Source organism: Cryptomeria japonica, chromosome 8 (genome assembly GCF_030272615.1).
Source record: "Cryptomeria japonica chromosome 8, Sugi_1.0, whole genome shotgun sequence".
Taxonomy (NCBI): domain Eukaryota; kingdom Viridiplantae; phylum Streptophyta; class Pinopsida; order Cupressales; family Cupressaceae; genus Cryptomeria; species Cryptomeria japonica.
In genome coordinates, this window is record NC_081412.1 from 445200176 (window position 1) to 445263919 (window position 63744).

A 63744-nucleotide genomic window follows, 5' to 3' on the forward strand; every position below is an offset into this window, starting at 1 on the left:
TATGAGTGAAGTAATCCTTCATGTATTGATTCTCATTTGTTATTTGTTAAACTCTCTTAATTTATTATTGATATCGCATCCTGTAGTCACATAAATATGTCCACTTAATTAAATGAATATTTACTATTTATTTGATTATTTAACCATCAATAATCAGCTAATTAAATTAATATTTAATTAATTTATCCTCAACTTCTTCTCCTATTAACTAAATAAATTATTTAATTTATTTAAATTAATTCATTAACCCGCATCTAAATCAATTAAATAAATAAAATATATTTATTTAATTTAACCCCTTTTCTTCTTTTAATTAAATAATCAAATATTTATTTAACCCCTAAACTAACCCCCCCCCCCCCCACCCGCCCACACTTGCATTCTCCTACAAATGCAAGTTGCACCTATTTTGTTGAAATAAAGTAATTTTATTTTAATTAAAATCTTATTTTCCCTCACCCACCAAACCCACTAGACTCTTCTAACCTATTCTACATTCTTCTAATCCATTCCTAATTAGTCTAATCACCCTCCCTAAATATTGTCACGTTCCTAAGCAACTTGAAGTCACTTCTCAAAGCCCCAAAGTCTTTGAAAAGCATTAAATGTTTTATGTATTCAACAAGTTAACCCCTAAAGTCTTCCAAACCATTAATGGCTCTTGCATAACCATTTATGGCTCTTACATGACCATTAATGATTAAACTCAACTCACCCACATGGTTAGAGACTTTCCCTCTAACTCAACCCTCGTTTGACTCATGGGTCTCTTCAAGCATTTATTGTTTTGACCACTCTTGCATAAGAGTTTATCCATTGGATAAAGGCATTATTCATTGGATAATGGCTTTATTCATTCAACTCAAGCCTAACCTTACCTCCCAAGATAAACTTCATGTCATTTCAAGCATTTAATGCTTCTTCCCTCTCCTCTCAAGCCATCTCATATTGACATTTGTCATCCTGGGATTGGGTTGAAAACCCTCACATGGATCATAAACCTATCAATCCTAACCCTTGTTGAGATTACTCAATCTCAACTATCCATTGCCCTATTTTTTCTATAAATAGAGCCCATTTCCTTCATATCCAGATCCATAAATCTTGTATGCATCTAATCTATACTAAAATTGAGAGAGCATTTTAGGAGCAAATCATATGTAAACTATTATTTTAGTTAAAATCAATATAGCTTAATTAGGCTTTCTCATATTTAGCTTGTTTTTGCATATTTTAATCATTTTTCATAATCTTAAATCTCCATAAGACTTCCATAGTAGTGTAAAAATCTGAGGGCTACAATCATGTGGAACATGGAGAGGAGAGGAACAAGGGAGGAGCAGCTATGAGAATGTTGGAAATCATTTGGGAGTGTTTTGTGTCTTATCTCCATTTTTGTATGCTTTCCATAATATGTTTGATATCTCTCTTGATATGCATGCTTAGGATTGTAGTTTCTTTTGTATTTTGTTTATAATTGATACTACTAACACTAATGAATGATTTGTCTTGTGTATTCCTAACATCCTTTTTGCAGTGCATCATTTGGTGAACCCGATGTGACCTTACTGAAAACATCTAACTATGAACTTCAGGTCAAACCTCCATGGTGGAGAGATAATGAACATTGTGAATTTCACCACGGAAAAGGGCATAAAATGAGCAATTGTCATTGACTGAAAGATCTTGTTCAAGATCTCATTGACAGAGGAGAAATTGAAATAGAAGGACATGACCCTAAAGCATCCAATGATGATCATCTAATGTTCAAGAATCCATTTCCATCACATGATCAAAAGGGTCCTTCCACCTCAGGGCGAAACACAGATACTACAACTAATTATACACAAGTTTTATATAATTACATTGTGAATCGCCTCTATGACTTTGATGAACAAGTTGCAACTCTCACCATCAAAGATCCAAATCTTGCATGCAATGTTCTTACGTGTCATAGAAAAATTACCATTCGAGTAGCCCCACAAGGAACGACACCCCTACCCAAGCAATATAATCTTGTGGAACAATTGGATAAAAAATCCCCCCTCATATCCATATTACAGATTTTGCACTTATCCCCTTCTCATAAAATAATCTTGGATCAATCTCTCCAAGAAGCATCAGTCCCCGCCAACCTCAACACAAATCAATTTCAAGCCATGGTTGGCAGCCTTAGGTCATCACCATACCTCACTTTTCCTAAAAGTGATAATGCTTCATTCCAACAACCACATAACGCATCCCTTCACATTGAAGGATTTGTAAACCAACATAGAATCAAGCGAGTCTTGATTGATAATAGAGCCAACCTGAACATATGCACCTTGCAGTTGGTCACAGCATTGGGATATGCGATAGAATCAATGGATCCCAACAAAAAGATAACCATTAAGGCCTATGATGATGCAAAGCATTATTCCAAAGGAGCTATTGTATTACCTATTAGAGTGGGACCAGTGGTGAAGTATATCATCTGCCAAGCTCTAGACCTTCCTTTTCCATATAATCTTTTGTTAGGAAGACCTTGGATACATGCCATGCAAGCCATTCCACTACCTATCATCAATGTATCAAGTTTCCTCATAATGGTGTAGAAATCACAATCCTTGGTGATGCAAATCCATTTGCATATTGTAACAATATTAACCATCAGCCAAAGATTACCGTACCTAACAATAGAGAAGCTATCCCTTCCACGTCATATGTTAATCTAGCCTCTCTTTCCAGTTCAATCACCCCTATACCAAAGCAAGAGAAGTTGAAAATGAAAATGGTTGAGGAAGGTCCCAGGGAATATAATCTAAGCCAACTCTTTTTGGTTGGGCAATTACTCACCTCCCTTAGGACTCATGGAAAAACTCAAAAGTTGCTTCAACCACCACTGGCCAAGCAAGCATGCACTTTGCGCAGTTTGTCCCTGGTAAGTCAGGAAGAGGAAACTAGAGATGAGGACCTAGTAGAATGGATCTATAAAGACCCTATCAATAACGACAACCCGAAGGCTAAGCTTCCTATTGATAAATATGGCAAATTCCTCACTGTCATGCAAAGAATGGGCTATGATGGCCAGAGTGCTTTGGGACATTGCAAACAAGGACGACACGAGCCCTTGCAACCTGAGTTGAAACCCAAAGATAAAAATGGAGTGGGTTTTCAAAAGGAATCTCTTCCTAATCTTAGATTCAAAGATAAACCCAGCAAACCCATGTATCATCCAGTTAGGCAGTTACCCCAAGGAAGCATCCTTAATTATATCTGAAGCACCAATACTCCCAACAATTATACCAACTGCACCTACCAAACTGAGAATCCCATCAGTGGCACCAATCACACCGGCAGCATCAACAACACTAATAATCTAATAATTAATAGCAGCATCATCAACAACATCGATAATCATAGCCACAATAGCAACAACACCAATAATCCTAGCGACAGCATCAACATCACTGATAATCCCATCAGTAACAACAACATCATCCACAACATCGATAATCCTATTAGCAGCACCAAAAATACCACCTACAAAAGAGCACAAATTCATAACCAATACATTCTTCAATAGAAAAGACATCCTAGTATGGTACAGTAATCGGATGTTAGAAAGTGATTCAGAGATAGACTCGCATGAGTGGGAATTTGCTTCAGTGAACCTAAATACTTTAGACAAGGAATCCAGTTCCCATCCACCACCTTGTAAAGATATCCCAATTTATGGAGAGGATTGGATTAAAACCTTTTGGGTTTGTGAGCAAGAAGCAACTTCCACAGGCCCTATGACACATCCTACACTAGAATCTGAAAAGGAGAGTACTATCGATGAACTTAACTCATCTATATTAACCCTCATTGACGCCTCCTCTGAACTTAATTTAATCTATGAGGTCATACCTATCATCCACCCCAAACTCATCAACTGGAACCAGCCAAATCCCCCATGTCTTGATCACTTCCAAAATGATGAGGCACTCATAGAATTTTTAAAATTACGAGATCACATACCAAGCAGGGATCATAAAGCTGGATTTTTCATCGAACTTAATCGCGCAGCGTACTTTGGGGCAAATGCCAAACCTTTTAGCTACAAAAACATCACAATAAAATATGGATCTTCTAGTGAAAACAACACTGTGGCACTATTTGATCCCAAAAAAGTAAAAATAAAGAGTGTATCCAACGGTGAAAACCTCTCTGAGGCGCTTGTAGATGTAAGGTTTGACATCCTCCCCTCTAGTACAAATCAGGAGAGATTGATGATCCTAATCGAAGAAACAAAAGAATTCAATGTGGGGACCCCTAAGACTCCTCACCAAATACATTTGGTATCTCTACTAACTCTAAAGGAACAGCCAAAATTTGTAGAATTCTTCTAGAAGCATCAAATCAACTTTGCATGGTCTTATGAAGACATGCCTGGCTTAGATCTTGATTTGGTCATGCATCACCTAACCGTGGAAGAAGGAGCTAAACCAGTAAAAAAAAAGCTCTAAAAGATGCACCCATAGATTGTTGTGCTTGTCAAAGCAGAACTCAAAAAGCTCTTCATCCAACCAATCGATTATGAAGATTGGATCTCCAATATTGTACCTGTTGAAAAACCTAATGGGGGCATCTGTATCTGTACTGACTTCAAATATTTGAACAAGGCATTCCCTAAGGATGACTTCCCCTTACCAAACATCGACATGATTATCAATCTAATAGCGGGTCATGCAATGCTTTATCTTATGGATGTCTTTTCAGGGTACAACCAAATCAAGATTGCTCTAGAGGATCAACATAAAACTCCTTTCACATGCCCATGGGGAGCCTATTGTTGGAATGTGATGCCATTTGGTCTAAAAAATGGGGGGCAACCTATCAAAGAGCTATGACTACCATCTTTCATGACATGATACACACCATAATGGAAGATTATGTCGATGATTTACTCGCTAAATCCCTAACAAGAGAAGGACATCTGGAAATCCTGGGTCAAATCTTTGACAGATTAGAGCAATATCATGTTCTTCTTAATCCAAAGAAATGTGTCTTTGGAGTAACCTTTGGGAAGCTCCTAGGATACATTATCTCAAGCAAAGGCATTGAAGTAAATCTGGTGAAAGTCAAAGTAATCATGGACATTCCACCTCCAAAGAACATCAATCAGTTAAGGACACTACAAGGGTGGCTACAATCAATTCGGAGATTCATTGCGTAATTGGCTGATAAGTGTCATCCCTTCATGCACCTATTACATAATAATATCTACTTTCAATAGGATACAAAGTGCCAGCAAGTATTCCAAATGCTTAAAGATTACCTGATGAATACACTGTTGTTGATCCCACCAGATCCAAGTAGATCTCTATTGCTATATATTTCAGCTACAAATACGACATTAGGAGTATTGTTGGCACAACACAATGCAGAAGGCAAAGAATGTGTTGTATACTATATCTCTCGCACATTGGTAGGCTATGAGCTCAATTACACACCTATTGAGTGAGCTTGCCTAGCAGTTATCTTGGCAGCCACCAAATTGAGGCACTACATGTTAACGCACAAGGTACAACTCATCGCCAAAATCGATCCACTCAAGTACCTACTCAGCAAGACAACATTAACAGGTCACTTAACCAAATGGGTTATGATCTTGAGTGAATTTGATATATAGTATGTGAACCGCAAGGCTATCAAAGGGCAAGTTATTGCAGATCAGTTGGCTGAAGCACCACTCGCATGACCATCCTCTTGTTTCCAATTTTCCAGATAAAGAGATCTTCATGATCACAGGTACACAACCTTGGAAGCTATATTATGATGGCTCATACACTAGACATGGCTCGGGGGTAGGTATTATTTTCATCACACCTCAAGGTGACAGCATCTTGAAGTCATACAGGCTCACTTTTCCATGCACCAATAACATAGCAGAATATGAGGCCTTGATCACAGGGCTCAGATTGGATATACAATGGCATCTCAAAGAGCTACAAGTATATGGAGATTCTCAGTTAGTCATCCAACAAGTCACCGATGAGTACCAAACTAAGGATGATAAGCTCATGCCATATAAAAGGATGGTGGATAGTTACAAAGAATCATTTACAACTATCACCTTTGAGCAAGTACCTAGAGATCAGAATCGAGTTGCCGATGCAATGGCTACAATTGCATCTCTCCTAGATCTTCTACAAAATTCAACATGCTATGAGTTCTTGGTAGAACAGCTTTGGATCCCCGCTTATGATATCCCCAAAATTGAAATCATATGTCATCTAGTCGGTTCTGAATTCCCATGGTATGGTGAATTCTTCAGTTACCTCTACAATCACACACTTCCTCCCAACCAATATAATAACCAATGCAAAACCTTCATCTACCAAACTGCTTGATACACCATCATTGTTGAAACCCTATACAGGCAAAGTCTTGATGGTACTCTCCTTTGATGTCTGGAACAAGATGAAATAACAAAGGCCTCAGAAGAGGTACATGAAGGAATTTGTGGGGCTCACTCAAGCGGTCCTTCACTAGCAAAGAAAATCATGCACGTTGGATACTATTGGCCCTCCATGGAAAAGACTCCTACTATTTTATCAGAGAATGCAAGAAGTGCCAAGTTCACAAAGACCTGATACATACACCAACACAGGAATTGCAACCAATAACAACACTATGGCCCTTTTGTCAATGGGGACTTGAGCTTGTGGGTAAAATCCACCCATCTTCAACCAATGGCCACAAATTTATCATTATCACCACCGAATACTTCACAAAGTAGATCAAAGTTGTTCCACTTGCCCAAGTCACTAGAAAGTAGATCACCTCATTCATCCTTAATTACATCATCTGTCGGTATGGTGTACCCATGTCCATCATCACAGATAATGGACTTCCTTTCAAAAATCAAGATGTCTGTGATCTTTGTGAGAAGTTTCACATCCAACACCGTTTTTCCACCCCCTATTACCCATAAGGAAATGGTTAGGCCGAAGAATCAAACAAGAACATATTGAGGATCCTCAAGAAGATATTCAATGATGTTGGTCATGATTGGCACATTCGATTAAATCCAGCACTATGAGCGTATTGAACTAGCATTTGAACCCCTATAGGTGCAACTCCCTACTCACTGGTCTATGAAGCATAATCCATCCTTCCTATTGAGGTTGAGATACCATCTCTACAGGTTTCCTTGCATGATCTGATAGATGATGAAGCATACTGAGTCTCTCATCTTTAGGACTTGGAACTTCTTGATGAAAGGCGACAAGCTGCATACAACCACATCAAAGCCTATCAACAACGCATGAGTAGAATCTACAATCATCGGGTTAAACCTTGTACATTTGAGGTAGGTGATCTTGTTCTCGGGGAGAATCCTTGCAACCAACTAAACAGAGAACATTAGGGCAAGTTTGAATCCAACTGGTTGGGTCCATATGTTATCACTGCTATATTTGGGTCAGGGGCATATCAGTTGGCAACTTTAGAAGGAGAGCTGCTAGCAGATCCGATCAACAGCATGCACCTCAAACAGTTTCATACATAAGTTGTGTAGAGCATCAGGCTCCTTCAATATGCAAGAAAATACCAAAAACATTCAGAAAGTTGTCCTGCAAAGAATACCAAAAAAAAAATCAAGAAAATAGTAAAGAAAAATCATGCATCCAAACAGTGAAAACCACCACGGTGGCACCTTGGGTAAGTGCGATGGTGAAAACCTAACAAAAAGGCACCACTCGTAAAGGCTATGGCTCCTTTATCTTTCAGACTTATTGCAATCACATCCATTGCATCCATTCATTCGTTATTTAAACCATGGCTTGTCATTGATCTGCAATCAGGATTAGTACTTCATGTGCCCTCCATCCCACTTTCATAGTGATGTCTAAATTGGGGGCAATGCTCTTAACCTATTGATGGAACTAGATTCCACATTACTTATGATTCATTGAGTTCTTCATTCAAATTGGCTGAAAATAATATCAAAAACACTCACAAAATACCAAAAAAAAAACATTCAAAAACACTCACAAAATCCACAAACATGTCAAAAACATCAAAAATCAATCAAAAACATTGAAAATGCATATATTATTCTTTGTGCATATGCATCACAACGGACACCAAACAAACATTTTGAGCTGCTCAATGATGATCACTTATCAAGTCAATCAACCAAGTCAAAACATCTACACACAATCGTCTTCACAAGGATGCATCCTTCCTCATGAAACAAAGACATGATAATATTTTCTTTGAAAAGAAATTTTTGTTTAAGATAAATAAGCACTTGGTTGTTTGGTTAGTTATTTATTCATATCAAGTTCCTACGCTACTCTAGGATATCCACAAGTGATTAGAGTAGTTGGGATGGTTCTTGATATCTTTTTCTTTGATTGTTGTTTGTGGATTGTTCCAATGAAGTTCTGGGGCATGTACTAATGGTGTCTACGTGGGAAGTTCACTAAGCTACGTGATCATATGCAAAATATAGTCATAGATCACTATGGCTTACTGACTACAATGTATACCTCAACCATTTGCACATGAATTGGAATGGAGGGTAACTTTTCCTTATTTGTAATGCTTTCTTACAGGTGAAATGCTCAAACTTGGTCCCTGCTACCTCGGCCAAGAATGATACTACCATGCTCAATGATGAAAATAAAGCATTGTGAATAATCTATGGATCGTCATTTCATCTCATATGTTTATATTGCATTCTATCCATCCATACATCCATATTGTTGCATATCATTCATACATAGTAATGACAATGGATACTCTCTTTTTTGATCTTCTTCCACAGGAATGAGTCCTAGGTCCTCCATACCTTCTATCTAACATTGAATCCCCCCTCACCCTCCCCATCTAGGTCATCATCATAATCCCTTCATCATTTCCCATCAACCCAATCAAGCCAGTTAATCTATTTACACAGGCACATCGACTCACACACACCTAGACTATCAACAGGTACTTTTTGATCAAGTATCTTCGGGTCTAACAGGTAATCAATTATGGAAATCCTAGACTACAATAGGAATTTACATCAATTGCCCAGTCTCAACGGGGCTGCTATGATTCATCCCAACCAACCTACAATGCAAACACCATCAACTGATCAACCAATCACACACAATCAACATAGACAATTACATCAATTGTCTAAGTCTCAATGAGTATTTTGCTTCAGATACCTTGACTTCATCGGCAAATTACATCAATTGTCTAAGTCACAACAGGTCCCTTTGATTCACTTACTCAGACTTTATCGTGTCCAAGCGAACAACTGACATCAACTGTCACGCTTTGACTCAACCGTGGCAATTCAACCGATTGCACCAAATTGTCCAACCAACTTTGATCAATTGTACAGTATCAACCAAAAGCACCAACACCACATTTGCACTGTATCTCCTGCATAACCTAAGGGTACTCACTGGCTTGTCGCCTCTCATTTCTCCATTTTCCCCCATTTTCTCCCATTCTTTCACAGTTATTGCTAATTTCTTCTATTCTACCTCCCCTCCACTTCTTGTTCTTTTTCGAGAGATTGCCCGATTTTTCAAAAAAAATCGGCCCATCTCTCGAGGGGGCATACCACCCACTAAATTAACATTTATGGGGCATATTTCTTCACACCTATTTTTCTTTCTTTCAAACGACGTGATAATACTGCACTGTCTCAAACAGATGTAGTCACATAAATTTGTCCACTTAATTAAATGAATATTTACTATTTATTTGATTATTTAACCATCAATAATTAGTTAATTAAATTAATATTTAATTAATTTATCCTCAACATCTTCTCCTATTAACTAGATAAATTATTCAATTTGTTTAAATTAATTCATTAACCCGCACTCTAAATCAATTAAATAAATAAAACATATTTATTTAATTTAACCCCTTTTCCTCTTTTAAATAAATAATCAAATATTTGTTTAATCCCTAAACTACCCCCCACTTGCATTCTCCTATGAATGCAAGCTGCACCTATTTTGTTGAAATAAAGTAAATTCATTTTAATTAAAATCCTATTTTCCCTCACCCACCAAACCCACTAGACTCTTCTAGCCCATTCTACATTCTTCTAATCCATTCCTAATTAGTCTAATCACCCTCCCTAAATATTGTCACATTCCTAAGCAACTTGAAGTCACTTCTCAAAGCCTCAAAGTCTTTGGAAAGCAATAAATACTTTATGTATTCCACAAGTTAACCCCTAAAGTCTTCCAAACCATTAATGGCTCTTACATAACCATTAATGGTTAAACTCAACTCACCCACATGGTTAGAGACTTTCCCTCTAACTCAACCCTCATTTAACTCATGGGTCTCTTCAAGCATTTATTGCTTTGACCATGGTTATCCCCAATAACTCTTGCACAAGAGTTTATCCATTGGATAAAGGCATTATTCAGTGGATAATGGCTTTATTCATTCAACTCAAGCCTAACCTTACCTCCCAAGATAGCATTCATGTCATTTCAAGCATTTAATGCTTGTTCCCTCTCCTCTCAAGCCATCTCATGTTGACATTTGTCATCCTGGGATTGGGTTGAAAACCCTCACATGGATCATAAACCCATCAATCACGACCCTTGTTGAGATTACTCAATCTCAACCATCCATTGCCCTATTTTTCCTATAAATAGAGCCCATTTCCTTCATATCTAGATCCAGAAATCTTGTATGCATCTAATCTATACTAAAATTGAGAGAGCATTTTAGGAGCAAATCATATCTGAATTGTTATTTTGGTTAAAATCAATATAGCTTAATTAGGCTTTCTCATATTTATCTTGTATTTGCATATTTTAATCATTTTTCATAATCTTAAATCTCCATAAGACTTCCATAGTAGTGCAAAAAGCTGAGGGCTACACTCATGTGGAACTTGGAGAGGAGAGGAACAAGGGAGGAGCAGCTATGAGCATCTTGGCAAGAATTTGGGAGTGTTTTATCTCTTTTCTCCATTTTTGTATGCTTTCCATAATATGTTTGATATCTCTCTTGATATGCATGCTTAGGATTGTAATTTCTTTTGTATTTTGTTTATGATTGACAGTACTAACACTAATGAATGATCTATCTTGTGTGTTCCTAACATCCTTTTTGGAGTGCATCACATCCTTATTGGGTCGATTTGAGGCTGAGATTGAGCCTTGGTTAAATTCCATGTGTTTAAATCCCGTTTTCGGAGTCTTTCTGAGCGGATGCATTAATTAGGTCTATGCGCTAAAAGAGTTATTCTACGCACTAGTAATATTTGTCTATGAGCTACAAGAATTAGTCTATTCACTAAAATAACTGGTCTATGCACTATTATTTCTTATTGATGTGCTAAACTGCCTTGTCAGTAGTAATTTTCATGATTTCAGCTTTCTATGTCGATTCTCTTAGGTTTGTTCTTGTACCAGAGGCTATTCATGTTTGTTCCTCTGATTTCTATCATTGCATTTTGTCCAGATTTTGTTGTTGATTATATTCTTTGACTCCGAAAATTGATGTGCCTTGTAGTGGAGGATTGATCTATTTTTGGTTGAGTTATGCTTGCTCATGTTACTGATTATTTTATGAGGTCCTTGGCAACTTCATGTTATTCGTAATATGGTTTATGTCCATTGTTTGGATTGTATATTTGCATGTAAGTGGATGTTATTTATAGATTGAAATTGTATGAGTCTCCTTGTGATGTGTATACCCTAAGGTCTTGGAACATGGTTAAGGGGGGTTGGCTTTCATGTGATGGTCGGGGTCATGAGAGAGAGTCTGTTAAGAAGTTCCTGGTAAGGATGCTTAGAGTCTATACCACCAGGGTACATTGAAATTTTTCCTTGTTTAAATAAGTGGTAACCTTAATAATTAATTAGATGACATAGGTAAATAGGATTCATCTAAGCAAGATAATAATTGGATTTGGGCCCCAATGCTTAGTCCTAGGGAGGATGTTTTAAGATAAGCTTGGGAAGGCCGTAGTGATGGAAAACCAAAATCCCTTGAATCTCTCATAGGTTGAGACGGTTTCACGTGTCTATCAGGGCTGGTATTATCCCTTCTTTATGAGGATAGCATGCAATGACATGTCTATCAGGGTGTAGTATTTTCCTTTCTATGTGAGGATAGCATGTGATGATACTCTTCCCTACATGTGTCCTTGTTCCTGATATCATGATTGTTGACATGCCTTTGGGAGCTTCTATGTTTTATGTTTGGCCTTGTGATGTGGTTGGCTTAATGATTATGTGTTACTTCTTGTTATGGTTTTGGTGTTGTTGAGTTCTCTTGGGTTGTTAGGTGTTAGTCTAGGTCTAGAGTGTGTGTGGGACCTTGTGTCATCTCCTATAAAGGAGGTGGTTCCTTTGGTTCTGCATGGTCAGGTGGTTTGATGCCTTCTTCCATTGGGATGTTCTTCGTTGGATGCTCCTATGCGTGGATGTGGATTCTTATCCCTTCAACTTATTGATGGATTTGTAGCAGATGGATGTACATGATTCATATGGAATATGTATTTGTAGATTTCATGATATTGTTGTATTTGTAATTGAGATTTATGATCCTTGATGCAAATGGAAAATGTATATGTAATGATACTGATGTATTACATTAAGGTTACAACTCTTGTAAGAGAACACATTGATATATCATGTTGTATCTTGGATATTGACTCATTCATGGACATAATGTAATTGGACTTATCGATGTCTATTTAGTGTTATATGTATGTCTATTGCAATTGAGTAAATGGATTAGTATAGTGATAGATAATAATAATGTTTAGATAATGAACAAGTAAATAGGGTTAGGAACATTTGATTGAGTGTTCTTTAAGGAATCTGAGGGTTTAAAATGGCATTTACATTCTTAATGAATGCATTCATGATAAATGGATTAGTGAATGATTTCATATATGAATGTTAAAAGTAATTGATGGATGTGTTTTATTGCATTAGATTATAGTAGTAATCATGATGTTATGTCTATGTTGGTTTTCTGAGTAATGACGTTGAGATGCCCTAGGGAAAGATAGTGATGAGTTGTATTTAATTCCACTTGTGTAATGAGTTCTTATGGTTATTCTTTTATGATTATGTTCATGGTAATTATGTGCATATTGTATGCACCTAAAATTGGCTATGAGCAATTAAATAAATATTTTATATTTATTTAATAATTATTCTTCTATTAAATAGTTAATTTGAAAAGATTAATTTATTTAATTTATTTTCATGTCTTTCTATTAATTAATTCATCTATTTTATTCCTCTAATTAATTAAATATCTAATATTTAATTATCCTATTCATCTAATTAATTAAATATCTAATATTTAATTATCCTATTCTTCTAATTAATTAAATATCTAATATTTAATTATTCCTCTAACCAAGTTAATTAAATATCTAATATTTAATTATCTCCTCCAAACAATTAAATATCTAATATTTAATAGTTATTCTCCTATCCTATAGTCTCAAATATTAAATAATTCCTAAATTATTTAATCCCTTATCCAACTCATCCCTCCATCTCCACTTCAACTTCCCTTTGCCAACTCATCAAACATGTGGCTAAGGAAATTAATATTTCTTAAATATTAATTTATCATTTATCTCCAACTTCCAAACTTAATGAAAATTGTGTACGTACACATATTTCATAACCATTTCCTATATTCTCTCCAACACCCCCTACATCTTAGGAAGGACTTGAGTCCACTTGTCCTCTCATGCCTAAATTTCCTCCAACCATCCCTAGATTCTCTCAGTCAGCAACCCAGTCAAGGTGAGATGAGTGACACTTGTCTTCTCCTTCCCCCTTTCTCTCAACATTCACCTTTGCTCATAGCCATTCAAATCTATAGATCTAATCATGACCGTTGATTTGAGCCACATCATCTTATCCTCTCAAAGTCTATAAAATCAAGAGCTTCAGTTGAGAGAGTTAGTCTTCAAAATAGTTTTCAATCAATCATATGCATCCGTGAGTTTTTGAAGCAATTAGCAAATAGCAAATATCATTTTAGCATAATCATGTAGCTTTGCATATCATACTATCAGTTAACTACAAGTTATCAATTCATTCTTCATATGCCATCTTGGAAGCCAACAGTGCATTGTCTGAGAGCACACCATCTGCGACCAGGAACAGTGGAGTTAGGACAATGAGACATAAGACAAAGGTAAAATAATGTTTTATTTTAGTATGTATTTCATGTAGTTTCATTGGTGGATTTTGGATTTCCTGTATGCATTTTCATTGTATTTTGTGAAACTAACTTATCATGGGTAACATTCTGAGGATGAAATTCAGCTCACGCATTTTTGCACCCACCGTGGGGTAGGACCTCGCATATACCTTTAAAAATCTCACAAAAAGTTAAATCAACGCATTTGTAATGTAGATTCATGCATGTGTGAATTCTGACAGTGCTTTTGTTCGACAAGTTAGCGCATTTGCATCATAGGTTAGCACATATGTCATGCAGGTTAGCACTTTTGTCTGAAAAACTGTACATTTGCATCATAGGTTAGCGCATATGTCATATAGGTTAGCGCTTTTATCTTAAATTTTGTGCATTTGTATCACAGGTTCGTGCATTTACATCATAGGTTAGCACATATGTCAAAGAAATCACGTTTTTATATCCACAGAGCAACACTTTTGTAGTCTAAGTTAGTGCTTTTGATCTACAGGTTAGCGCTTTTGAACATAGAGATAGCGCATATGCTAGGTTAGTGCTTCTGTTTATAAAACTGACAAATTTTTCTTGCAGGTCCGAATGTCCAAGAAATCAGATTTTTCAAATTACTAGCATGTGTGTGCAGGATGGCATTTAAGGCAAATTTTATGCATTTTATCATCTAGCTAATTAAAAGTCTTCATTTGGGAAGTAATATATCATATCTTGTTCACCTAGTTTAACTAAAAGGATGAATTGACAGCATGCAACTTGCATTTTTGGTATTTTCTCTAAAATAGTTGCACATAAACTTTTAAAAGTGCTAAAATGAACACCATGCTTGTTGGAGAAACATCTCCAAATAGGACTTAGCCAATAATTGCTTTGAAAAGGATAAAAATAATACTTGTATTCTGTGTCTCGAAAGTGGTAGGTATATGCTCTCCCCTTAATTGGGTGACCAAAAAGCCAAACCCACTCTTTTACGCTTTCTTTACTTTCAAGCAATTAAATCCTTTTAGAGGGCCTGCCTTCCCGAGCTGTCTTGAGGAGGCCAGTGAGAGGGGAATGACCTAAAGTGGAAATGGGCTAATACCGAGTCCTTCCAATCCACTATAAATAAATTGTGTTTGTGAGGAAAGTCTCAAACAACATGTGCTGATAAGTTCATACCGACACTATGTTTCCCCATAAACCCTATGGAATGTAACCTCTATAGGTTGGGAACCTTTTGTATTTACAGAACTAAAAGTGCCGCATGTATGGCCACATGACCGGAAGCCTTTACTAAAAACCACTTGTACTAGTTGCCAAAATCCTTCTAGTTGTTAGCGCAGGAGGTCGGACCTCTGAAGCGGCTCACATACATACGGTTCCTAGTAGAGATATAAAGTTTGCCATGGGGAGATTTCATGGAAACTGGTCCTTGGATGCCCCGAAGAAGTGAGTGTCGAGGGTGGAGCCAGTGGGGTCAAGCATCTAAATATCCACTTTGAATAGCGTAGCCTCGAGGGAAACTCCATGTGAGATTCAACAACTATTGTCTCAGCCTGCCATAGGGATTGTACTTTCTTGTGCATTTTGTTTATTAAACAATGTGTCTTCTATGTCTATAACATGTTCCAAATGGTCAAAAATTGAAGAAAATTATCATCTACAAGGGAGCAAAAATTCAACAAATTTCTGAAAAATTTGATCAAAAGAGTAATACAAAACCTTTTCAACACTTGAAACACCAGACCAAAATTAAAGTGTCAAAACATCAATATCAAAATAATTCTTCAAGTAGGTTTGTCTCTAAACCATCACATACTTTTCAAACTAGCTCAAACAATTACGTTACTAATCCAACAGGTTATACTAAAAAGGTTCTATAAACATCAACATTTAACAAGCTATCGATTCAACTATCTTAAGTGCAAAAATCAACATCTTTATCAAGTTTCTCATCAGGATAATCAAATCCTCTATCACGAAGCTTGATCAAATCTATACTAGGTTCTTAATCTTGGATACATCTTTCCTATTTTGAACCTAGGTTATATCAAAACCAAAATTACACCAACTTTGGAATCAAACAAACTTGTGAATTGTCAAATGCTTATATGACTTTTAAGTATCACCTTAAGAAAAGAAAACTCAGTTATAAAGCTACTCAGAAAAGGATAAGATTCTTTTATATCAATCGCAAGATCTTATTGAAACATAGGACATTCTTACATTGTTTTCATCACTACTTACGTGGCTGCAGTACAGAATTTGAAGGTGAAACTCTACAAAGACGTGCCTTTCAACAAAGAGATGATTTATCCCAACGAACAAACAATAGTGGTAAGATCAATGAAGCATATCTTCCTAAACCAATAATCACCTATTGACTTTGTCCTTTGGGAATTTCAACAACATTGAAATAATCACATGCCAGTTTGGACTAGAGCCCAACATGAGCAACTTAGAAAACAACAACAAATGGAGGAAGAAGATACTCCTGTATTCCACACTTTTGGATTTACCGTTGTTGATGAAGAAGCAGTCAATAGCACCATTAGAGACCTTCAGCAAGATTTCAAATTTGATAGGCTAATGGAAAAATTGTTGGCAAAACAAAAAGAAAAATATCTCTTGATGTTGGCAAAATCTGAAGCTAAACTACCACAAGACTTTAACATGGAAAGCTTGAAACAAGATGCAGAGACAAGTAACACCCAAAACACAAATGACCCAAATAACGAGGACATAAACAAAGAAAGTAACAGAGAAACAAGGAAAGAAAGGGATGATAAAAGAAAAGAGTGTAGTGACAAAAAGACTCACGAAGAAACAAGAAGAAACTATGTAGATAATCCCTTATCAAACCTTACTCAACAAATACAAACTCCTCAACAAAAAATACAAGACATGCAAAATGGGACAAGCTCCAAGAAATATTCATTAGAAGATATATGCCCATATCCTTTTGATAAAAATATGAATATGATACCATTTCCGCAACATTGCAAGATTCCTAAATATGACAAATATGATGGAAGATCTGATCCTCAAGATCACATTAGGGAGTTTTGTACTATGAGCATGGAATTTTCTCATGATGAAACTTATCTTATGCAACATTTTCCTAGGAGTTTAAATGGACAATCAATGGAGTGTTTTTCAAGATTACCATCCGGAATCAAATCCTTTGAAGAACTTGTGAATAGGTTTATTTCACAATATTCCTACAATATAAGGAATGAAATAATGATGCTAGATCTTTGCAATGTTAAACAAAAGAATGGTGAATCCCTTATGATTTTCTTACAACGATGGAAACGCATGTTTAATAGGTATCCCTGAGATGTACCTGATCAAGAAAAAATGGACATATTCATTGATAATTTTATCAGTGAAATGAGTTATCGACTAAGGATGCAATGTCCTCCCTCTTTTGCCAAAATGATCGAGAATGGACTAAAAATAGAGAACACAATGGTAAAGAAAGGAGAACTAAAACTTTACAATAATTCATAAAACAACAACAACAACAATGACAAAACCAAGTTCTGGTCAAAGAATAGGAATGTCAGCAATGAAGGGAATGACGATAATAGTAATACAAAACAACAACAACCAATTTTCAATCTATCAAGTCAAAACCCAAGCAATAACAATCCAGAAAACAACAAAGCTAAGTCCTTTTTCCAATCCTCGAAGAAAATTCACAAACATTGGATAATCTTTAGAATTAGCTCTAAAAACTTTACTTGCTAATAAATTGATTGTTTTGCTAGAAACAAGAAATTATGAACCACCAGTCAAGCCCAATTGGTGGAATGACAATCATTTTTGCAACTATCATCGGAATAAAGGACACCTAACAAATGATTGTCAGAGATTGAAACACCTTATCCAAGATCTAATCGATAATGGAACCATTACAGTAGATAGCCATAAAACGAACGAATCACACTTGTCTTTCAAAACTCCACTCCCAAATTATGACAAAGGCGAATCGTCCCAATTAAAAAATGACAAAGGAAAAACCAAGGTGAATTACACTTATACATACGATGATGTAGTGAATGTGATTATTGTTAACAAAAATTCATCTGCAGAACCAATCAATGTTATCATGAGAAGCAAAGCAAAGGTTACCTTTCTAGGTGTAACAAAAGATCCAACACCTAATCCACAACAATACAATTTAGTAGAGTAATTACAATGAATACCTGCTCAAATATCAATTCTGGAACTTCTCAAGATTTCACCTATGCATAAGGACATTTTGGATAAAGCTTTAGTGGAAACAATAGTTTCAAAAGATTTGGATATAGATCAGTTCCAAAATATGGTAGGACACCTCATAGCTCGTCATTGCTTATCATTTTCTGAAAATGACAACGCATCCTTGCAACATCCTCACAATGCTCCCTTACATGTTGAAGTCTCCATAAATAAAACTTGTGTCAAATGTGTGCTCATAGATGGAGGAACTAGATTAAACATTTGTGCTTTAAGTTTGATCAAAGCTTTGGGATATTCAGAGAATGCAGTAGACCCGAAAAAAAAAATAACCATCAAGGCTTGTGATGAAGCAGAATGTTCTTCTAAAGGGATTGTTGTGCTACTAATAAAAATTAGACCTATGGAAATGGATACATTGTGTCAAGTTTTAGATTTGAACCTCTCCTACAATATTCTTCTAGGAAGACCATAGATTCACAAGATGCAATAAGTTCCTTCTACATATCATCAATGTGTAAAATTTCCTCATGAAGGAAAATAAATTGCTATAATTGCAGATTCCAGTCAATATTGCAATAATTTGAAGCCAACACAAGATACAAGAGTTCCACATAACAGAGAATCAGTATATCCTACTAAGGAAATTCAAGCAAAGGTATGGGAAACTTTTGAAGAAAATCTCAAGTTAAATGATGAAGGAATGGGAAAGTATTCTTTGCAAAATTTTCCACTTTCCCCTAAGTCATATGGGATACCTACAGATATTCAATCAAAGGCATTAGGAAAAACAAAACATATGTTTAAAGGAACCTTTGTTAGTGCTGGAACTCTTGAAAAGGAAAAAAAGACAAAGACATTCTTGGTTGGTTATACAAAGATGAAGATAAAACTATAACAACAACAATAGAAGTCAATATTCCCATAAAACAATATGGCAAAGGATATGAAATCATGCAAAAGATGGGATATGAAGGAAAAGGACCAATTGGTAAGCAACATCAAGGTATTTCAGAACCCATTTGTCCACACTCACAATCCATAGAAGATAAATCCGGGCTAGGATATATGAAGTCTAATCAATAGCAACATAATCATCAATAGCAAAAATGGAGAAAGAAATCAGTTTCTAAAGAAGAAAATTGGCAAGAAAAGCTACATCAAGCGGTCGAAACAGTAACCAATAAACAAAAGAAGCAAGAAGAACATGAAAAGAAAGAGAAGGAGATCATCATCCAAGGTGAAGAAAAATCTTATCAACAAGTTCTGAAAATACAAAAAAAGGCAAAATCTTCACAAGATATTCCAGAAGCAATAAAAATAGAGATGGTAGAAATCAGGGAACTCTTTGCACCATACGACATTCCAGTATGGTATAGTGGAGTAATCTTGGATCAAGATTCTGAAACAAACTCCAATGAATATGAATGGAGTCCAGATGTCTTATCCACTACATCAAGTAAATAACATAATGAAGATCAAGTAGCTATCATGAAAGAAGACTTGTCTATAACAAAACAAAAGATGAACTTAGAAAGAAGGCAAGAAAAACTCAGAATCCAGAGAAAAGAGGCGTATGAAAAAAGGAAAGGAAATGGAAAAGATAGAGAAGCAATACCACAAGAAGTGTAAACATGGATCAGATATGGAAGAACCATGGAAGAGCTAAGGGATAGTCAAGTTGGACTAACTATTAGTCCAGAAGAAGTTGAGTTTGAAAAGAGACAAAATCTATTAAAAGAATCTACTTCATCATGTGCACAAATATGTCAACTCCAAAATGCAAATGAGGTCAATCAAGAAGGAATTTTCAGTATCAAACATGTGTGCATGGATATAATCCATTCATTTAAGGGACAAACGTCAGTTGAAGGACCTCTTGAGTGTGAACAACCAAATGCTAATATTAATCTTGTTAAGACTAATTCAAAAATGCTTGAGAAAGACAATTCTCACAAACATTTAATCTATGAAAATACCTATTCTACGCCAAGTTATGATCATTATCTCATGAACATTGAAACACCTAATGACGACAGTGATTATAATTTACCCCTTCTGCATCCTGAACTAATTGATTGGGATAATTTAGACAACCTCAAACTAAATGTCTTTTCCAATGATCATGACTTATTCGTGTACCATAACATTGTTGAACCTATCCATCCTAAGATATCTTCCATTGCAGAATCAAGTAATGTTTCTCGTAATCAGGAGAATGCCAAACTTTCCAGTCACAAAAGCGAAATAAAACAAGGAAAGAGACCTATTGTTGAAAACCATTCCATGGCAACATTAGATCAATCAAAAGAGAAAACAAAGGGCATATCTGATGGTGAAAACCTCCTAGAGGCACCAGAAGATGGAAACTTTGACATTTTTTCTGCATATTTTTAAGAGAGATCTTCTATCCTGATAGAACCAATAGAAGCAGTAAACATTGATACATCAAAAGATCCTAAAATACTTCATTTCGCTGCCTCATTATCAGAAAGGGAGAGGAAAGAGTACATGGAATTCTTTAAGCAAAGACAAATAAATTGTGCTTGGTCTTATGCAGATATGCCAGGACTTAACCTAGACCTTATCATGCATCATCTTAATGTGGATTTAAAGGTAAAACCTGTTAAGCAGAAGCTAAGAAAGATGCATCCGCATATTTCTCTCATTGTCAAAACTTAGCTCAAGAAGCTATTAGAAGTGGGTTTCATAAGACCAGTTGCTTATCCAAAATGGGTCTCAAGTATCGTACCAGTATCAAAACTAGATAAGAGCATAAGAGTCTACATAGATTTCAGAGATCTAAATAAAGCATGTCCAAAAGATGATTTCCCCTTACCAAACATTGATATCATAGTGGACTTATCAGCAGGCCATGAGATGTTTTCATTAATGGATGGCTTCTCAAGATATAATCAAATAAGAATTGCACCTGAAGATCAAGAGAAGACAGCTTTCACCTATGCATGGGGAACGTACTGCTGGAATGTTATGTCATTTGGGCTTAAGAATGTAGGAGCGACTTATCAAAGGGCTATGACGACAATTTTTCATGACATGATGCATACATTCATGGAAGATTATGTCGATGACATACTTGCAAAATCTCACACAAGAAAAGAACATTTGAACATTTTAAGCAAGATTTTTGATAGGCTGGAAAGATATCAATTGAGATTAAATCCAAAGAAATGTGCATTTGGAGTAACCTCTGGAAAGCTCCTTGGATACATTATATCAACTCGTGGCATCGAAGTAGATCCTGGAAAAGTTAAAGCTGTCATGGAGATGGAGTCACCCAAGAACATAAGCCAATTGCGATCTTTACAAGGAAGGTTGCAATCAATCAGGAGATTTGTTTCTTAATTGGCCGATAGATGTCTTCCATTTACCCATCTTCTACATAAAAATGTTCCATTCAAATGGGATACAAAATGTGAAGAAGCTTTCTTTCAAATAAAAGAATATCTTATGAGTCCTCCAGTACTGATATCACCAACCAAGGGGAAACCATTGTTACTCTATGTCTCAACAGCAAATGTATCATTAGGCACTCTCCTAGCTCAACATGATGATGAAGGAAAAGAAAGAGCAGTTTATTATATCAGCAGAACGCTTGTTGGCTATGAGTTAAATTATTCCTCAATTGAAAAGATATGTCTAGCAGTTGTATTTGCAACCCAGAAGCTACAACATTATATGTTTATTCATTCTGTAAAACTAATAGCAAAGATAGATCCTCTCAAATATCTATTGAGCAAGTCAGCATTGATAGGGAGACTAGCCAAATGGGTTATGATACTAAGTGAATTTGACATAGAATATGTTGACTGAAAAGCTATCAAGGGACAAGTCATCGCTGATCAATTGGTTGATGCACCTCTACATAATAACATGCCTTTGCACATCAAATTTCCTAATGCGGATATCTTGACAGTAAGTACAAACTTTTGGGAATTGTACTTTGATGATTCTTATACTCAATATGGATCAAGTGCAGGAATCTTTTTCATCACACCTCAAGGACACACAATTTTGAAATCATATAGACTATGATTTTCATGCACCAATAATACTGCAGAATATGAAGCATTGGCTATAGGGCTTAAAATGGCCATTGAATGGAATGTCAAAGAAATACATGTCTATGGTGCTTCACAACCTATCATAATTCAAATAAATGATGAATATCAAACAAAGGATGATAAGCTTATGCCATACAAACAGTTGATAGAGGAATTTAAAAGACACTTTAAAGAAATCAAATTCACCCAGATTCCTAGAAATGAGAATAAAGCAGTAGATGCAATGGCTACAATAGCATATCTCTTGCAAAATAAAGAGAATCAATAGCATTATGAATTTCTCGTGGAAGATATCTTAACCCCTACCATCCAATCCCAGAATACCTATCAAATTTTCCATATATCAGGAACCAGTGAATCCTTATACAGTCAAACCTACCAATATTTGAAAGATCATATCCTTCCTCTGGAATTATCTCATAATCAACAAAGAAACTTTATCCGTCAGTCCTCTCGCTATACCATTATTGTTGATATCCTATATAGGCATGGTCTAGATGGTTCATTGTTGAGATGTCTTTAAAAAGATGAATCTGAGAGAGTTCTTAATGGCATTCATGCAGGTATTTGCGGTACACACTCAAGTGGTTTAACATTGGCTAAGAAACTTATCCGTATGGGTTACTTTTGGACTACTATGGAAAGAGATTCATTCACCTATGCTAGAAAATGTAAACAATGTCAGATCCATGGAAATCTAATCCACGCACCAGCACAAGAGTTATATCCTATGACATGATCATGGCCATTTTCACAATGGGGCCTTGATTTCATAGGAAAGATCAATCCCTCATCTTCTAATGGACATAAGTTCATTCTGATAGCTACTGAATATTTTACTAAGTGGATTGAAGTAGTGCCATTAACAACAGTCACAGGAAAACAAATATCATCATTCATCTTGAATTATATAATCTGTCGCTATGGCGTTCCTATGACCATTATCACTGATAACGGAAGACCATTCAAAAATCAAGATGTGAAAGAAATATGTGAACAGTTTCATATCCAACATAGGTTCTCTACTCCATATTATCCACAGGGAAATGGTCAAGCCAAGGCATCAAACAAAACTATCTTAAAAATCTTGAAGAAAATAGTAAATGAAGCTGGAAAAGACTGGCACATTCAGCTAAATCCTGCTCTTTGGGCATACCGAACTAGCATCCGCACTCCAACAGGGGCAACTCCATATTGTTTGGTCTATGGATCAGAAGCTATATTACCTATAGAAGTAGAGATACCTTCTCTGCGTGTATCCTTGCACAGTCTTATACCAAAAGAAGAAGAACGATTTTCTCGACTCCAAGAACTAGAACTAATTGAAGAACGTCGCCAAAATACAACAGAACATTTGAAAGTATACCAACAAAGAATGGCAAGAATCTATCCACAAAGTCAAGCCACGTATTTTCTAGATTGGAGATATAGTTCTAAGGGAGAATCCAAGAAATCATCAAGATTGAGAAAAGAAAGGAAAATTTGAACCAAATTGGCTAGGACCTTTTGTCATAGTAGCAACATATGGATTCATAGCATACAAGTTATCTACCCCTAAAGGTGATTGGTTTGATGAACCTATCAATTTTGTCCATCTCAAGAAATTCTATGCTTGAGATATAAAGTCCTGAAAAAATCAATAAAAAGCATATAAAGTCCTAAAAAAATCAATAAAAAGCATAAAAAGTCCTGAAAAAAATCAATAAAAAGCATATAAAATCCAAAAAAATACAATAAATTTAGATGGTGAAAACCTGGTAAACAGGCGCTATCTAAAATGTGAGTTCCTCCATCTATGAGATCGCTTTGCGCACCTATCCACTCCATCCTATCACATCTATCATTGCTATCTATCGCTAGCTTATCCATTTACTCTCTCGCATCCATTGCTCTGAACCATTTAGCAAGAAATATGCAGCTTACCAATAGTTAACCAATCTTTGATATACTTGTCGTAGTCACTATCTTAGATTTTATCAGCATTGATCAATCTACATTTGTATCCCACCATGGTTTGGATCTTGATCAATTCATACATCCATAATAAATTTTTGTTTCCACTGGGGGTAAAATCCTATTTCCTTTTGCTAAGGTGATCTTTTGAATCTTTGAAAATCCAAAAACATTCGAAAAACTTAGAAAAACCAAACACACCTAGGGTTTTGAACCAAATAAAAAGCAACAAAGCAACAAAAATCAAGGCATTTCATAACAATTGAATCATCAAACTTAGAACATGAAGAATCAACTAGCAAGCTATAAAGGATTATCAAAGATCATTCATTAAGATGATTATATCAGTTAATGACCATTAGAACATGTGAATGACATACAAGGTTCAGTGTTTATATCTTGATTTTATTGCTAATAGTGTAATCTATGCAACTCAAGGATGTCCATGACTAGAGAAGCTATGATGGGGCATGATTATTTTCTTTGATTGTTGTCTATGGTTTATCTCTTACTATGGTATGAACTTGTCTCAGGATATGATCGGCAAAAGATCAAGGAGGACATTCCAAGTCATGCATGAAAGGAGATACTCCTTGTCTGTTTTGCAAGCAATACTCAGGTCAACTTGATCCATTATATCAAGCTGCTTGTATTAACTTGCTATATCAAAATCCATGTAAGGAATACTCAGGTCATCTTGAATCATTATGTCAATTTGCTTGTATTTTCTTACAACATTTTAAAGCTCAATGATGAAATCAAGCACTGTTACAAGATCACATATGAAGAATGGCAGTACAATTTTTAGTTAAATCATTTCATTAGCTCATTATCCATCTGCATTATAAGCATTCATTGTCAAGTTGCATTATAAGCATATCATTTCATTAACAAATCAATGGTCATAAATAAAGATTGAGTATTCTTGGACAAACAGAAATAATTTGCATTTAATCATTATAGGTGCATTTTAATCATCATTCATTTCATTTAGTTGCATTTTATCATTGCATTAGTTTGAATTTAATAGTGTGCATTTCATTTATCAGGTAGTGTATCATCATTATTATTTGCATTATCATTTTTATAACGATCATTTAGTTGCATCTTTGCACTTAGATTCATAATCATCATAAACATTACATAAAAACACAAAAATATTTCATATAGATCATTTGCATTTGCATAATCAAAAGCAAATCAATCATTCACTTGCATTCCATATAGATCAATACATTTGCATCATTTAAGATAGAAATAATTTTCATTTGCATCCAAGATCATCGAAAATAAAAACAAAAACATATAATCACTACATCCATATAATCAAAGCATATAGATCATCAAAGCATAAATCATCATCATCACATAGAGTAACATGCATATAAATCATCATCATCATATAGAGTCTGTGTTTGCATATAGATCATCATAAAACAATAAAAGTCCAAGTATACAATGATATCAAATAAACAATACAAATGCCTCATCAAATACAAATCAAGTCAAGGCTATCCTGTACCACTACCACCTGACTCTGTCCGTCTCTGTGGCTGTGGATGAGAAGATCCTCCAGATGCATGTCTCCCATGCTCTCACCACTGCTAGTATCCATCAACACAATGGTATGATAACTACTTGTTCTCTGGCTCTCTGCAACTGCCTCCTCATATCGTCGTCGTCAGTAGCAAGTCTCCTTCCTGGCCCAAAATAGTGCTCTAACAGTATCCACCAAGAGAGTACCTGATCCAATCTACTAAATATGATCTAGAAGACCCTGTGTATCATGTTGTCTCCTAACAGCTCTATCCCACTCAGTAATAAGAGTTTGTACCTGTGCTCGAAGCTGATCAATCTGTGCTCTCAGACTATCAATAGTATCCTGCCCTAGCACATCATGCTCTGGTATAACCACATCTGGCACATCATGCACTGGTACAACCTACTCTGGTACATCCTATTGTGGTGCATGAATCCCATTCCCCTCACCACCAACCTATCCAGCTATTGGAATCTCAGTATGAGTAACTCTCTGAATCCGTGGTCTAATCAGGGGAACATGATCCGCAGGATCCTTATCATCTCCACCATGCGCTGCAATAACTTGAGGATCTGGCTGAATCTGTCTGAAATCAATGCCTCTCCCACAACCCCCATGTAGTCTAGTCACCCTACCTCCTGTCAATGGCAACCTTCTCGGTGATCTCATACCAGTCCTGTCATGCTCTCTCCCAATCTATCCAACATCCCTCCCACCCATAGGACGTGGTCTCTCAATCCTGCTAACCGGTCCAAATGGTCCTCCACAGACTCTCAATCGACCTCCCCTCTGTCCAGGTCTCTTACCACCACCTCCATCCCCACCATCATATCCACCTCCCCCAGCCTCAGGAGCAGCTCTAAGCTCTCATCTTCATCTGCATCTCCTAGAAACTGGATCATCTGAGTCATCATCATCATCTCCTGAACTAGAAGGAGGATCTGTTGGATCAGTAATGCGAGGAAATGGATGAGCTAGTATATACTGAGCATACTCTACGGTAACCCCAAGATCAAGAATGTGTAATCTCATATCATAAGCCACTCTCGGAGTAGCAACAGACTCTACACGAGCAATCTCAAATGACAACAAAGGTCCCCAATCTTGTCTATCTCTATACCGTCGAGCATATATCGTCACACCAGTAGGCATAGGCTGGATGATACCAAAATGTCTCAAAATCTGACCAATCAACTGTCGCTCAACAATAAATGGTGTCCGACCAATGAGATATCTACTCTGCATAACACATGGTAATGTATGTGCGTCATCCATCCATGGCTCACAATAAAGATATGGTCTCCAAGTCATGTTGTCTAATGAATCAAGCACCCAACGCCAATACTCCATCTTACCCAACTTATGTTGAGTAAGGATACCTGCATAGAAATATACATATGGCTGCCTCTCTCCACAAACTCTGTGATGGATAGGCCGAGTAACAGCAATGTGCTCCCAGCACCAAATTTGCAATAAAGTGCATCTAGTAGATAAACTCGCACTCTCATCATATACTACCTAATGAAGATCATGATATAAGTGTGCCAGCATGCAAACACCCCAAGCATATTGAGTATGATGTTGAACCATACTAAGGAGAATCTCACCCCATCCAGCCGAAAAACCTCGCGATCTCCTATCAGGACATATAAATCCTCCAATCAAACCAGCAAGAATAACAGGAAGAGCCTCATAATACATCACCATATCAACCCATCGGATCTCTCCTCTACCAATGCTCTCATCAACAAACACAACTATGCAAGCCTCTATCCCAACCCGATCCTGATAATCATATTGCACAAGCTCGCCAGTCACTGGGATATGCAGAATCCTGTAGACATCCTCCAGAGTCACACTAATCTCACCCGTCGGCAGGTGGAAAGTGTTATGCTTGCTATGCCATCTCTCGGCCAATGTTGTCAACAAACCTCTGTTATGCGTAATCTCAAGAATATATAACAAATGGCGTAAACCACAGGCATCTGTGTATCTAATCTCAGTCTGGGTCAACTTCGAAACTAAATGACGCACTGTGGGAAATTTCTCCCAACACTGGAGAACATCAAGTTTCTCCTATTTTGTCAAGAGAAATCAATCAAATCAAAACTGAATCATCAAATCTATCTATCAAATAAAATTGAATCATCAAATCTATCTATCAAATCAAATTGAAGCAACTTATGTTGTCAAAACATTTTAAAACCTATCAATCATGGTTTTTTATCAAACACTGAGTTTACTCAAAAACTCTGCTAAGCGCTTACATTAGAAACTAAATCGGTTTCTTAAGAGCTACTCAATCAATCAATCAAGCTAATCAAAGCTATCTATCAATCAAGCTAATCAATCATATCAATCAATCCAGCAATCAAATCTATCTATCAATCATGCAATCACGCAATCGCTAAATCAAGACCCTATTTCATCATCAATCCATATTAAACATGTTAAATCTACTTATCACAATGATTTTTAGCTTTTGCACTTATCAAAAATATCAATTTAAGCAAAAGCGCTATCCTATTAAGCATTTGCGCCAAACTACAACAAATGCGCTAAAACTAAATGCAAATGTGCTAAATTAGTGCATATGTGCTATCCTTTTTAACAAAAGTGCTAAAACTATAGGCATAAACGCTAATCCATGCAAAAGCGCTACCTTTATGGGCATATGCGCTAATAAACAACACATTTGCGCTACCCTATGCATATGCACTAACATCTTGAACATAAGTGCTAACATACCGAGCATATGCACTAATCTAAGCATTTGCGCTAAACCTAGTTGCATATGCGCTAAAACAAATTGCAAAAGCACTAAAATAATACCGAAAAAATTGAAAAAATTAAAATATCCAAAAAAGCGCTTTAAAACATGAAATTTTGAATTCAAACTTGAAAACAAGGCTTAGGATAAGATACATACCGAATATCCATACTCGACAAGTCACTAGTAACACCGAACTCGCTCAAATCGATGACACTCCACCAGAATCACCATTTCACCACCTCAGCAAAAATGTTTTCAAATAAAAAGCTGACAAGGATAACAATGAAGTTAAAATTAGCCTTGGTTAATTTTATATTTACTATTTTGAAGATTAATTAATTTCAATGGGGCAATTTAAATTGGTTTTTCCAAATGAATTTAATTAACTAAATTTTTATTATCATGAGATTAATCGTTCAAACCAGAATTTTCAACAATTTCACGATCAATCTCCTAAGGGGGCACACAATCAGGATTTTCAATCTCCATCAGGCGCATTATCAAGACTTGATTTAATCTTTGAAACAATGTTGTTTTCACATCATTTCAAAGAGGGGCAAAATGTATACACCTAAAATTGGTTATGAGCAATTAAATAAATATTTTATATTTATGTAATAATTATTCTTCTATTAAATAGTTAATTTGAAAAGATTAATTTATTTAATTCATTTTCATGTCTTTCTATTAATTAATATTTTATTAATTAATTTGTCTATTTTATTCCTCTAATTAATTAAATATCTAATATTTAATTATCCTATTCTTCTAATTAATTAAATATCCAATTTTTAATTATTCCTCTAACCAAGTTAATTAAATATCTAATATTTAATTATCTCCTCCAAACAATTAAATATCTAATATTTAATAGTTATTCTCATATCCTATAGTCTCAAATATTAAATAATTCCTAAATTATTTAATCCCTTATCCAACTCATCCTTCCATCTCCACTTTATCTTCCCTTTGCCAACTCATCAAACATGTGGCTAAGGAAATTAATATTTTTTAAATATTAATTTATCATTTATCTCCAACTTCCAAACTTAATGAAAATTGTGTATGTACACATATTTCATAACCATTTCCTATATTCTCTCCAACACCCCCTACATCTTAGGAAGGACTTGAGTCCACTTGTCCTCTCATGCCTAAATTTCCTCCAACCATCCCTAGATTCTCTCAGTTAGCAACCCAGCCAAGGTGAGATGAGTGACACTTGTCTTCTCCTTTCCCCTTTCTCTCAACCTTCATCTTTGTTCATAGCCATTCAAATCTATAGATCTGATCATGACCGTTGATTTGAGCCACATCATCTTATCCTCTCAAAGTCTATAAAATCAAGAGCTTCAGTTGAGAGAGTTAGTCTTCAAAATAATTTTCAATCAATCATATTCATCCGTGAGTTTTTGAAGCAATTAGCAAATAGCAAATATCATTTTAGCAATATAATCATATAGCATTATCATTTTAGCATAATCATGTAGCTTTGCATATCATACTATCAATTAACTACATGTTATCAGTCCATTCTTTATATGTCATCTTGGAAGCCAACAGTGCATTGTCTGAGAGCACACCATCTGCGACCAGGAACAATGGAGTTAGGACACAATGAGACATAAGCCATGAAGGTAAAATAATGTTTTATTTAAGTATGTATTTCATGTAGTTTCATTGGTGGATTTTGGATTTCCTATATGCATTTCCATTGTATTTTGTGAAACTAACTTATCATGGGTAACATTCTGAGGATGAAAATCAAGCTCACACACATCTTATTAATGGATGTGTAATGCATATAAGTATTTAATTATATTAGTTGCACTAGATGATGTTTTTAAAAAAATTATCTCTATTTGCATATAAGTTGGTTAGTTTCTCTAGGGTATTTTGGTGCGCATTACACCAAGACAAAAGCAACTCAAACTATCTACAACCTTTCTGCAATCATCCCCTAAACAAATCAATCATTAAATGATAGCGCAAAAGAATACTCACTGAATAAGTAGAAACAACACAACTTGGATAGTTTGTGACACTTCAGCATATAAGATATAGCACTACAGAGTACCAATTCACCTAAAATCACACCATTGAATCCTTATACCTTCCTAAACTAATAAAATTATAAGGCATTGACAAGGGGTGTGAATCAGTGCAAGCAAAAACAATATGAGTCTGATCACCAAATTAAACAACTTAAAACTTATCAAGCATAAGAGGAATATCACCACATAAGCTAATGCCCAATAAAATAGATTCCACATAACATAAGATATTTATACATGGAAACCCAAAAGGGAAAAATCATGGTGGGAGTTAATACCCACAAGATTCACTATCTGCAAAATAGAGATCTTGACCGGTTAAGGTCTTACAAATATGCAATGTTAGGAGTAGACCCGATTAGGAGTCACGTAGTTAACGGATTTAAATGATAAGCCATGTTAGAAGCTATGGTCTATTAAGATCAACCTCACAAGAGGATTTAACACTCTCATATAGAGATACCCTTTTAGGGGATTTACAAGTTAAGGCATGTTAGGACCTACCCAGTTAGGGGATTTTACTATTGCAAACTGTTAGGGAAACAACAGTCAAATGATCTTCATGTAACACCTTAGTGTCTGATAAGATCCACTTCGGATCCTCAAAACTTCAACAACACATCCATACAGAGCTTTGCAAAACACCGCACAATCAACTTCACCTAATTCACCTTCGATCTCACACACATGCACATTCATACACACACCGACTTGATACCTCATCACACTTTTAATAAACATAAATCTTAGTCAGCTACAACCTTGGAAAAATTTCCTAGGTTCAATGAATCTATAAAGTCATGTAATATATGTTTTTCTTATGTCGTCCACTGACATAAGAAATAAAACACTATGTTGTTTTATTGATTTAAATGACTATATCACTACCAATTGAATGTTCATCAAAATGTCTTCTCTGTCCATCAAATCATGCTTGTCTTGTTGAATCTGCCAATGCAGTTAGGATCATAGCTCCAAATACCTCTCTCCATCATTGTTGTAAAACTGTATCATCCAACTCTTCATGAATCACCTGTACCGGTTGTCGGAATGCAACTCTGTTCATAGTTTACCGGTTGAGAACCTAATTACCGATTCTCTGCTAAACTGACTTATGTACCGATTAAACCTTACCGATTGGCTTTCAAGACTTAGATGACCACAAAAACATTGGTGCCATCAATGACAACAAAAGACTTAGTCATCAAACATGAATCTCAATCTTTTCATCACATTCACCAATCAATCATTTACCGGTTGCATATCACCAACAGTCTTTACCAGTTCATTTAAATGCCAACATTCTCCCCCTTTGGCATTGATGGCAACACTTAGGAAAAAAAATTGTTAACTAAGTGTGCAATACAAAAATTGACTCCATGACATATACTCCCCCTTAGCAATTGCATGCTATTACAAAAATTTAAAAGACTTATACTACTACTCCCAAATATAATTACATCAAAATTTAGACTCTACAACTACTCCCCCTTTGACAACAATGGAAAAGGAAAGTAAATGCATACAGTTACATCAAAAATATATCAGAATTGCATAGCATATATATAAATGTAAGTACCTCTCTCCATCATTGTTGTAAAACCGCATCATCCAACTCTTCATGAATCACCTATACCAGTTGTCGGAATGCAACTCTGTTCATAGTTTACCGGTTGAGATCCTAATTACCGGTTCTCTGCTAAACTGACTTATATATCGATTAAACCTTACCGATTGTCTTTCAAGACTTAGATGACCACAAAAACATTGGTACCATCAATGACAACACAAGACTTAGTCATCATACATGAATCTCAATCTCTTCATCACATTCACCAATCAATCATTTATTGGTTGTATATCACCAACAGTCTTTACCGGTTCATTTAAATGCCAACATTCTCCCCCTTTGGCATTGATGGCAACACTTAGGAAAAAAATTTGTTAACTAAGTGTGCAATACAAAAATTGACTCCATGACATATACTCCCCCTTAGCAATTGCATGTTATTACAAAAATTTAAAAGACTTATACTACTACTCCCTAATATAATTACATCAAAATTTAGACTCTACAACTACTCCCCCTTTGACAGCAATGGCAAAGGAAAGTAAATGCATACAATTACATCAAAAATATATCAGAATTGCATAACATATATATAGATGTAAGAGTTCAAAAAAAATTACAATAGAATCTTAGAAAAAGCATCAATAAATGTGATTTCAACTGCTTTAGATCATTATGCTAGGTTTCCAAAATAGTGTCGGTAATCTCCTCAAGTGCATTGATTTGTCTAGCAAACTCCTTCATGGCATCTATGGTACTCATCTTCGGGGTTGCAATAATAGCTTCAGATTATTTATAGGCTATGTGCAAGATTTCCACCTTAGGTATCAGTTGTGTCTATAATTCCTATAGTGATTTGATCCTCTTAACCTGTTCATTCTCATAAGCTTTCAGCTTATGTTGAAGTTCAATAACTGATTTTCCAAAATTAATAGCAGATTCATTAAGGGGCTTGAATGACTCGCTAATAACTTCAAGTTATTGCTCAACTTCATCCTTTTTCTTCTTCAAATCAGCATGAAATAATGAAAATTTGGCAACAGTGGAGAGTATTTTACCTCTAGTCTCAAGCGCTTCTTTCAAACAATCCTTATTGACAGTAAGAGAAAATTTTCCTTTATCAATATTAGTCATTAAGTGTTATGTTTTCTTCTTCTTGTAATCCTTCTCAACACTAACATAAGTTGCATCCTCAAAAGATTTCATCAGTTCTCCGACATCATTAACAAGTTGTCCAAGCTTGTTAATAGGAGTAACAAATTTATCAGTATTAGTCTCTAGTAGGAGACTTGACAAAATCTCAACACCACTTCTTATTGTTTCTACCTCCTTTTGTTGTTCTTTCATACTCTTCTTATTGGTGCGGGATTGCATGGTAGTTGCAATCTCCATTAACTCGATTGAGCTCAACATATCCATATTAATGGGTCCTTGAATACTTATTGCATCAACATCATCTTAATCCACAATTTTCTTTTTAAAATCAAGGGTCAAATGTGTCACTTAAGGTTTTGTCTTCACTGTCTTCTTCTCCTCTTTATTTTCACTTTCCTTATCCTTATTAGTTTCCTATACCAGTGGGGGATGTGTATCAATAGTTTGAGTAGCTATCGGTGGCTCCTCATCCTTGTTTTCTTCTTCATTTTTCTTTTCTCTCTGTCCATGTTCCTGTTCATGTTGCTCAAACATTTGAGTATCAACATCCTGTACATTTACATTGTCAGTAGCATCAGCATCATCATTATTACCGGTATCATCATCATCATGTATAATCTCAAGTTCAGTTTGTGTGTTTCCTGGCTGATCATCAAGCTTAAAATCAGTTATCTTAAAGCCATCAAAAAGATCTTCAGCCTCAAACTTCCCTAGTTCAACTTCCTTAACTTCTTCCTCTTCATCTAGAATCAGACCCAGTACCTTCTTCAAAATTTGTTTAGTCTCCTCATGGACTGATTGGGTCTCTCCGATTAAAATTCTTGTCAACCTTTTCTTCAACCCGAAAGATGCCTTTGCCTTAGAAAGAATTTCATCTAGCTCTACCTTAGTAGCTTCAGGTTGCAAGTTTTTCAAAACATTCAATGAATTCCCTATCTTGTTTTATGGTTTTCTTCCATCTAGCATCAATTATATTATACAGTGAATTTGGAATTTGTCATTGCAATTCAATTAGGGCCTTGCTGTATTTTTCTATCATATAAATAATTGCATCTTCTATCTGTCTTTGTTCATCTTCATTAAACTTATCATACAATTTCTTCACACCAGTCAATAAACCATACTCTTTAATATTCATCATTAAATTTTCAAGAGGTGTGAGCTTTGTTACCAGTTTCCTCAAATATTTCACAGTAGAAGTACCAACACCCTTTGACCTTTTGCCACTAGCCCTTAGGGCTTTCTTCTCTCCTTCAGACTCAGTCACTTCTTCATCAGTATCTACCGGTTTATGTGCTTGTTGCTTTTTCCTTTTACCAATCTTAACCGGTGCAGCATGAGGTTCAACAATCTTACCTTTCCTCTGAAACTAAATCATAGAAGGTTTTTCCTTCTTTGTTTCTACTAGTTTCTCCTTCTTAACAGCTGTTGATTTTTCTTTCTCTGCAGCTTTCTACTTTCCAGCTCGTCTTTACACTAGTGGGGGTACCAGTTGGAGCACTTGATGTTCCAGCATGTTGAGCAGCATGCTTTGCTCTTGCTTTAGCAATGGCTTCCTTTGTGAATCTTGCTTGCTCTACAAATGCTTCAACTTCCTTTCTAACCTTCTTTGCAATTATCAGTCGATTAAGTTCTGAGTGCACTTGAAGGGATTTCTCCTTATAAGTGCCAAAACGTTCTTGTAATGTGGAAAAAAAAATGAATGATGAGATCAAGAGGAAAACTACCCTTTCCTCAAGGGGATATGAGATTTTCACTATTGACTACCCTTCAAACACTATTCACCATGTTATAGTTGGAAGAGGAGAGTAAATTCACTAGATTCAACCTTCAAGGATGAAGATTGAGTTCTGAATGAAATGGGAATGATAAGTTGATCCCCTCTTCCTTATTTTAAATGGAAAGGAATTGATTGAATTATGTAGAGTAAAAGTGACAAAGAACTAATTATAACTTAAGATCAGAATATGGGATGAAGTTGTGCACTTGGATCTGGTAGTAATATGTCGAGATGAAGTCGTCGTGCGAATTTGAGGAAAAGTAGCTCGGACCGTGGCGGGAATGTACACGGTTCTCCGAAAAATCTGCAAAATGAAAAGGGTTTTTCTGCCTCTGCAAATGGAGCCCAAATCCAAAAGTATAGTTGTGCACCTACAACCTACACACTAAAAAGAGAGGAAAATGGGTTGGGATTGGGGGTTTGCCTTTAGGTCAAACCCCAGTTTTGGAATTAATCAAGTAATGAAAGAAAGTACTTGAAAGTAGATGTAAATGAAAGACTGAATTGTAAATCACCTCAAGGGAGGTTGTGATAGCAATGTTGATAGAAATGCTTGTGTGGAATTGAATGTTGGAATCAATCTCCTCTTCAATGGTTGAATCATTGACTTGAATGCAACACCTAGCCTTGAAGGGAGACTTGAGAATGCTCAATGTTGGAAAATAATGCTTGAATGCTCTTGAATGCTTGATCGCTCATGCAACTTGAACTCATCCAACTTCAACCTCTCCAACTTATGCAAATGCGAGGATGAATTCACCTTAAATACATCTTAGTGGATTTGAATTTTGTCATGGCCCGACATCCGAGGAGTTTCCCACCCAATGCACAACCAACAATGCAACCCTAGGAAGGGTCCTGCCCCAAAATAGGGTAGGGATAGGGGCGCCATTCCCCTATCCTAGAAGGAAAAGGGTGTTGCCACACCCCTATCCAAGGAGGGACAGAGGTGCAACTCCCCTATCCTACCCCTTTCTCCAGGGTAGAGTGTGGACGAGGTGATGCAGAGGCCAAGAAAGAAGTTGTTTCTAAGGGTTGAGAAATATCTGGTCTTCGATCAAGATAGAGGATTTTAATCTCGCGTGTGTGAGGACACTAATGCAGTTAAAAATTGCTAGGGTCACAATTCTATGACACTACAGTTCTTTTTTGTATCTACTGGTTGGGCAACAAATGATTAGCATATGCAACCAAAATATCTTTGTCTACTTCATATCCCATGGGCATCACCCATAGTTTGGGGCTCAACTGCCTCCATCATGCATGTATCTGTATCAACCATAAAGAAAATTTTGTTTTCATACCGGTTGACAACCTCTATCGGTATCCTATCCCTTGTATGCATTTTCTTCTAAAAATCTTTAAAGTACCCCCATACAATCTTGTCAAAATTATTACCAAGCATTCTAATGTTGTACCTCATCTACATCAATGCAGGAGTTTCATCTATCCATTGGATATCACCAATATTGGGCAAACATTTCTGAAAATAAAAGAGTAGACCAAGAATTAGTTGACCAAACTTAAACCTTAGCCTCTTATCCTTCTTGATGGATTCCAAGTTCATCACTAGTTGAATCCTCAATGCCTCTAACAAGTCATAGTCAACATCTTCCTTTATCATTCGATAAGTTGTATGAGTAGCTGCAACAAGGATATTGTTCATCCTGTTGGAGTAATAGATCTGGTAATTGATTGCCATCAAAGCATATTTTATTATCGAATCATTCATATTATTCACCGTCATTTCTCTCCCATCCCATTTAGAACCTGTTAAAATTTCTACATCATTCTTAGGAATGGATCCCAAAACTGGAACCTTGCCAGTGGCACAAAATCCGGTGACTGTGTGAATAGCTTATTTGGAAACTTTATGTGGTCGGTCAAGCCACATAAACTAGTCATGAAGCCTACTAAGCACATATTACACAAGTTCATCATCAAAATCATTAATGAAATTTAGGGCATGGTGAAACCCTTTCTCGGTAACCCTTTTGAATTGTTCCTTTATTACACCATTCTTATCACACAATGCTTTATACTGATCAAAAATAGCAGCAACATCAAGATCCTCTAGTTTGCAATGATAGAAAGATCTAATATCTTCAACATGTAAGACACCATAAGGAACTCCAGATAGGGCTCCGACGGGATCAGTTTCCTCATATTTAAACAGGTGCCTCTTAAATTCAGGACAGGGTCTATTGGTAACATCAACTAAATATGTGGTATCCATATTCAATGATTCAGAAAGATAAGTAGATAACAGATATCTAAATAAATACCTTTTTTCACTTCTGCACTAGGGTTCCAAAGACCAACAAAACTTCTTCACCGATTCTCGACCGCAGATCACACCAAAACACTTCAAATCTCTATCAAACAAGTTAGATGTTGCAAACACAATATTTGTTCTATTCTCTCTTTGTGTGATCTCAAGTATACAATATGACAAATAACATTCAAAAAGATCCTTTTATTTGCCCATTATATACCGCATTAAATGCCATTACCGATAAAACCCTAAAATGTCGTATAACACATTAATGGTTCACATAACACATCAAACCTACCGGTTTGATCAAGAATCACTTCTTAACATTATAATGCATCAAAGTATGTTGATTTAACATATCTTATGTTCCTCCAGGGGGTCCTAAAAAAAGATCTAACATTAAGCTCCCCCTAAGCTTCTAATAATCTTAGTTTTTTGGTGAAAGGTTCTCCACACTAGGTGAAGAAATAGGATCTTCAGATGGTTTGAATTCAGTTATTTCATCATCCTTCTTTTTCCAGATTCTGTTCATTTCAGCTCTGATCTCTGCTAGTCCTTCTTCTGCAGTTTATAGCTACATGACTATAGTTATGATAGATTGTGCACACCACATTCATTCTTTTGTCCATCTCATAAGGATTAGACCGGTTGGCTTATGACAATTGAAACAAACAAGCTTATAGAATTTCTTACCAGCGGGTTTCTAAATCTTAGGAGCAATTTTACCTTCATGCATGATGTCCTTAGTACTAGAAGACTCACCTTTCTTAAATATATTGTAACCCAGTCCAGTTGTATCACCTTTCAACCTTTGAGATTGGATCTACTCATCTAACATGGTAGAACTCTTGTTAAACTTTGCAAGCTTCTCATTAGCTTTAGCAAGCTCTAGAGTAAGGTCTTGATTCCTTTTCATAAGAGTCTCTCTAAGAGACATTTCCATATCCAATTATACCTTTATCTCATCTTTTTCTTCTTTTTCCTCATGCCAATGTGCATATAGAGTGTCATTTTCTTGATTTATCTTAAAGATCTCATGATCTTTCTCTTTGATCTTGTCTCTAGCTACCCTCCTTGTTTCAAGTTCTTGACTCATCCAGATTGTAAGGGCTTCAAGCTTTCTCCTCAGGTTAGACTTTTCACCATTTAGTTTTTCCACCTCATCAACCAGTGCACCTATGTTTTCTTCATTAGAAGAACCACTTTTAGAGACCCCCAACAGTTGTTTGGTCATCTCTCTTCTCTTATTAAGTGAAGCTTTGTACTTGCCTCTCAATGTTTGTAGGGCTCCCTTAGTTTCTGCAAGTTTATATGGTATATCTCTATAACTCATGTCCCCCATATCTACCTTAGGAATACTTCCCAAGTGATTAAGCCTCAAAGAAGGTTGGCTTTGATACCAATTGATAAAATTATAAGGCACTAAGAGGGGGGGATGAATCAGTGCAAGCAAAAAGAATATGAGTCTGATCACCAACTTAAAAAACTTAAAACTTATCAAGCATAAGAGGAATATCACCACATAAGATAATGCCCAATAAAATAGATTCCACATAACACAAGAGATTTATATGTGGAAATCCAAAAGGGAAAAACCATGATGGGATTTAATACCCACAAGATTCACTATCTGTAGAATAGAAATCTTGGTCGGTTAAGGTCTTACAAATATGCCCTGTTAGGAGAATACCCAGTTAGGAGTCACCCAACTAAGGGATTTAAATGATAAACCCTATTAGGAGCCATGACCTATTAGGATTAACCTCACAAGAGGATTTAAGACTATGATATAGAGCTACCCTGTTGGGGGATTTATAAGTTAAGGCTTGTTAGGACCTATCCGGTTAGGGGATTTTACTGTTGCAAACTGTTAGGGAAACAAAAGTAAAATGATCTTCTTGTAACACCTTAGTGTCTGATAAGATCCACTTCAGATCCTAAAAACTTAAATAGCAAATCCATACAGAGCTTTACAAAACACCGCACAATCAACTTCGCCTAATTCACCTTCGATCTCACACACATACGCATTCATACACACACTGACTTGATACCTCATCACACATTTTATAAATATAAATTTTAGTCATCTACAACCTTGGAACAATTTATTAGGTTCGATGAATCTATATATTCATGCAATATACACTTCACTTATGTCGACCACCGACATAAGAAATCAAAAACCTATGTCGTTTTACCGATATAAGTGACTATATCACTACTGGTTGAATGTTCATCAGAATGCCTTCTTTGTACATCAAATCTCGCTTGTCTAGTTGAATCTGCCAATGCAGTTAGGATAATAGCTCCAAATACCTCTCTCCATCATCAATGTAAAACTGCATCATCCAACTCTTCATGAATCCCCTATATCGGTTGTCGGAATGCAACTTTGTTCATAGTTTACCAGTTGAGATCCTAATTACCGGTTCTCTGCTAAACTGACTTTTGTATCGGTTAAACCTTACCGGTTGGCTTCCAAGACTTAGATGACCACATAAACATTGTTGCCATCGATGACAACATAGTACTTAGTCATCAAACATGAATCTCAATCACTTCAGCACATTCACCAATCAATCATTTACTGGTCGTATATCACCAACAGTCTTTACCAGTTCAGTCGAATGCCAACATTCTCACCCTTTGGCATTGATGGCCACACTTAGGAAAAATTTTGTTAACTAAGTGTGCAATACAAAAATTGACTCTATGACATATACTCCCCCTGAGCAATTAAATGCTATTACAAATATTTAAAAAACTTATTCTACTACTCCCAAATATAATTACATCAAAATTTTGACTCTACAACTACTCCCCCTTTGACAGCAATGGCAAAGGAAAGTAAATGCTATAGTTAAATCAAAATATATCAGAATTGTATAGCATATATATATATGTAAGAATTCAAAAAGTTTTTAGAATACAAGCTTATAAAAAGCCTCACTAAAATGTGATTTCAACTGCTTCGGATCATTATGCCAAGTTTCCAAAATAGTGTTGGTAATCTCCACAAGTGTATCGATTTGTCCAGCAAACTCCTCCATGGTATCTATGGTACTCATCTCCGGGGTTACAAGAATAGCTTTAGATTTTTTATAGGCTCTGTGCAATTTCAACAAACGATTTTCCAAAATTGATAGCAGAGTCATTAAGGGACTTGAATGACTCACTAAGAACTTCAAGTTCTTTCTCAGCTTCTTCCTTTTTCTTCTTCAAATCATCAAAAAAGAAAATTTTGAAATAGTGGAAAGTATTTTACCTCTAGTCTCAAGTGCTTCTTTCAAACAGTCCTTATTGACAATAAGAGTTACTTTCCCTTTATCAATATTAGTCATTAAGTGCTTTGTTCTCTTCTTCGTGTAATCCTTCTCAACACTAACATACACTGCATCCTCAAAAGATTTCATCAGTTCTCTGACATCATTAACAAGTTGTCCAATCTTGTCAATAGGAGTAACAAATTTATCAGTATCAGTCTTGATTAGGAGACTTGACAAAATCTCAACAAAACTTCTTATTGTTTATGCCTCCTTTTTTTATTATTTCATCCTCTTCTTCTTGGCCCAAGATTGCATGGCAGTTGCAATCTCCATCAACTCGATTGAGCTCAACGTATCCTTATTACTGGGTCCTTGAATACTTATTACATCATCATTATCTTCATCCACAATTTTCTTTTTAGTATCAAGGGAGAAAGGTGTCACTTTAGGTTTTGTCTTCACTATCATCTTATCCTCTTTCTTTTCACTTTCCTTATCCTCATCAATTTCTTGTACCGGTGGGGGCTATGTATCAATATTTTGAGTAACTACCAATGGCTCCTCGTCCTTCTTTTCTTCTTCATTTTTCTTTTCTCCCTGTCCCTATTCCTGTTCATGTTGCTTAAACATTTGAGCATCAACATCCTGTACATTTACATTGTCAGTAGCATTAGCATCATCATTATTACCAGTATCATCATCATCAAGGATAATCTCAGGTTCAGTTTGTGTGTTCACCGGTTGATCATCGAGCAAAATTTTATCAGGCTTAAAAGCAATTATCTTAAAGCCATTAGGAATATCTTTAGCCTCAAACTTCTCTGGTTCAACTTCCTTAACTTCTTCCTCTTCATCCAGAATCAGACCTAGTACCTTATTCAAAATTTGTTCAGTCTCCTCATGGACTGATTGGGTCTTTCCGATTAACATTCTTGTCAACCTTTTCTTCAACCTGAAATATACCTTTGCCTTAGCAAGAATTTCATCTAGCTCTTCCTTAGTAGATTCACGTTGCAAGTTTTTCAGAACATATTCAATGAATTCTCTATCTTGTTTTATGGTTGTCTGCCATCTAGCATCAATTATATTATACAGTGAATTTGGAATTTTCCCCTGCAATTCAATTAGGGCCTTATTGTATTTATTCATCATATAAACAATTGCATCTTCTATTTGTATTTATTCATCTTCATTAAACTTATCATATAGTTTCTTCACACTAGTCAATAAACCATACTCTATAATGTTTATCATTAAATTTTCAAGAGGTGTGAGCTTTGTTACCGATTTCCTTGAAGATTTCATAGTAGAAGTACCAACACCCTTTGACCTTTTTCCACTGGCTCTTAGGGATTTCTTCTCTCCTTCAGACTCAATCACTTCTTCATCAATATCTACAGGTTTCTATGCTTGTTTCTTTTTCCTTTTACCAGTCTTAACCGGTGTAGCGAGAGGTTCAACAATCTTACCTTTCCTCTGAAACTGAATCTTAGAAGGTTTTTCCTTCTTTGTTTCTATTGGTTTCTCCTTCTTAACAGCTACTGGTTTTTCTTTCTTTGTAACTTTCTCTTTTCTAGCTCTTGTCTTTACACCGGTGGGGGTACTGGTTAGAGCACTTGATGTTGTGACCTGTTAAGCAATGTGCTTTGCTCTTGCTTCAGCAATGGATTCTTTTGTGAATCATGCTTTCTCTACAAATGCTTCAACTTCCTTTCTAACCTTCTTTACAATTACCAGTCGGTTAAGTTTTGAGTGCACTTGAAGGGATTTCTCCTTGTAAGTGTCAAAATGTTCTACTGTTATATCTACCGATTGGGCAAGCAAATGATCAGCATATGCAACCAAAAGATCTTTGTCTACTTCATATCCCATGGACATCACCCATGTAGTCTGGGGCTCAATTGCCTCCATCATGGAATTATCTATATCAACCATAAACAAAATTGTGTTTTAATACCGGTTGACAACCTATGTCGGTATCCTTTCCCTTGCATGCATTTTATTCTGAAAATATTTAAACTATCCCCATGCAATCTTGTCAAAAACATTACCAAGCATTCTAATGTTGTACTTCATCTGCATCAATGCATGATTTCCGTCTATCCATTAGATATCACCAATACCAGGGAAACATTTCTGAAAATAAAAGAATAGACCAAGAATTAGTTGACCAAACTTAAACCATAGCCTCTTATCCTTCTTGATGGATTCCAAGTTCAACACAAGTTGACTCCTCAATGCCTCTGACAAGTCATAGTCAACATCTTCCTTTATCATCTGATAAGTTGTATGAATTGCTGCAGCAGGGATGTTGTTCATCTTGTTGGAGTAATAGATTCGATTACTGATTGCCATAGAAGAGTATTTTATTGTCAGATCATTGACATTATTCACCATCATTTCTCTGCCATCCCATTTAGAACCTATTAATATTTCTACATCATTCTTAGGAATGGATCTCAAAATTGCAACCTCACCGGTGGCACAAAATCTGGTGACTGCATGAATAGCTTCCTTGGAAATTTTATGTGGTCAATTGAGCCACATAAACTAGTCATGAATCCTGCCAAGCACATATCATACAAGTTCATCATCAGAATCATTGATGAAAGTTAGGGCATGGTGAAACCCTTTCTTGGGAACCCTTTTAAATTGTTCCTTTATTACACCATTCTTATCACACAATGCTTTATACTAATCAAAAATAGCTGCAACATCAAGATCCTCTAGTTTGCAATGATAGAAAGATCTAATATCTTCAACATGTAAGACACCATAAGAAACTTCAGATAGGGCTCCGACGGGACCAATATCTTCATATTTAAATGGGTGTCTCTTAAATTCAGGATGGGGTATATCGGTAACATCAACTAAATGTGGGGTGTCCATCTCCAATGATTCAGAAAGATAATCAGATAACAATATATCTGGATAAATTATACCGTTTACTGCTTTTGCACTAGGGTTCCAAACACCAACAAAACTTCACCAATTATCGATCACAAATCACACCAAAACACTTCAAATCTATGTCAAACAAGTTAGATGTTGTAAACACAATCTCTACTCTGCTCGCTCTCTGTGTGCTCTCAAGTATACAATGCAAAAAATAACATTCAAAAAATTCCTTTTATTTTCCCATTACCTACCGCATTAAATTCCATTACCGGTAAAACCCTAAAATATCTTATAACACATTACCAGTTCACATAACACATCAAACCTACCGGTTTGATCAGAGAATCACTTCTTAACATTATAATACATCAAAGTATGTCTATTTAACATATCTTATGTTCCTCCAGGGGGTTCTGAAAAAGATCTAACATTAAGCTCTCCCTAAGCTTTTAAACAACTTAGTTTGTCGGTGAAGGGTTCTCCACACTACATGAAGAAATAGGATCTTCAAATGGTTTGACTTCAATTATCTCATCATCCTTATTTTTCTATATTTTGTTCATTTCAGCTCTGGTCTCCTCCAAATCAACTTTTATCTTCCCTTTCCAGTCAACAAATTGATTCACCGGTTGTTCCAATTATCTCTGCAGAACTTTGACATATGTCTTGGTTTATGACAATGATAACAAGTCATACCAGAAGCTCTCCAAGGTCCAACATTGCCTCTTCTAATCCTTCTTTTGTAGTTCATAGCTACATGATCGTAGTTATGACAGATTGTACACACCACATTCATTCTTTTCTCCATCTCATAGGGACTAGAACAGTTAGCATAGGGTCTCTGCTAGTTAGGACTTCTCTGGTCATTGAAGGTTCTTTGCCAACCACCATCAGACCTCTAATTCATGTGATATGTAGGATTATTTACTCCATACCTGAACTTAGCAGCTCTATATCCATGCATATTGCAAGTGTAACAATAACCATTAAAGGTTCTAGGCTTATATCCTTGAAATGTATTAGGTCTATAACCATTAGTAACATCAAATCTGCTTCTACAAACATTAGTAGTATGTCCTGGCTCATGATAATTGAAACAAACAAGCTTATAAAATTTCTTACCAATGGGTTTCTGAATCTTAGGATCAAGTTTACCTTTGTGCATGTTGTCCTTAGTACCATAAGATCACCTTTCTCAAATGTATTGTAACCTAGTCCAGTTGTATCACCTTTCATCCTTTGAGATTGGATCTATTCATCCAGCATGGTAGAACTCTTGTTAAATTTTGCAAGCTTCTCATTAGCTTTAGCGAGATCTATAGTAAAGTTTCATTCCTTTTCATAAGTCTCTCTCTAAGAGACATTTCCATATCCAATTATGCCTTTATCTCTTATTTTTCTTCTTTTTCCTCATTTCAGTGTGCATATAGAGTACCATTTTCCTGATTTATCTTAAAGAACTCATGATCTTTCTCTTTGATCTTGTCTTCATATTCCCTCGTTTCTTCAAGTTCTTGACTCATCCAGATTGTAAGGGCTTCAAGCTCTCTCCTTAGGTTAGACTTTGCACCTTTTAGTTTTTCAACCTCATCAACTAGTGTACCTATGTTTGCTTCATCAGAAGATTTGCTTTCAGAGACCTCCAACAATTGTTCGATCAGCTCTCTTCTCTTAGTAAGTGAAGCTTTGTACTTGCCTCTCAATGTTTCTAGAGCTCCCTCAGTTTCTGCAAGTTTATTTGGCATCTCTTTATAACTCATGTCCCCCATGTCTGCCTTACGAATCCTTCTCAATCAGTTAAGCCTCAAAGAAGGTTGTCTCGTATACCAATTAATAAAATTATAAGGCACTGAGAGGGGGGGTGAATCAGTGCAAGCAAAAACAATATGAGTTTGATCACCAACTTAAACAAATTAAAACTTATCGAGCATAAGAGGAATATCACCACATAAGCTAATGCCCAATAAAATAGAATCCACATAAGACAATAGATTTATACATGGAAATCCAAAAGGGAAAAACCACGGTGGGAGTTAATACCCACAAGATTCACTATCTGTAGAATAGAAATCTTGACCGGTTAAGGTCTTACAAAAATGCCCTGTTAGGAGTAGACCCGGTCAGGAATCACTCAGTTAAGGGATTTCAATGATAAGCCTTGTTAGGAGATATGACTTGTTAGGATCAGAAGAGGATTTAACACTCTGATATAGAGCTACCTTGTTAGGGGATTTACAAGTTAAGGCATGTTAGGACCTATCTGGTTAGGGGATTTTACTACTGCAAACTGTTAGGGAAACAACAGTCAAATGATCTTCATGTAACACCTTAGCATCTAATAAGATCCACGTTAGATCCTCAAAACTTCAACAAAACATCCATACAAAGCTTTGCAAAACACCGCACAATCAACTTTGCCTAATTCGCCTTCAATCTCACACACATACACATTCATACACACACCGACTTGATACCTCATCACACTTTTTGTAAACATCAATTTTAGTCGGCTACAACCTCGGAACAATTTCCTAGGTTCAATGAATCTAGACATTCATGCAATAAACTCTTTACTTATGTCGGCCACCGACATAAGAAATCAAAAACCTATGTCGTTTTACCGATTTAAGTGACTATTTCACTATCGGTTGAATGTTCATCATAATGTCTGCTTTGTACATCAAATCTTGCTTGTTTAGTTGAATCTGCCAATGTGGTTAGGATCAAAGCTTCAAATACCCGTCTCCATCATCATTGTAAAACCGCATCATCCAACTCTTCATGAATCACATGTACCTGTTGTCCAAATGCAACTTCGTTCATAGTTTATCGGTTGAGATCCTAATTACAAATTCTCTGCTAAACTGACTTTTGTGCCAGTTAAACCTTACCGGTTGGCTTCCAAGAATTATATGACCACAAAAACATTGTTTCCATCAATGACAACACAAGACTTATAAATCAAACATGAATCTCAATCTCTTCACACATTCACCAATCAATCTTTTACCAGTTTTCTGTCACCAATAGTCTTTACCGGTTCAATCAAATGCCAATACTAAACATGTTCCCAAATCTACACAAGCATTCTAGTGAGTCAAATTGGACTCATTACACTATTAAACTGTAATCTGGACAGGAAACACTTATAACTTATGTTGTACATATGTGTATGGTTTGAAATTCAGGGATTAGACACCTAACATATTGCCAAACTTAACTTTAAATCCAAATACTGAAAAAGGCAATGTAGCAAAATGCAAACCAAAATACCAACTCTCAGACATAGAAAAATGCATTGTTAATACCTTAGACAATTTTTCTCCACTAGACAAGTAAAAACTTGATCTTGACCAACTACCTCCTTAAATGCAACTCCATCTCAAAATGACAACAAAGTGTTACTGTATACTTACTAATCATCCAAACTGACATTCTAACATAAATACCTCTGATAGACTTTGGACTGTCTTCAATCATGTTGATTATATGTCAAACCACCTCTCTCAAATGACTCATCACACAACATTTGTTTGTTGCTTCAACTTCACCAAGGATCACAAGTTAACATCAACAACAACACCATGCCACACATATTGTCAACACTAAAGTTAGTATACATTTTACACAAAGTGAATCTAAAAGTTCAGATATAAAAACACACCACATAAAGTTAGTTCAACTACATATGAAGTAAATATTAAGGGTCAACCACAAATGAAGCAAACACAATAAACACAATGTGAATGTGAAAAGTTAAAACACACTTCACAAATACAATAAAAGGTGATGTTGAATTTCACCAAATTGAATGACAAAGATCAAACCTTAAATTGAATGACAAAGATCAAAGCATAAATGCAATGATAGAGATCAAATGATAAATGCACTTAAAGTAAATGACTAAAGTTTAAATACATTTCCAACAAACATCATGTGGATGCAAAAAAGTACACTAAACAAACAAGCTTTGAAGTTACTGCAAACAAATAATTAATGGTACCAATCTCAAAGACACATTTTGTAGAAACAATAAATACAAACAAAGTGAATGTCACAAATTAAACATGGAATGTTTACTAACTCAAATTCAAATTATTTAATTTAAATAATCACTAAAAATTGAAGCCTACTCGAATAAAGTCATCAACTTGACAAGCAGATCAAACTTTCTTAGGTCACTGAGATAGACTACAACTAAAATTTATTTATCAACTGACATTTGAGAATAAGAATCTTCCATTTTTTTGGCATAGCTTAGAGATCATACTTTCATAAAATTCTCATGTAAGATAAATGGTTTTAATTTTCTTTGAAAGCAAACCATGATGGCTAGAATCATACTTGCTTCAGACTTGGCATGAACTACACCCTAAGTTGGGATCACACTTGGAAAAACCTATATAGTATACACCAGTTTGAATCCAATTGGGATCAAATGCATTAAAATCTATAGACAAAGTTGGCCCTGGCTTGGTAAAAGACTCAACACATTCAAAACTAATAATAAATAGGAGCTTTGACATAGAAATATTTCCAATCATTATGCAACAATGGTAAATAAAAATGCCCAAATATACCTCAAATAATGTTCAGTTATTTCATAAATTAAAATATAATTCAACTATACTATAAACAAGATTTTCCTTGAGTTATGGAGAAAGCAAAAAAATTCTGGATTTTTGGGATTCCTATTAAAATCTTGGCCACTAAATCACTGTGTTTCTCTATTCCACGAATCATATGATAATATCAAATGGTGTAATTAAAGCATTACCAACCATAATCAATATTATGATTTTAACAATTGGCTGCCCATTTTTTTTGATATTTCCCAAGTACTCCCTTCTTTTATTAGCTAAGCTAAGTAGAGTTGAAATGGTTTACAGTTTGTCAACTATCAAGGATAAGTAGGAAATATGTGTGGAGTGTTTAGTCAGTGAGAAGAAATAAAAAAAAATCTTTTAAAGAACCATTGCATGTATAGGAAGCTTTAGATACCATTCATGTAGATCAGAGTGTGAGGCAAGGTGCTTTTCATTGCTAGATGATGATATCTCTAGGAAAATGTGATTATAATTTCTACAGAAGAAGTTTGATTGCTTCGGAATCTATCAAGAAAAACACTTAACGAAGGATCTACATATTGAAGAAAAAAGGATGAAAATACTCCCACGAATTTAAAAAATGAGTATGTTAGGTACCCTGGCTTTTTCACCCATTGTTTGAATACTTAGTTACAAATCAACATAGATTTGGTTATTATGGCCACTCTTAAACCAAACACACTAAGAAACACATTAAATCTAGAGAATGTTAGTCAATTCTGAGTGTTTAACACCTTTAAGCCTAGAAGTGTATTCTTAGTGTGACCACACACCTTAAGCAACATATTAAGCCTAGAAAATATCAGTCAACTCTGAGTGTTTAACACTTTTAAGTCTAGAAGTGTAAGCTTGGTGTGTGTTATTTAATTCATTTCAGTTATTATGGTATAATTGATCTCTTTAAATAGTCACTAAACCAATTACCTATGAAATACAACATGTGGGATAAATCTAAATGCCCTAAATATAGGCATTAAAGAACTATTACATCATTGGTCTACTTATAGGCATTGAAGTCTGCAAGTATAGAGTGAGACATGAATTTGGAGATAATGGATATCATAAATCAATCTAGAAGTTCTCTCATCATAGGAATTTTGTTTTCCCATGTCTTGTTTTGTCCCATAATATTAAGAAAAAATATTAATAAAATTAAAAAACACAAAATCTAAGAATACAAAGAAAAAACATATAACAAATATAAAAAATTAGAATTCATAAACAAAAGAGACATGGCCATGCCAAAATTGAAAAAAAAAAGCCAAAGAAAACTAAAAAAATCATCTAAACAAAATTAAACATCTAACATTTCAAACATTTATTGAAGTCACTGAAGTGGATTTGACTTTGGCTACGAAACCAATCTTTCATTGCCAAGGCATTAGAATAAGCATGGTCTATAATATCCATTTCCCTACTAATAATCCATAAGAAAAGATATGGAGAGTACATAAGAAATTAGAGGTGGGCATACGAGGTAGACAAAAATTGTAAACATAATACCAATATTACCTAGACTGCAACAAGAAGAGCCAATAAATGGAGGCAATTTATACCAACATAAATTTGTTTATGGGATCCTATTTATCATCCATTTCGCTTTTACCACAACATAGCCATGGAATATATATTTGACCACAATCCTGTCCATTGAATCCCTTGCATACAAAAATAATCTACAAAGAAATAAAAAAACAAAGAAGGAATAATCTACAATCTTCCTTACTTCTCAAGTAAGCCGCCTATATAAATGAGGTGAAATCTTGCAATTTTCAATGGTCATTTCATCTATGGTGTTGATGTAGTGTCCCTTCTCGATTTATCTTTTGATTTATGGATGGATAGACTTATGTAGACACTTATATGATGTTTTGATATATGATGACATTTATTCTTGATTATTATGATGATGGATTCATATTTGATGATCTCTATATGTGCTTATTATTTAGATGGATTATATTTCTCATGATATTTCAATGATATTGAGGTTAAGTTAACCCTATTTTATGATCATGGTGATTGAGTTGATGCTAAAATGATTATGATTGTCTTCTAGTGTCTTTGTGATAGGGACGATGTCATATCACTCATTGCGAGCAAGATATGGCATTGTGATTCCCTATCACTTGTTTGTTTACTTATGAGATATTATTATATATGTTGTATCATGGGTTGGTGGTTGGAGGATTGCATGTACTAGACATCGACTCCACCTGGCTTCATAGGTCTGAGCCTTGGAGATGGTATGAGTTCCCTCTTTACACTCTAGGCTTAAGTTGTCATCCCTTGTCAATCGGTTGTCTTGGTTCGAGTTGTTGTGCTAGCATGTTGAGTTGTGGTCATTTTGTGGCATTGTGAGTATTTGATTTATTTATTTTATTAATGCTTGTTTAATATAGTTTATTACTGATTAAATTAAATTATTATATAGTTTGATTAATTAAATATTAGTGGGTGATTTATTTTTATTTGATTTAAGCCTTGTGGATTCAATAGTTTTTATTTATTTATTTTATTTAGTTATTTACTTGGTTTAATTGATTTATTATTTATTTAATTAATTAATTGTTATTTTTTTATTGTGAATATTTATGGCTTTTATTTAATTAAAGTTTTATATTTATTTAAGGCTTTATATTTTATTTGTGGCTTTTATTTATTTAATTTCCCTTGGCTTATTCATTGTTGGACTTAGTTTATTATTTATTCATTCATTTATTTATTTATATGATTTCACATTGTTATTATATGGTTCTCTTGTTACTTCATGTGGGTAAATAAATATATTATATAACTAACCTACCCTTTTATGGTTATTGGCTAAAAAGCCATGGGAAAATAAAATATCATATTTGGGCATGGTAGGTAGATTATATAGTATTTTGGAATATTTCTATTGGCTGGATTTTCCATATGGTTTTTGAATGAATTTTATTTAATCGGTCGCTTGTGCATTTTGTTGGGTTAGCAATCCTTGAGTTTCTTCTGCAATTTTCATTCTTGGCTGGAGATTTGGATTTGGATTTTGTTTTGGCTTGGACTGGATTGTGGATTGCACTTCATTGGATTCTTTGCCATTACCTCAGGTCCTAGGTTGGGGATTTTCTTCTCCCTGTGTATTTTATTTTTCCAGGAAGAAGTGTTTGCACTATGCTTTCTGAACGATTGTATTCAGGATAAATATTTGGGTTTGAACTATTGGATATGGAATAAATATGATTTTAAATGGTTATATTATATATAGTTGGGAGGAAATAATTATTTAATTTTCATTTGGAATATTTTCCCTGTCGTGAACAACATTTGTGTCTATGTGTATACTTTGTGGAAATTATGAGAAGCCTGCGAATTGATAGAGCTTTGTGAGTTTGTTTTGCATTGGAATGGTGGAGGAAATTGCTAGTTTTGATCATAAATTTGGCTTTGGGAATAATGTATGTGCTTTTCTTGAGTTCTCTATTATTTGAGATGTCGGAAGTCCCTCCTTGGAAGTTTGGTTTATATTCATGTATTGTTCTTGTTTTGAATTTATCTGTGTTCCCTTAGTCGTTATTTACCTTGGTGAAATTTATGATTGAGATTTTGGTCGTGTTTGAAATTCCACTATTTTTATTTACCTTATCTTATTTTTCATTTTTGTGTTCCATATTTCTGGCATATGCGCTAAAAGTCATATGCGTTGATATGGGTTTCATATGCACCATCTTAACTATCGTATGCACTATATTGTGTACCACATGCATTATTTCGTCTTCCATTTGCGATATTCTATTTATTGTATGTGCTAAATCATTGTGTATAAGCATTGATTAAGTTGGTATATGCACTATACAACTATGTATATGCGCTAATTTATCTTTCAAATGCATTATTCTGCTTACCGGATGCGCTAATATGTTCTGTAATTGTATTTTTTATGTTTTCACCAGTTTGGATTTATTTTTCCAATCATGTTCTTTTACTAGAGGCTTCCATTGATGATTTTAGAGTTTTCCAGTATGGTCTTATGTTTTGATTTGATTATTTTATATGCTTTTGTGCACTAGCAAGTGATTTGTCCTTGTCATAGAGGTTGCTTATATTGCTCTAGCATGTAGATGTGATTTATTATTGAGGTTATGATCTTGTAATGCTCCAACAAGTTGATGGGCCTCGTTGTAAAGGGTTTTACTTATGTTTATATTATATTTTGATGGAATCATGCATTTTGGCCATTTGATTATTGCTTATGTTGAGGCTCTTGATTGTTGGCATTGTTGTCTTTGGCAATTGGTTGCATTATGTATGTTATGCTTATGGAATCCTTGTTGATGTTGCATTGATCCTCCATGTTGTTATTGATCATTTTTCCCTTATGTTCTTGGAACATGGTTAGGGGGAGTGGGCTTTCATGTGATGATCAGGGTCGTGAGAGATAGGCTACTAGGAGGTTCCTAGTAAGGATGCTTAGAGTCTAGACCACCAGGGCACATTGAAAGTTTTCCTTGTTTTAAATAAGTGATAACATTTATAATTAATTAGATGGGTTGGGTAATTAGGACTCACCTAATCAAGATAATAATGGATGTGAGCCCCAAGACAATCCTAGGGAGGATGTTTTAGGATAAGCTTGGGAAGGCCATTGTGATGGCAAGTCAATCTCTCTTGTTCTCTCATAGGTTGAGATGGCTCCACATGACTATCAAGATGATATGCCCTTCTTTGTGAGGATAGCATGCAGAGACATGTCTATCAAGGTGATGTTTTCCTTCTATGTGAGGATAGCATGTGATGACACTTCACTCCTACATGTATCCTTGTCCTTGGTTCTCATTTCTTATGCAATGATTATTGGTACACCTCTGGGAGTTTCTATGTTTGTGATTAGCCTTGTAATACGTTTTGGCTTATGTTACTGAGTTGCTTCTTGTTGTTCTCTCTTGGGTTGTTAGGTGTCAAACCTAGGTCTAGAGTGTGTGTGGGACCTTGTCTCGTCTCCTAACATGAGGGGTGGTTCCTTTGGTTCCACATGGCTGGGTGGTTTGATGCCTTCTTCCATTGGCATGTTCATCATTGGTTGGTTCTTGCATGGATTTTGATTCTTGTACCTTCACCTTAAGGATGGATAATGTAGCAAGTGGATGTATTTGATCATAGGACATAAGTACCTTGATAATATCATGAGATTAATGTATTGTAATATGTTCTTGAGAGCTATGCTCCTTGTTGTAATTGGACAATGGATATGTAATGTTAGATGATGCCTTAGGACATGGTTTATGTTTCTTGTAAGAGACCATATGTTGTATCAAAATGTTTCATGTGATTGTTTCATTAATGGAAATAATGATATTGGATTAATTATTGTGTACTTATTGTATATGGTGAAAATGGATAACAATAATAATGATATTCAAAGGCTAAATGAATTCAACCACAAAAACCCTAGCCTAACAATCAACAAAGATCCACCATAACATATGAAGATTACCTAAGACAATGCAAATCAAATAAAATCACAAAGATTATACCATCACATGTCCAATAGGGTTTTGATCTCCATTCTTCCTATCTCCATTGATCTTGCTTGATATATTTGCTCTCAGATTTTATGTGCACAAGAGCTCAACAAAGAACGGAATGTGGTTGCAAGTAGGATCGTAGTGTAGTCAAGTGATCAAGTACTTGGGTCATTTGGATGCATCATTAGGGTTTGATAATGAAGGAAGCATCTCCTTATATAGAAGACACAATATGAAATGGAGGGATAAGATTGAGAGGTGTAAAAGGAGGTCGGCTATGATTAGAGGGTAGGTAAGGGAAATAATAAAATAATGAAAGGGGTAGGTAGTGTATGAGTTAAGAGATGAATGACATGTGTCATGGGTAGAAAAGGTTAATAAATTAATTAAATAAATAAAGATTTATTTAATTAATAGAAGAAGTGGGATAATTAAATAAATAAAATATTTATTTAATTTAGGAAAAGGATAATTTAAATAAATAAATGTATTTATTTAAATGAGAAATAAGGCTAGAAGAGGATAAATGAATTAATTAAATAAATAAAGATTTATTTAATTAATAGAAGAATTAAGCTTAGATAATTAAATAAATAAAATATTTATTTAATTAGACATGACAATTTTGGGTGTCTACATTTTGCCCCTCTTTGAGACAATGCGGCTTGTCGCGTTGTTTCAAAGAAGATAAGATGAACTGATACAGAGTTGCCCCGGGATGGGAATGATATGCCCCCTTGAGAGATTGGATGAAAATGTCTGGAAAGATTGCAGACAATCTCTCGATAAGAAAGAAAGGCTAGAATGGACTAACCGAATAAAGTGACAGAGTCACGGGATAACGAAGACTGACACAGGAGACGAAGGCTAGGGGTAGTCTATAAGATAGACCACGGGGGAAAATACATCCTCATTGTCATCTACACGTCCACGAGAGCAGATTGCAGAGCGAAAATAGAGCAACAGCAATCAGCAGCGATGGCCTTCATTCATAGATTCGACCGCGTTCGCCGATTTCAGAGGCCAGCAGAGGCAGGAGAGCCGGTAAGTATCGCAAAACCTCCTCGTACTTTGACGCATTTAATTTTGTCATTAATGCATGCTAGATAGGGTAATAAATGCGCTTAGACTAGGGTCCAAAAAATGTCTAAAAACGTCTAGGCGCGTCTGCATTGGTGCCAAGCGTGTCTGTTCTCGCGAGGCGTGTCTGTGTTTGTGCCAGGTGTGTCTACGTTGGAACCCGCGTCTGTGTCAAATGCGACCACGTCTGTGATGGTCAGTCGCGTCTGTGCCAAGAAGGCATGTCTGTGTAGCCCAGGTGCGTCTGTGCAGAGCATAGGCATGTCTGTGTCGATCAGGCGCATCTGTGTTTTTCAGGCGCGTCTGTGCAGTCTGAAAGCGCGTTTATGTCAGGTAAGCGCGTTTGTGTCCAAAAATGTGAATTTGTGTCTTCTAGGTCAAATCAGCAGTTTTGTGATGAACATACGCTGTCGATTGGATAAGCTACTGAGAGGATACACTCAAGCAGGTCCTCTAGGGAAGACTAGGATAGATCAAGGCACTTTGTGATGAACAGTGAGTACCAAGATAGAGTACTTTGTGATGAACAGGGAGTACTAGAGTATGAGCAACACTTTGTGATGAACAGGGAGTGCGAATGTGAGTAACACTTTGTGATGAACAGTGAGTGTCACACACGTAGTACTTTGTGATGAACAGGGAGTACCACTAGGATAAATAGCAACACTTTGTGATGAACAATGAGTGTCACTAGGATAGATAGCAACACTTTGTGATGAACAGTGAGTGTCACTAGGATAGAGTGCCCTATGCATGTAGATAAAAAGTAGCATTTTGTGATGAACAATGAATGCCACTATGACTGACATGAGTGATTTGCTTGACTGCAAGAGTATTTGCCGATGCTAGAGTCACGGGAGAGATTCCCGTCGACTCAGAGGTTGCGACCTGAGTTGACAGCCGAGGAGCGAGCTGCTATTGAGGAGATGGGACTGAGACATGTTCTGTATGTGCCTGAGTTTCGAGCGAACATGGGTTTGCTAACTGCATTAGCTGAAAGATGGCACTCTGAGACATGCATGTTCTATTTGCCGATGGGTGAGATGACAGTCACCCTGGAGGATGTATATAGGATACTGTAGATACCGATCGATGGGGAGCTGATCCCATACGATCGAGATGGAGACAGGGAGGCCCTGAGACGAGTATTCCAGGACCTAAGACTGGAGATGAGAGCAGGACATGTGGCATGGGATACCATGACAGCCACAGGATTAGCATTACCAGCAGTGGTAGGAGGAGTGATCAGTGGATTCCTGTGTCCAGATAGGGCGACATGAGGGTTGGTTGTGGGTTGGAGAGGAGCACTGGAGACACTGGTGACACAGCACACCAGATATGCTTCGGGACCGTGCGTGCTGGCACACCTCTACTACGAGCTGCATCAGTTTGTCTACCATGGATCTGTGGGTTTGGGCTACAGTTACATTGTTGCAGGTATGGGCTTACGAGCATCTGCCGGTTACCCGACCGATACACTTTAGGGGCAGGGGACATGGACGCAGCTTTGTGCACCTATATGATATGATCACATCACAGCCACATATTGGCAGGCTAGAGCATTGGCGGCAAGTGATAGATGACATTGATGTGGTCATATGGAGACCATATCTAGGATGCGAGCAGTGGGAGGATGATGCAGTCAAGCTTCCCTACACCTTCCGGAGTAGGTATTTGATTGGGCAGATGCCCTATGTGCTGGAGAGGCAGCTAGTGGACAGGATTGGCCGACAGTTTGGTCGGATTCAGAGGATGCCCTGGGGCTCAGGCTTGTATGCACGGACAGTTAGAGATCAGGCACAGTTTGGGCCCTTGCTGTCATATGATCAGGTAGTGACACAGCTGGTAGAGATGATACCCCTACCCTAGGACATGTGGCCAGAGATCGAGGACGCCAGCATGGATGCTGAGTACACAGCATACTGGCCAGAGCATCCCTTCCCACGCTTGATGGATCCGGGAGAGCCATTAGAGGGAGATGGGGGTGGGGATGATGATGATGGTGGAGGTGATGGGGGCAGAGGTCGATGGAGGAGGAGGGGAGCAGTTGGAGAGAGGAGGGTTGCACCTCAGAGGGAGGGTGGTGAGGAGAGACAGGCTTAGGTGGTGAGGGGTCGCGGTGGATTGCCGCTACAGGTGCTAGCAGCACAGGGTCCCAGATAGGTATAGGTGCAGGGACAGGGATAAAGACAGGTACTAGTACAGGTACAGGTATAGGCACAGGGGTAGGCACAGGGGCAGGCACCCGTACAAGGGGAGCCATAGGCAGAGGTGGAGGGGGTTGACCCGATGGAGGATGAACTGCTAGAGCTGAGGGAGATCTGCCAAGGCCAGGCAGATGAGATCCAGGAACTGGAGAGGGAGAGGGATCGGCTCAGGATGAGGATCAGAGATACTAAGCGGGAGCGAGATCAGGCTATTCAGTGCTATACAGAGGCTGAGATAGCACTGGGGGCCAGGAGACATGCAGCGGAGGACACAGGGGCAGGATATGCTTATGTCCTGCGGGCAGGGGAGGAGATTGCCTACTGGCGAGATCTCTACTATGGTGCAGTGCCAGCAGATCAACGGGCGAGGAGCTTCCATAGACCGTCACATACAGTGACAGCTACGGGAGGGAGTCGGAGGAGACAGGCATCGAGTGGTGGGGTTATGGGTCCTCCACCACCACTAGATAGAGGAGACAGGAGGGATAATCCTGGGGCGGGTCCTTCAGGGGCTCAGATTCCATCGAGGCCAGGTGGCTCCGAGGGAGGGAGTTCATCATAGCCATAGAGGGCTCCCTATGTATCAGTTTTTGTACCATTTTTGTATTGTAGACACCTGTGGGTGCTTTTGTAGCCATATGATTTTGACATCATTGTATCATGACACTTTATATATATATATATATATGAGATGATTCATCTTTGCGGCAGCTATATGCATGTGTACCTATGTGATGAGATGTTCTTATGTGATGCTTATGATATGGTTATAATATGGATGCAAATATGTACATGATGCAATGCAATATTTTTGTTCTTTTATGTTTTAAAATGTTATGCCAATGCAAATGTGAATGTATGTAATGCAAATAAATATGATAATGCAAATGTAAATTGTGCTAATAGGTGTTGTGTGTAGGATGTGATGCAATTGTGATATATATATATATATGTATGTCTGAAATGCTTATATGTGGTAATGCAGATGAAACTACATGAAATGCAAATGTTTTTGGTGTGTCATTATACTCAGTCATGTGATAGCAGGCTACACGGACTCAGGAAGGACGATGGAGGTCAATCAAGAAAGGGGGATGAAAGACAGAAGATATGAAAGTGAAAGAGCTTCTTGTGCGTTATCATCATTGAGCTTTATTATGGCAAAATAGGTTATGACAATCGAGGCATATGTTCGACCCAGAAAGTCATTGTACTTGTTTGCATGGAGATAAGACAGTCACAAACAAGGAATGCCCCAGTTCACACTAGACTCACAGTGTCCTCATATCCTTGGACAAGTCATAGCATTACTAAGAGACAATCCACAGACAACAAATACAAATAGGTGACAATACCCCATCCTCGCCTTTCTAGTCAAAGACATCCTGGAGATAGAATCTCTAGTCAAAGACATCCCGGAAAAGCTAAAAGACATGTCACCAAAAAAAAAAAAAGATGAAATCAAAAGAAAACCAAGACTCGACACCAACATCCACTGTAGTCCTCAAGTTTAGTGTCTCTTGTCACCTGTATAAGTCTTATTTGATTGTGGTCACAATGTTCACTTTCACAAAAAAGATAGATAGCACTGAACCATAATGTTGTCTGAGTCTGTTGAAAGATTTGATTTGTTGAAGCCCATTGTTGCTACTGTGTCTCATTTGAAACTGACTGAATCCATGAAACTGATACTTTATTGTGGAGAAGATGAAACCCTATTGTGGATCGGTGATGCAAATGTTGCTTTATTGTGGATTGTGCGCGAATAGACTGAAGAAAGCTGGAAGAAACTGTACTCCTCGAAACATGTGATGTTCTCAGTTCCACACCCATCACTAGACGTAGGATTTGCCTTAGCCACAGATAGGATCTGATTTATTTTAGATGGAAAGGGATGAAAAGGGAAGTTTATTATGAATGGCAAACCAATCTTCGGTAGATCAATAACAAGCCATGATGGGAATGGGTAAGTTTATTATGGATGAATAGGTTGTGAGTGTGTGCAAAGTGAAGGATGAAAGTGAATCCTGAAGAAAGGAGGAGCAATGTCTCTACGCATGGCGTTGGTGACCCAGTTTTCACCAAGGTACTTGCCCAGGATGCCACCGAAGTGGTTTTCACCGTTGGACGAAATTATTTCTCTTTACATTTTTTCTTTTTTTTCAATGTTTTTTGTGTCACAAGGCACCTGTTTGCCAGGTTTTCACCAAGTAACAATTTTTTTGTTTTATAATTTTTTTTGTATTTTTGAAAATTTTGATTTACTCTGAAGAGCTATGTGTAAAACCTACGAAGGTTTATAGTTGAGAGCTGATATGCCCCAGATCCATATGTTGTTGTAATGATGTAAGGACCAAGCCAGTTTGGTTCGAACTTGCCCTTCTTCTCTCTGTCTTGTTGATTTTTAGGATTTTCTTTGAGAACTAAGTCCCCTACCTCAAATGTGCGAGGCTTGACCTTGTGATTGTAGCTGCGACTCATTTGTTGTTGGTAAGCCTTGAGATGACTAAAAGCAGTTTGTCTTCGTTCATCCAGTAGTTCCAGCTCTTGTAAGCGAGAGACCCTATAGTCTTTGTCACTGATGATGTTTTGCAAAGAGACCCGTAAAGAGGGTAGCTCGACCTCAATAGGCAAGATAGCTTCAGCGTCGTAGACAAGTGAATAGGGTGTAGCTCATGTAGGTGTGCGGACACTTGTGCGGTAGGCCCAAAGTGCAGGATTAAGTTGAATATGCCAATTACAACCAGCATCGTCGACTGTCTTCTTTAGGATTTTCAGGATTGTTTTATTAGACGCCTCAGCTTGGCCATTACCTTGGAGGTAATATGGTGTGGAAAAACGATGGGAAATATGGAAGCGGTCACAGAGTTCACAAACATCCTGATTTTTTAAGGGACGCCCGTTATCAGTGATAATGGAAACAGGAATACCGTATTGGCAAATGATATAGTTGAGGATGAATGTAGCAATCTATTTTCCTGTGACTTGTGTGAGAGGCACGGCTTCAATCCATTTTGTAAAATACTTTGTGGCAGTGATAATGAATTTGTGACCATTGGAAGAGGGAGGGTGAATCTTGCCTATGAGATCGAGTCCCCACTGACAAAAGGGCCAAGGAGACGCAAGTGGTCGAAGTTCTTGTGCTGGCGCATGTATGAGGTCTCCATGAATTTGGCATTGCTTACATTTCTTGACAAACTGATATGAGTCTTTCTCCATATTGGGCCAGTAATATCCAGTCCTGATGAGTTTCTTGGCCAAGGTAGGACCACTAGCATGTGGACCACATATCCCTTCATGCACTTCCCATAACGCAATCTGAGCTTCGTCACTTTCTAAACATCTAAGAAGAGTGCCATCTAGACCTCGCTGGTATAGGATATCAGCTAAAATGACATATCAAGAGGATTGGCGAATGAAAGTGTGACGTTGGTTATTTTATAGATCAGGAGGTAAAGTATTGTCACGTAGGTATGTGAAAATGGAACCATATAAGTGGGATTCGGGACCGACAACACATATCATCTCAGTAGGCATGATCTCATATGAAGGAACCAAAAGGTTATCCACCAAGAACTCATAGCGGGTCTCGTTTGGAGGTAAATCAATCAAGGAAGCAATTGTAGCCATGGCATCTGCGGCGCGATTCTGCTCTCTTGGTATCTGCTCAAAGGCTATCTTTGTGAAGTGTTGTTTCAGGTCGTCCACCATTTGTTTATAAGGCATTAATTTCTCATCTTTTGTTTGGTAATCATCAGTTGCTTGACGGATGACCAGTTGGGAGTCCCCAAAAACATGAAGTTCCTGGATCTTCCATTGAACTACAATTCGTAAGCCTGTTGTTAATGCCTCATATTCCGCTATATTGTTAGTGCAAGGAAATGATAAGCGGTATGATTTTGGTATAGAATCCCCTTGAGGAGTTATAAAAAGGATGCCAGCTCCTGCCCCATGCTGTGTGTATGAGCCGTCGAAGTACAGTTGCCATGGCTTGGCATGTGACATTGTCAAAATGGATTCGTCTGAAAATTTTGAACTTAGAGGAACATCATCTATCATGGGAGCATCTGCTAATTGATCTGCAATGGCTTGTCCTTTTATCGCTTTTCTATCCACATACTCGATGTTGAATTCACTCAGGATCATTACCCATTTGGCCAGTCACCCAGTAAGTGTTGCCTTATTGAGAAGATATTTCAATGGGTCTATTCTTGCAACTAACTTAGTCTTATGAGTAAGCATGTAATGTCGTAATTTCTGTGAAGCAAAGACCACGGCGAGACATGCACGCTCAATTGGTGTGTAGTTTAGCTCATATCCTACTAATGTGCGACTGATATAATATACTGCTTTTTCCTTGCCTTCAGCCATTTGTTATGCTAAGAGTGCCCCCAGTGTTGTTGGAGTAGCTGATATGTATAGTAACAGTGGTTGATCTGGAACTGGTGGCATCAGAACTGGCGGGTTTAGAAGATAATCTTTGAGCGTCTGGAAAGCCTATTGACAGTTATCATCCCATTTGAATTTGATGTTTTTATGTAGCAGGTGCTGAAAAGGATTACACTTATCTGCAAGCTGTGCTATGAATCTTCGGATGGACTGGAGTCTGCCTTGTAAGGACCGAAGTTGACTGATATTTCTTGGAGGTTGCATCTCCAAGATGGCCTTAACTTTTGCTGGATCAGCTTCAATTCCTCTTTTGGATACAATGAATCCTAGGAGCTTCCCGGAGGTTACTCCAAAGACACATTTCTTGGGGTTTAATCTTACTTTGTATTTATCCAACCGATCAAAGATGACTGAAAGTATGTCTAAATGTGTATTTCTGTCTATTGATTTTCCCAAGAGGTCGTCAACATAATCTTCCACAGTTACATGCATGAGATCATGAAAGATAGTAGTCATGGCTCTTTGATATGTAGCACTTGTATTCTTTAGCCCGAAAGGCATGACATTCCAGCAGAAAGTTCCCCACGGACAAGTAAATGTTGTTTTATGTTGATCCTCAGGTGCGATCCTTATTTGATTATAACTAGAGAATCCATCCATCAATGATAACATTTCATGACCTGCTGTGAGATCAATAATCAAGTCAATATTTGGTAATGGGAAGTCATCCTTTGGACAAGCTTTGTTGATGTCTCTGAAATCTGTGCAAATTCTGATGCTGCGATCCGGTTTACTAACAGGTACCAAGTTGGAGATCCATTCAGGATAATCAATTGGGCGTATGAATCTGACATCGAGTAATTTCTCAAGTTCTGCTTTGACTAGTAATGCCACTTGTGGATGCATTTTTCTTAATTTCTGTTTTACTGGTTTTGCCCCCGGTTTGACTGTCAAATGATGCATTACCAAATCTGGATCTAATCCAGGCATATCAGCGTATGACCAGGCGAAGTTGATTTGTCGTTCTTTGAAGAAACTTATGAATTTTGACCTTTCGGACTCTGTCAGTGATTGAGCTAGGAATATGTTGTGTGGAACCTCTTCTGTACCAATGTTTGTTTTGATAGTCTCTTCTACCAACATGGATGACTTTTCCTCGTATGATGCTGGGAGAATGTTGAGCCTTCCATCCTCGGGTGCCTCGGAGAGGTTTTCGCCCTCAGATGCGTCCTTTCTTTTTACTTTTTTGGGGTCAGACAGTGCCACTGTGTGGTTTTCGCCATAAGACCCTTGATTTGTTCCTAAGTTTCCAAAATAAATCATTTATTAGCAATCATCTCACAAATACAGTTAAAATATTCAAATCAATATTTGCTATATCCATTTAGAATTTCAAAAAAAATATCTTAATCACATTTGAGCCATATACACAAGTATATATATATATATATATATATATATATATAATCATAAATATTATAAATCTAATATTTTCATCAATTGAAATTTCTCATTCTTATTTTTTTTAAATTGAATTCAATTTTCCTCACATACTCAACAAAATAAATTTAACATTAAAATTACATAAAGGTAAAAATAACTCTATCTTTAAAAAAAAAAAAAAAAAAAACATAATATAAATTTCATTAATAAATCAATCAATTTTAACTAACCAATTAAAATAATTGATTAATCTATTTAACCACAAAAATGCTCTTAATCATTTATTTCTAATTTAATTTTTTAAACGCAATATCCATTAATTATTAATGTCCATAAGGTATTAATAATTAATTTCTCATTAAAAATCATTAGAAGAGAATAATTTAAATTCACAAATGCATAAAATGTCATTCAACAAAACAAAGCAGAGACACGACCCGCATACCAACATAGGGAAGGTTGACAGACAACAGACAATGCTCACTATCGATGTCATAACCCTCTTTTCCTAACTTATTATTATTATTATTATTATTATTATTATTATTATTATTATTATTACAACTATTATTATTTTTATTACTATTGATTCTATGAGTAATGTTAGATAGATAAGATAAATTGAATATGATTGGAATTTTAAATAAAAAGAATTAATAAGTGAAGACACATGTGAGGTCATAAGATTTATTTATAAATTATTTATTCTAGCACATGTCGTAGGAGAAAAAGGGAAGTTTCTAGGAGAGTCTTTTCAAATTTC

General features: G+C 36.3%; 1 protein-coding gene across 1 annotated transcript; it reads right to left on the minus strand.

Annotated features, from left to right (window-relative positions):
* Nucleotides 1–33943: 33943 nt before the first annotated feature.
* LOC131857713 (uncharacterized) lies at nt 33944–41000 on the minus strand. The gene is made up of 4 exons (XM_059210417.1): nt 40853–41000; nt 34987–35207; nt 34637–34892; nt 33944–34422 (listed from the first exon to the last, which is right to left on the minus strand). The coding sequence occupies exons 1-4, from the start codon at nt 40998–41000 to the stop codon at nt 33944–33946; spliced, it is 1104 nt and encodes a 367-aa protein (XP_059066400.1).
* Between the last annotated feature and the right edge of the window lie 22744 nt (nt 41001–63744).

Coding starts and splice junctions, on each gene's coding strand:
- LOC131857713 (XM_059210417.1), bottom strand. CDS start 41,000: ATGAAATCTTTTGAGGATGCAGTGTATGTTAGTGTTGAGAAGGATTAC. Junction 35,208..40,852: donor AGAAGCACTTGAGACTAGAG/GTAAAATACTTT, acceptor CCACATTACAAG/AACGTTTTGGCACTTATAAG. Junction 34,423..34,636: donor AGAGTATGGTTTATTGACTG/GTGTGAAGAAAT, acceptor TGCAACCTGAAG/CTACTAAGGTAGAGCTAGAT.